Source organism: Euphorbia lathyris, chromosome 1 (genome assembly GCF_963576675.1).
Source record: "Euphorbia lathyris chromosome 1, ddEupLath1.1, whole genome shotgun sequence".
Taxonomy (NCBI): domain Eukaryota; kingdom Viridiplantae; phylum Streptophyta; class Magnoliopsida; order Malpighiales; family Euphorbiaceae; genus Euphorbia; species Euphorbia lathyris.
This window is the reverse complement of record NC_088910.1, coordinates 89,068,179-89,140,267: the sequence shown is the minus strand read 5'-3', so window position 1 is coordinate 89,140,267 and position 72,089 is coordinate 89,068,179. Positions and strand designations below refer to the sequence as shown.

General features: G+C 34.6%; 5 protein-coding genes across 5 annotated transcripts in view; 3 read left to right on the top strand and 2 right to left on the bottom strand.

Annotated features, from left to right (window-relative positions):
• The first annotated feature begins 18,144 nt into the window (after positions 1-18,144).
• LOC136205809 (dolichyl-diphosphooligosaccharide--protein glycosyltransferase subunit DAD1) lies at positions 18,145-22,799 on the top strand. Its single transcript, XM_065996605.1, has 5 exons — positions 18,145-18,328; positions 18,408-18,455; positions 22,009-22,096; positions 22,204-22,247; positions 22,457-22,799. Exons 1-5 carry the CDS (start codon positions 18,245-18,247, stop codon positions 22,538-22,540), a joined length of 348 nt encoding a protein of 115 aa, XP_065852677.1. The 5' UTR covers positions 18,145-18,244; the 3' UTR covers positions 22,541-22,799.
• A 10,987-nt stretch (positions 22,800-33,786) lies between these two features.
• LOC136205800 (aldehyde dehydrogenase family 3 member F1) lies at positions 33,787-37,920 on the top strand. Its single transcript, XM_065996595.1, has 7 exons — positions 33,787-34,092; positions 36,177-36,273; positions 36,372-36,578; positions 36,657-36,886; positions 36,952-37,124; positions 37,196-37,436; positions 37,525-37,920. Exons 1-7 carry the CDS (start codon positions 33,835-33,837, stop codon positions 37,762-37,764), a joined length of 1,446 nt encoding a protein of 481 aa, XP_065852667.1. The 5' UTR covers positions 33,787-33,834; the 3' UTR covers positions 37,765-37,920.
• Positions 37,921-45,209: 7,289 nt separating this feature from the next.
• On the top strand, positions 45,210-47,304 carry LOC136211146 (glutaredoxin-C3). Its single transcript, XM_066002697.1, has 4 exons — positions 45,210-45,477; positions 46,601-46,674; positions 46,773-46,871; positions 46,985-47,304. Exons 1-4 carry the CDS (start codon positions 45,305-45,307, stop codon positions 47,038-47,040), a joined length of 402 nt encoding a protein of 133 aa, XP_065858769.1. The 5' UTR covers positions 45,210-45,304; the 3' UTR covers positions 47,041-47,304.
• A 948-nt stretch (positions 47,305-48,252) lies between these two features.
• Positions 48,253-52,164, bottom strand: LOC136211139 (probable methyltransferase PMT27). Its single transcript, XM_066002691.1, has 8 exons — positions 50,506-52,164; positions 50,274-50,423; positions 49,912-50,182; positions 49,706-49,816; positions 49,446-49,620; positions 49,072-49,344; positions 48,786-48,980; positions 48,253-48,699 (listed from the first exon to the last, which is right to left on the bottom strand). The coding sequence occupies exons 1-8, from the start codon at positions 52,045-52,047 to the stop codon at positions 48,480-48,482; spliced, it is 2,937 nt and encodes a 978-aa protein (XP_065858763.1). The 5' UTR covers positions 52,048-52,164; the 3' UTR covers positions 48,253-48,479.
• A 19,522-nt stretch (positions 52,165-71,686) lies between these two features.
• LOC136205792 (protein SHI RELATED SEQUENCE 1) overlaps positions 71,687-72,089 on the bottom strand; it is a 2,466-nt gene continuing 2,063 nt past the window's right edge. Inside the window, exon 2 of the mRNA XM_065996583.1 lies at positions 71,687-72,089. This exon is cut by the window's right edge and continues 385 nt beyond it. Within this exon, the coding sequence (XP_065852655.1) occupies positions 72,083-72,089 (7 nt within the window). The 3' untranslated portion in view covers positions 71,687-72,082.

Below are 72,089 nucleotides of genomic sequence, written 5' to 3'. Positions count from 1 at the left end.
TGAGCCCAACCTAAGAGTTCTAGTGCTCCTCTAGAAGCCAGCAATTAAGAAAACTGGCATGTTGATGGGTTTGAAGGTCAGCATATGCCATATGAAGCATTGCTCGAAATTTGTTGCTGAGCTGGTGCAATTAATCTTGGGGTAGATGTAATTGGTCAGCAGGTAGTGTGCCATCTTTTGGTGCTGGCCCATGGATGAACTTGAGATTTCTCCAGAATGGCCAGGGGGTTTGCAGAACGTGGCTACATACCCAGTTCCTTCATGATCACCAGTTCTCCTCATCTTTGTTCCCTCATTCTTCAATTTCAGCAAATTTGCAAGGTAGGTAGGGTTGATGAAGATTGTTTTCTCCTTTACCACGGTTACTAGGTAGTCTTGGTTATCGTTAGCAACCCGTAAGTTGTGGTAGAATTCTCTTACTAGGTCAGGGTAAGTGGGATCTCTAATGGAGAACAGCTCGGTCCAGCCATTCTTCGATATCCATTCACAGAATGGTTGCTCGGATGTTACGAAGGCCTGAGAGAACCATCGTGAGAAGTCTATTTTGCACTTTCTAACGTCTGCGAAGACTTTGGTGTAGGTTCTCACCTTGGTCGGCTTTCCCTTAGAAGAGGTGGCTTGGCCAGCTTTGCCTTTGCTCGGCGTAGTGACCTTTGTAGTTTCAGGCGAAGTAGTTTGCCTGGAAGGTTCATCGGAACTGGTCTTAGGTTGACCGGCACCGGAGATGTTAACGGAAACCTTAGTCATAGTTTTAGAGAAAGATTGGGGAGTTTGAGAATTTTAGAGAGAGAATGCTTTGCCAGAGAATTCGGTAAGTGTAAAGAGATAACAATGGGGATTTGCCCATTATTTATAGCGGTGAAAAGTGGATCTTATCGAATCCATGTGTCAGTTTTTCCTTGGGATTGTGAACCGACAATGATCCTGGCTTTTATGACACATTCGGCGCATACGTCATCCTAGGTGGATATTCGCGTGCTCTAGCATTAAATGCAACGGATCTTATACTCAGCGTTTAAAATACTAAGCGTTTTATATTCTGAGTGGTCAGTTTTATACATACGGATGATTTCTCAGTTTGAGATAACTACTCGGTGCCAATGTTTGCTCAGTATGTGATATTCATTCATTTAGCATTAAACACTCAATATACATTTATTCACTCAGCAAACAATAGATCATTCAGCATGTTAATTCACTCAGCATGAGTCTATATTAAGAGCTGGAATTTACTGAAGAGGATTAAACATACCAATGGCTTCTCTCAGTATGCTGAACTGTTCACGAGCCAGTGGCTTTGTGAAGATATCCGCAAGCTGCTCATCCGTTGGGACGTAGGTCAGCTTTATCTCACCCTTGAGTATATGGTCTCTAATGAAGTGATGTCTTATGCTGACATGCTTCATCCTGCTGTGTTGAATTGGGTTCTTTGATAGATCAATTGCACTTTTGTTGTCGCATTTGACCTCAATTGTCTTTGTTTGAACACCATAGTCTTCAAGCTGTTACTTAATCCATAGGAATTGAGCAACACAGTGTCCAGCAGCAATGTACTCAGCTTCAGTGGTAGACAAGGCTACTGATGCCTGCTTCTTGCTGAACCATGATACAAGACAGCTTCCTAAGAAATGACATCCTCCAGAGGTGCTTTTCCATTCTATCTTGTCTCGTCCATAGTCAGCGTCAGTGTATCCAACGAGTGTAAAGCCATGAGTGTTGGGATACCATAAACCTGCGTTCACTGAGCTTTGCAAATATCTAAGGATTCTTTTTACAGCTATGTAATGAGATTCCTTAGGGTTAGATTGATATCTAGCACAATAGCATACTGAGAACTAAATGTCCGATCTACTTGCTTTTAAGTAAAGTAGAGAGCCTATCATACCTCGATACAATTTGCTGTCTACCGACTTACCATTCTCGTCAGCGCAGAGGACAGTGTCAGTGCCCATAGGAGTGGATATTGGCTTGCAATTTTCAAGATCATATTTCTTCAATATCTCCTTGGCATATTTAGCTTGACTGATGAAGATGCCATTTTTCCCTTGTTTGATTTGAAGTCCAAGGAAGAAGTTGAGTTCTCCCATCATCGACATTTCAAACTCAGTCTGCATTTGCTTGCTAAATTCCTTGCACATTGACTCATTAGTAGCACCGAAAATAATATCATCAACATATATTTGAGCCAGCAGGGTATCTTTACCCTTTCTCTTAATGAATAAGGTTGTATCAGCTTTGCCCCTGACATAATTTCTAGTCAGCAGGAAACTGGTCAGCCTCTCATACCAAGCACGTGGTGCTTGCTTGAGGCCGTACAGAGCCTTTTTGAGTTTATAAACGTGGTTTGGGAATTTAGGATCCTCAAACCCTGGAGGTTGATTAACATAAACTTCCTCGTTTATAACTCCATTAAGGAATGCACTCTTAACATCCATTTGAAACAGTTTAAAGTTCATATAGCTTGCATAAGCGCATAAAATTCTAATAGCCTCTAGCCTTGCCACTGGGGCAAAGGTCTCACCGTAGTCAATACCTTCTTGCTGACTGTAGCCTTGAGCTACAAGCCTTGCTTTGTTCCTGACTACGTTTCCTTGCTCATCCAGCTTATTGCGGAAGACCCATCTTGTTCCAATGGTCTTCTGACTCCTTGGATGTGGCACTAACTCCCATACATCATTTCTTCTGAATTGGTCAAGTTCCTCTTGCATTGCACTCATCCAGAATTCATCTTCCTCAGCATCAGCGAAGTTCTTAGGTTCCTGAACTGAGACGAAGGCTACGTTGCTGAGGTATCTCCTGAGTTGGTTTCTTGTCATCAGGGTATTCTCAGCGGCATCAAGAATAGCACTCTCTGAGTGTCCTCTTGGTATCCTTATCTCCTTTGGTAGATTTATGTCTTGTGATGTCTGTGTTTCAACAATCTCTGCAGGTGAAGACTGGTCAGTGAAAACAATATTTGGTTCATTTTTACCTTTGGTCAGCCCTTGAGGGAATGACTCAGCGGCTGTATCTTGATCAGCGGGTACTGAGTGTGAATCATCCTCGATCAGCGGCAGATATCTTCCTGCAGGGTTAGTTTCGTCGAACTCAACATGTACTGACTCTTCTAAAACTTGAGTTCGTTTATTGAAAACTCGGTATGCTTTGCTGTTTGTTGAGTAGCCTAAAAAGATAGCTTCATCAGCTTTTAAGTCAAACTTAGCTAGGCTATCTTTGGTGTTTAAAATAAAACATTTACAGCCAAAGGCACGAAAGTATCCAATGTTAGGCTTTCGTCCTTTCCAAAGTTCGTAGGGGGTTTTCTTTAGTATAGGTCTAACAAGAGCCCTATTAAGAATATAGCACGCTGTGTTAACAGCTTCTCCCCAAAAGTACTTTGGAAGCCTATGCTCACTCAGCATTGTCCTGGCTATTTCAACCAAGGTTCTGTTCTTCCTTTCAACAACCCCATTTTGTTGAGGCGTCCTAGGAGCAGAGAAATTATGGTCAATGCCGCTGGCTTCACAGAATTCAACAAACTGTTGGTTTTTGAATTCTCCACCATTATCACTTCGGATGTGAGCCAATTTTAGGTCTTTATCATTTTCAAGTTTTCTAATCAAATTTGAAAATGTCTCAAAGGTCTCATCCTTGCTACTCAGCAAGATGACCCAAGTGTACCGAGAAAAGTCATCTACAATGACCAAGGAAAATCTTCTTCCACCCAGACTCAGTGGCTGGACTGGACCGAAGAGATCCAAGTGTAGTAACTCTAACGGACGCTTAGTTGAGACAACATTTTTACTATGAAAAGATTGTTTGGTTTGTTTTCCAGCTTGGCAAGCGTGGCATAGTTGATCTTTTTCAAATTTAAGTTCTGGCAGTCCCTCAACCAATTGCTTTCTTGCTAATTTGGCCAGGAGGTCCATGCTTACATAACCAAGTCTCCTGTGCCATAGCCAGGAATTTTCTTCCTTTGAAACTAAGCATACAGTTTTTGAAAACTTTTTCTCCAAGCTCAGCATGAAGACATTCTCAATGCGAGGGGCAGTTAAAATTAACTCATTAGTTTTACCCTCGAATATTTTACATCCAGTGTCATCAAATATAACTTTTCTCCCATTGTCACATAGCTGAGCTACGCTGAGTAAGTTATATTTGAGTCCGCTGACTAGGGAGACTGACTCAATGATAGGATTACCTCCAATGGTTTCTGACCCTACTATCTTACCCTTTTTGTTGTCTCCAAAACTCACACTTCCTCCTCGTTTACGCTCGAATGTGATGAACTGAGTTTCATCACCAGTCATATGCCTTGAGCATGCGCTGTCAATATACCACATCTTTGACTTCTCGGCACATCTCAGGCTTACCTGCAATGTAACTAGTTACTTTTAGGTACCCAATTCTTTTTGGGTCCTTGCTTGTTAGGTTCAACAGGTAAAGCATCATATTTTATTTTCTGGCGGCATACTTGGACAGTATGGCCATTCTTTCCACAAAAGTCATAGCTGACCTTCCGTTTAGGATTTCTCACTGACTGGTCAGCACCCCAGTGCTGAGCGTGCCAACACACCTTTGTGGTGTGTCCTTTCTTCCCACAGAAGTCACGCTGGACATTCCGCTGGGGATTCCATCTCTGCTGACCAGTACTCTGGTACTGAGCATTCAGAGGAATATTTCTTTTGTTTGGAACCTTTAGTTGGTTCTGAATGGATGTGACGTCCTTTCTCAGTTTCTTGGAATCTGATTGGACCTCAGAGACAAACTTTTGCATAATTCCAATGTTACTATGAAAATCTGAGTTGTCCTGAAGAAGATATCGAAGGTCACTCAGTTTGACCTCCTCAACCTCGTCACATCGCATGTTGAGTGCTCTAATTTTCTTATTACACTTTTTGACAAGTGTGTAGAGGTCACTCAGGGCATTAACCATTTCATTTCTGAGCTGGGGAAGTGATATTACCTCATTTGATTGCTCCTCATCGTCAGATGCAATGGAGGGGTCAGCATGCTCAGAGACGCACGGCTCAGCAAGTTCGTCAGCCATAAAACAGATCTTTGCTGACTCAGTGGCATAAGCTTCTGATGATGAAGACTCATTACTGTCGCTCCATGTTGCCACCATTGCCTTTTTGCCGTTCTTCCTTCCTTTCCTCAACGTGGGGCAGCTTGACTTGATATGGCCAGTTTGATGACATTCAAAGCATGTAATGGGCTTTGAGTTGTCCTTCTTGTATTTGCTGTCGCTGGACTCAGCTTTATACTTATCAAACTTTCTGTAGGGCTTCTTAGAATATTTGTCATTCTTTTTGAACAACCTTTTCATCTTCCTGGTGAACATAGCCATCTCCTCATCATCTGTTGAGCTCCCATCAGTGGAGTCATCTTTCATGACAAGAGACTTTTGCTTCTTGTCTTCAGACTTTTCCTTCACCTCGAAATTCTTCATCGAGATCTCATGGGTCAGCAGTGAGCCGATGAGTTCATCATATTTATAGGTGGTTAAGTCTTGAGATTCCTCAACAGCAGTCTTCTTTGCTTGCCAGTTTTTAGGAAGACTCCTAAGAATCTTCTTGACTTGTTCTTCCTCGGTGAAGATCTTCCCAAGTCTATTGAGCTCGTTGATGATGTTTGTAAACCTTGCATTCATGTCAGATATTCCTTCATCATCGTTCATTTCGAACAGCTCATATAGTCTCATCTGCTGGTTCACCTTGGACTCCTTCACTTTGTTGCTTCCTTCGTAGGTGACTTCCAGCTTCTTCCAGATCTCTTGCGCCGACTCACAACCTGATATCTTATTATATTCTGCGGCATCAAGCACACAGTGAAGCATATTTATAGCCGAAGCGTGATTTTGTAGCTTCTTGAGATCATCCTCTGTCCATTTGGCCTCAGCTTTGACAACTGTTTGGCCAGCCACAACTTCAACAGGAACAAACGGGCCTTGAACTATTGAAAGCCATGCACTCATGTTTGTTGCTTGAATAAAGTTTTTCATCCTATTCTTCCAAAAGGTATAGTTAGACCCGAAGAATAGGGGAGGCCGAGTAATGGACAGCCCCTCAGGTAAGATCTGAGTTGTTTGGTTTTCTGGGAGAAACCGAGTGCTGTTTTCAGCCATAGTGGGGATCAGCTCAAGGTAGTTAAACCTTTAACAGTGAGCTTTTAGAGCTCTGATACCACTTGTTGGTCCCTTATAACGTAACAAGTTAGTTCCAAGGGGAGGGATAGGAACTATTTAAAATTTAAGTACGTTAAGGCTGACTTCTTTTTGTTTAAAAAAAAGGATTACACGGCGCGCTGAGTGAATAAGACACTAGCTTAGTCAACTGATGACTAAGTCAGCTTCTTTCGTTGAGTCAGGAGATAGCACTTTGAGTCTATTCCTGAACTCAGATACTCAATGCACACAACTCAGCGTTACCTCTTTACTTGGTCAGTTTTGTTTAAGCAAGCAATATATATATTAAGGAGTTTAAGGTTAGAAAGATATTACTCAGCAGATTTATCCAGGTTTGGCCTCCGAGCCTACGTCCTGTCCCCGGAACACGTTCCGAGATTTCGAATTCTCTACTGAGCTCTTTAACGGTAGAGCATCAAACCTTTTACAACTTAGAAGCTGAGTATAACAAGAGTACCTTCCTCTATACCTCTACTCACTCCTAAACTCTCGCTGAGTACTATAACCGAGTACTCAGCCTCTCCTTTCTAATCTCTAAAAATGATAACGATTTGTCCTAAACAATAATTTCTAAGACACTTTAGATGATTGAATAATCACTTTAGACTTTTACACAAAAGATATAGAATTTGGTGTAAGAATTTGCTTTGCTTTTTCTTGCAGAACTTTGCGTAGAATTTTGGTCAGCGTAATGGCTTGATAAAAGTTCTGTGTAGAATGAAGCAACTGAAGGGCTCTATTTATAGAGACGTCTGAGACATCGGTCATTTCGAATTTCGAAATAACCGTTGGAGGGAAACGGCTTCCTGTCGTTGTCACTCAGTTTTGCTCAGAGCTCTCGGCCAATCAGATTTGAGTATCTTCTGTCCTCGGTCAGTGTTGAGCAGCTTTTAGTCAGCTCGGCAGAATGCCTCTCCATTTATGGTAAGGTCAACTAGACAGTGTTCTGTGTCTTCTGAACTTTACCCAACGTGGAAGTACTTTGTCTGGAAGTTGTTCTTGCTCAGCTGCTGTCTTGTACTCTTTATCGATTCAACTCAGCAGCTTCACTTCGAAGTTGTTCAACGAAGGTCTTCTAGATCCTTCTTCCGCTGAGCTGCGTTTTGTACATAACGATAGCGTTTTGCACACGCGGGCCGAGTTGTTTTGATTTGTTTGACTTGGGCTTTGACTTCCGTATTGGGCTTCGGCCTTTTACTCTTTATGTCTTATAAATAATTTTAACTCAACATTGAACAAACACATTAGTATAATAAATCAAAGCATTTAAACTTAGTGTGTTTAGAATATATTTAATTTTACTTAAATAATTTTATCAAATCAAAATCATGTGGAAAGGTGTTTCAACAATTTACTCGTCAATAATGACTGGTTCACAGGTCCAGCTCGCCGAGCTAGACTTGTGGGGTTGCTAAAGCCAGCCCTGGGTGCCAGCTTGCTGAGTTGAACCCTAGGGGGGTTGGCCAGCCCAATAATGGACCAGCTCCTGTCAGGGTCCCAAAGCGCAATTTTTGTTCTCTTTTTGCTCGGATAGTTGTGAGCATGGACTTTTTCCGGCCCTAGTGATGAGTCTATGTTACACTCTAGTGAATATTTTGCATAGGTGGGCTTCACACGATGCATTGTGTGAGATACGAGCTAAGACCTGAACCCTGTTTTCTGTGTCATTTAGCTTGTTTTACTTTTATCGAATTCTCTTTGATTTATAATTTCTGAAATTTTAAAACACTCGTTGCTAGACATGGTCTTCGATCGGCTACCCAGTCCCGGATCAGGTACTATGGTTTTCGATCGGTGACCTTTGATGGTTTTTGGGCAGTTTTCGGGCAGTTTTTGCCTCTTTCCCACTACTAAAAGAAGAGTAAACGGCCAGACTAGGGATATAGCAGTTTTATCACAAAGAAAAGAAATCATTTAAGAGAAAAAGAAGGAAATCAAGTGAAATTGAGAAGAAACTCATTGAAAGTGAGTGAAAAAGTGAGGTTTTTACACCATTTCTTACCAAATAAGCCATTTTTAGAGGTTCCAACACCCAAATCCAACACTATTTCAAAGTTATTAGTCAAGGAAACACGTTTTCTACAACTGTTCTTCACTGGCTATCAATTCTGAAGTCACCATACTTCCATAATTGATCTTTTGGGTCAAATTCTCTTCAAAACTAGTGAATTTCGGTTCGAGTTAGTGGAATACCACATTTTGATCATTTCAAATTACTTGCTGCACAAGTGCAAGTTCCTTCTCAAGTCACAATCACGCGTACGTTGACCTACTTTGCACCAAAAATTGGAAAAGCGTTTTAGAGGTAACTTTTAAAGGGTTTTAAAAGCCCATCCCTACTGCTTCCTACTTGTTTTTTTTTACCTTTTTCTCCTTCTTTCCCTGGTTTTCTGTTTCTGACACGTAAAATAGAGGGTCTGCCCGAAAGGTAGTCCTCGATCGAAGACTTAGTCTTCGATCGAATTCAGACAAAACCGAGCTTGGATGGAACTGAACAAGATTTGGCGAACAAATACAAAGGTAAAAGGCTTTATTATTGAGAAAGTAAAAGGAGGCTATTCAGTAGCCATCGCAGGTTTCATTACTTTTCTTCGATTCCGTCGGCCCCATATTCAGAGTGTGCCATGGGAGAATATTTCCGCGATAATGGGATGCAGGCATTAATCATCTATGATGATCTTAGTAAACATGTCGTAGCATATCGACAAATGTCATTGTTATTACGCCGACCACCAGGCCATGAGGCTTTCCAAGGTGATGCGCCAATAATAGAATAAGGATAAGCCTTACTTACAATAAGGACAGGCCTTACTTACTCAGAAGTACAGTAATAGAGTAGTGCTTCAAGGGAAGGACATACGGGAAGAGAACTATTCTAAAAGAAAGAAATCGTCTGATTAAGAAAGCTTAAGAACGGAGGTACTTCTAGTGGAAACAATCGGTTCCTCTAACTTTAATATATCTTGTTTTAATAACGTCGTCTGCTGCTCCAAGACGGAAAATTCTAGTCCTTCCTTTCATACCCTGCACAACAAAACGATGGTATGAAATGTGGAGAATCCCAATCCCACTTGGAAGCACCCGCTTCGCAGCCTAAGAAGGGGAAAGCAGACAGAACTTCCTCGGATTGTTATTGCCTTGGTCCGGAAGGTGCCTCTACGAGTAGGTAGAATACTATGATTATCCATTTTTGGTAATATTGGGGAGGACAACCAGAATCAAGAGAGAACCTTTCAATAGACTCCGAAAGAAAGAGTATCGGCTTGGTGGGCTCATAAAAATATGATCGGCAGATCTGCCTCATAAAGAGTAGTAATGTTCCTGGGTCTCGCCAACCAACTCTTGTCCAGTAGACATTCTGAGTGGAGCAACGGATATAAGAAGAATAAGAATCTAAGTTCGCTCCCACCAGGAAGACTTCCTCTAGGAAGAGTTCACCTGGGAAGAGTCTCTCCAGTACCGGTTGAGTTAATACTTTCCAACACAAGTGAAAGTACTAGTTCCAGTTAATAGGTAGCCGATACACCCCGATCCTGTTACACCTTCTCCAGCTTAGGAACGAAGTAACTCGACTGTAACAAGAGGAACCCTAGGCGCAGACTCGTGTTTTTCTGTTCGGGTAGTCTAGGTTTCAGTTTCGGTAACTTTATTATTTATGTCTTTCATAAATAAGGATAAAAGCAATCCCATATATAAGGGTATTTTAGTCATTTCTATTAAAATCTATTAGATGAATGGATTAGGCTTCGGAATAATTGCATGTTGATGCGTTAGATCTTAGGAATAAATGAGTCCTACTTGATCGAGTCCAACGTCATAGTAAATCCGAAAGACGGGTTCCAATGTCCCACAGCTAACGCTTATTGTCTTGCAGGTTTAATAGATTTACTTTCATAGGGCTAGATTTGATGTATTAGGGTAGAATGGTGCCTTTTGTGAAATGATGTAATAATTTTACATTTCAGTATTTATTTATCGCTTTTGAACGCTAAAATAATATATAATTAATTAGGAATAGACATATAATGATATTTTAATAAAGACAAGTCTATGTGTTTATTAATCAGACCATCGAACCACTTAAGTCACGAACCTAACTCTAAAGAGATGGCATGTTGTGGGCCCATATGTCATCTAAATATTTGACAAGCATTATAAATCGGGTGGCGACTCTAATATAAATACTTTAACCCAAAACATGATAAAAGGTTAAGGTATAAATAAAAGAATGCATGCACCGGAACGGATACACTAAGCATTGCCCTTAAAAATGGTAAGTGACGGTGACATGTAAAAATGGAACTTTACTTGCTGAAATCCATTCCTCCCTCCCGGGGGGTGGGAGTAGGGTAGTCGGGTGACATTTTTGTGATTTCATATATTTGTGATCTATTATTGTTAAGTTATAATATGATGCATATGTGTAATGGAGATAACATAATTATTAATTGTTACTTGAGGAGACAAATTCAATAATAATGTCTAAAATTGGCACAACTTACCAACATTATAAGTAAAATTATACCACATTGGACGTTAAAAGTACATTTGCTTTAATATGTTAAATTTAGCAATATTTTTATTTATTTTTAATTATCCTTTCTATTCTTACGATATGATCAGTGTGGAAAACTCTTATTTGACATGGGGTGAGGAGTTGTGTCAACAGTTTCTCGAGAGGCTCAAAAATGAATCTGGTGCAAATGAGATACATGGTTGGGTTCTCTAATTCACTCTTACTACCATTGGTTAATGTTGTGCTTGATAATGTTGTGCTAAAGATAACCCCTGAGCATAATGAGGTTCTGTTAAGTGAGTTCATTGCGGATGAGATAAACACGATTGTCTTCTCTATGGATCCTAGTGAAAACCCGAGATCAGAGGGCTTTAATCCTTGTTTCTATCAGCGATACTAAGACATTGTGGGTCCTCAAACCGCTTTTGCTTGCCTAGGATGGCTGAACTGAGGGTCTCTATCAGATAACATCCATGACACAACTATTGTCCTTATCCTGAAGAAGTCTAAGTTGGAATTGGTCTCTAACATGTGCACGATTGCATTATGTAAAATTATCTACAAAATCGTCTCTAAAGTGCTTGCCAACCGACTGAAAAAGGTTCTTAATCCTATCATTCCCCTTCTCGGAGTGCATTTATACATGGTAGGTTAATCTCTAATAACTTCATACTCGTGTATAAGGTAAACCACTATATCCATAAAAAAAAGAAGTTTGGTATAATTGCTCTTAAGTTGTATATGTCTAAAGCTTATGATCTAGTCGAGTGGGGCTTTCTTCGCCAGATGATGCAAAATCTTGGTTTTGCTATAGGTTGGGTGAATTTAATTATGCAATGTGTTTGCAAGGTACGTTATAATATTATTAGTGGCTGTCACTCAGTTAGTTCTGTCATACACCAACAGGTTCTGCGTTAGGGTGATCCAATCTCATCCCACCTTTTCATTATTTATGCTGAAGGGCTCTCTCTCTCTCTCTCTCCCTCTCTCTCTCTCTATCTATCTATCTATCTATCTATCTATCTATCTATCTATCTATCTGACATGGATGGAAGATAGGGGAATCATCCACGTTTGTAAGGTTGCCCCTTCTGCCCCCTCCATCTCTCACATATCCTTTGTTGATGATAGTTACTACTTCAGAGCCACCATGGCTGAAGCAATAGATATCAAACAATGTCTTTCTGAGTATGAGAAGGCCTCTGGTCAGCAGATAAACTTCTTAAAATCGTATATCTCATTTAGTCTTAATTATAGGGTGAACAGTTGGAAGGCTCGCTTTCTTTCACAGGCGGGCAAAGAGGACATGCTTAAATCCATAACACAAGCTCTCTCGTCATATGCTATGAGTCTATTTTTGCTTCCTAAAATGTTGTGTTCTGACTTGGAGAAAAAAATGAATGCCTATTGGTGGGGTTCTAGTGATAAGGATGAGGGTGGTATCCACTAGAAATCCTAGGATAAGCTTTGTGACCGAAGAAATTTAGAGGTCTAGGCTTTTGGAAGATATATAAGTTCAATTTAGCCCTTCTAATGAAACAGGGGTGACGTTTGATGACAAACCCTCATTCCTTTGTTGCATGTGTCCTGAAGGCCTGCTATTTCCCTGACTGCATGTTCCTAGAAGCCCCTGCCCAGGACAACTCCAGTTTTATCCGGCAAAGTATAAGGATTGCCTAGCGTCTCCTCGCATCCAGTTCTCGCTGCTTAGTAGGAACCAGAACTAATTTTCATATCTGGCATGATCTGTGCTTCCCTGATGCTGCAAATCCTTATATTGAGAGCCCTGCGATCCATGGTTTGAGTATTGATACTGTCGATGAGCTACTAGCGGATGATGGCAGATTGTGGGTCGTTAACTTCGTCAAATGCCTCTTTTCACCATGAGACCAAGAACTTATTTTCCAAATCCTGCTGGGTCGATGTCGAATCGCAGACATATGGTATTGGAGTAACGATTGTCATGGGATATATACGGTTAAAAGCAGGTATCAGTTCATGATGAGCCTCTCGCAGAGTACGATCCCCCAGCAACACTTTCCTAATTAAAACTCGACTTGGAACCTCCATGTGCAATCAAAGGTTAGGAATTTGTTATGGCGGGTCCTTGCAGGTTGCTTACCAACGAACAAAGCATTATGCTCTCGTCATGTCCCTATATCCGATATCTGCTCGATGTGGTCAGAGGTTACTGAGAATAATTTCCACGTATTACTCGACTGTCGCTCAGCTCGGAACGTCTAGGTCCTCTTTCGTTGGGAGATATTAACAACAGATTTACATGCTTCAAGGATTTTTGGAATTTTGTACTAGCATCCTCGTGTCCAGTGGTGGAGCTTGCGACAATGGTGTGATGGGTTGTATGGCTGGATAGGAATGCTCAGCTATGTAATCAAAGGCGAACTGCTGCCCCTATCCTGCTACAAAATGCGACTTCTTTTCTTGCAAATTGGAAGACCGCACAACATCATATCAGCCCTGCTGCTGATTTTGGGACTTCAAACTGTGTTTCCTAGACTCCTCCTCCCAATGGCTTTTTGAAACTCAACATTGATGAAGTGTCGTTCACGGATCCTCACATGACTTGTTTCGGTTTCATCCCGCGTGATGAGACATGAATGTTTCTTGCGGCCATGAATGGGGTTTTCTAATACTCTATGGTTGCTTCTATGGTGGGAGCCATCTCTCTTCGAGAAGCTTTAAGTTGGATAAAAGCGAATGAATGGAACAACGTCTTGGTGGAATTTGACTCACAAATAGTTGTTCTATCCGTATCTACCGACACATAGATTTCTTCTCTATTTCAAGTTGTGGTGCGTGATTGCGCCTCCATTTTTAAAGAACTCCCATAGTGTTTATTGAGGTTTATTGAGATCAGTAAAATTTTGGCTCACACTCTTACAAGAGCAGTAGCTAATGAATTAGATGGAGGAGAATGGTTCCATACCCTCCTACATTTTTATGTAACTCTTGATAGACTTTATTCTAATAATATTCCAATTTCATTAAAAAAGATTCCTTTCTATTCTAATTGGCCTAAACCATACGCAGCCCCTTGAACGTGTCAATTTTGGTCATTTTGCCCCCTGAACTTACGGGATGACCTATTTACCCCCTCAACTATTTAAAAGTGGTATTAGCAACCCCCTATTTTCATTATAATGGAACCAAAATGAAATTCCAACATTAGTACAAGTATTCATGGAAGTATTGGAACCAACCTGCATATATATAACCTCATTTGTAACTTGTTTTAGTAGTGCATAACCATATATGTAATTTTTACAAGATAACTTGTGTACTGTCTATACTAACCTCATTTGCAGCTTATTTTAGTAGTGCACAATCCTATTTATTATGACATTGGTGCTTACAATGAGAAATGTCATAATTGTTTCCGTTATAATGAAAACAGGGGGTTGCTAATACCACTTTTAAATAGTTGAAGGGGCAAATGGGTCGTCCCGCAAGTTTAGGGGGTAAAATGACTAAAAGTAACAAGTTCATGGGGCTGCATATGGTTTATTCCATTCTAATTACATTCCAATCGCAATTTCCATTCTGAGTTTGATTTCGAATTTAAAATAAACACATGTTGATATCTTAAAAGAAGTCATTTATTAAGGGTGTTGTTAAACCCAGCTCCAATTTCCCACCCCTAGCCCCGTGGAAGGACGAAATTACCCTTTCATAGGTTTTGGGGTGGAAAAAGCTATTTTTTTTACTCTCTCGATGCACGGGCGTATGGACATCACGCCTCACCTCATGGTGGGACGTGTGAAGATCACGCCTCCCCGTGTGGTCAGGCGTGATAGCCCCACGCCACACCGTGTGGTCGGACGTGGAACTATCACGTCCGACCACACGGTGAGGCGTAGGGCTATCACGCCCGACCACACGGGGAGGCATGATGTTCACACTCCCGTGTATCGAGAGAGCAAAAAAATAGCTTATGAATCCCGTAAATAGGCCGTTAAACCCGTAAATAGTCCGTTAAGCCCGTAACTACATAAATGTACTTAACAAAAAAAATTTAAAAACATAAAAATTAAAATAAACATTAATAAACGTAATAGAGTAAATTTAATATCTACAACAAAAAGTGTTTAAATGTATGAATGTCTACAACAAAAAAATCAGCTCGCCCGACGCCACGTATCCATAAACTCATCCATCTCCCTCTTAATGCGTGGAACATCCTCGTCAGATCGGTGGGTAGCCGATAGTTGGGTGACACGCCACAACCAGCTAACCCACTGTAAAAAAAAAAGTAATAAATAAATATTAAAAATTAAACACATATAAACTAATACTAAATAATAACATTAAATAATAATAAACTTACAAATTCGCTGTTGGCGTGAGCATGCTGTACCGGTCCAGCCTGTGGTGCATGAAGGAGATGGGGATGCGAATATTGCCTATACCAATCAATATAAGCAGGATCACAGGCAGTGGGATCGTATCCAACTGGTCGGCATCTCCTCCGATCAATGCCCCGAGCCGATGGAAATTTCCGCCAGGTGTCCTCAACTGTGACTAAGGACTGCGTGAGCCTGTACGATAACGACTTCCATGGTCGCACTGCTTTATCAGGTCTAATACGCTCAACTGGGATAGGCTGAGTATATCCGACCTGTCGCAGCGCTCGGTCGGGCATATACGGCTCGACGATGTCTCTACACCGTATCCAACCGGCGTAGGACACTCGAAGCCGATCATCATCGGCGACAGGACCATAAGGCAACCACGTCACCTGGAAAAAAGTAATACTCAATAAAAAAAATAATATACTATAAATAATAATTAAATAAATTCTAAAATTTTATAAAATACCTCTACCGTCGTCATATGATCCAGCTGCCCCCGAAAGGTATCTAGTCGGGCGGTCGTCTTGCCTGGTACCCCGACCTCCCATCTCAGTGCACGGGCATGGTCAGCTGGGATCAAGTGAGCTCCTCTATGCGGCCGGAAAACTGAAAAATACTCATATATCCATGCCTGCAGTAGGGTCAAACATCCGCATATACCTGAGCAGTCTCCTCTGCTCGCTATCCCCCAGCTGCCGGTACAACATGGCTAGTGTGGCAGACCCCCATGATAGTCCAGCTGCCCCGCTGACACCGCTGTAAACCTCATGAAGATGGGCCGGCCTAATCCTATCTCCACTCTTGTCAACAAACAGAGTGGATCCAAGCATAAGCCACATCCACGCTGTGGCCCGAGTAGCGTCATCCCTACCCTCAGCGAGTAGCCCCTGTACAGCCCCAACAAATACACCTCCACCTGCCCATAAATGACTAGTCGGCAACAGAAGCTCAGCCTGACTCACCCCAAACATCATCATGCACATCAAGGTGAGACAAACCAGTCCTCTCGATCATCTCCCTCAGCTGTAAAATGACACATATACAATTTATACAATTACTGAATGTTTTGTATGTATATAGTTAAAAATATAAATTACAATAAATGTTGACACACTATATTATTCTTACCTCGGGTGACGCACTAGAAAACCACTGACACAAATCTCGGCATGCTGATGATCTGTTGTAGCATGTCAGAAACGACCGAATCTCTCCTCCCAACATCCGTGAGGCAACATGTCCTAAGAAACTAGGAATCACGGAACCATCAACGGGACCACCATTAACCGGTGCAGTAACTACCCAGCTCTCGTCCTCACTAGCTTTGGGACGTTTGCTTGTCCCTGAAAATTATAAAATTATACTAACTTATACTAAAAAATACTAAAAAACTATACTAAATTATACTAAAATTATACAAAAAAAAAAATACTAGATTATACTAAAATTATACTAGATTATACTAAAATTATACTAGATTATACTAAATTATACTCAAAAATATTAAAAAATTATACTAAAAAATACTAAATTATACTAGATTATACTAAAATTATACTAGATTATACTAAAATTATACTAAATTATATTAAAAAATATTAAAAAATTATACTAAAAAATACTAAATTATACTAAAATTATACTAGATTATACTAAAATTATACTAAATTATACTCAAAAATATTAAAAAATTATACTAAAAAATACTAAATTATCCTAAAATTATACTAAATAATATTAAAAAATACTAAACAATACTAAAATACATGTACTCGCAAAACGACCTCCTACGCGCTGGGTCGGCTGTCTCCCCGGGGTCGGCTACTCATCGCTCTCCTCAACCTCGCGATCATGTGCAACAGCGGACTGTCGCACTGACCGGGCTGCCACATCTAGGTAGTCCTGAAAAGAATCGCTATCGGGCTCTCTGTCATCAAAATCAGTCGCCCCCTCTGAGCCATGAATATCGGCCTGATCCGCAATCGGCCCCCTCCTCACCTGCTCCGTCGCAGCCCCTCTCCGCCTACGACCAGAAATATCTATACCACGCAATCTCGTATGTCGTGGTGTATCATCCTAGTCGTCCATATCTAGACGACGAGCAGATGACGGGATAGATTTGCCACCCCTAGTAGGCCGTTCCGTCTACAAAAAAAAATTACACTAAATTAATAAAATTGTAAATAATGTAAATTATACTAAATTTATAAAATTATGCTAAAATACTACTAAACTAATAAAATTATAATATAGTTATTCTCAATTTATACTAAATTATACTAAAATTACACTAAATTACTAAAATGTTTACTATAATTAAACTAAAATTACACTAAATTACTAAAATTTTAAAAAATATTAATTTTTATACTAAAATTTATACTAAATGTTTACTAAAATTAAACTAAAATTACTAAAATTTTAAAAAATATTAATTTTTATACTAAAATTTATACTAAATGTTTACTAAAATTAAACTAAATTACTAAAATTTTAAAAAATATTAATTTTTATTAAAAAAAACGGGGGCGTAAGGGAATCACGCCCGAACCATTGGTCGGGCGTATGCACATCACGCCCTATCAGTGGTTAGGGCGTATGAGCATCACACCCTACCATTGGTTCGGGCATGTGGCTATCACGCCCGAACCACTAGTCGGGCGTGATACTCATACGCCCGAACCGCAGATCGGGCGTGATGTTCATACGCCCGACCGCGATTCCGGTCGAAATTTTTAAAAACCACAACAGATTCAGTTCGATGCAAAAATCAACGAAATAAAGCGGTAAATCGTACCATTTTAGCTTTTCCTTTACGGTTTCTATCACCATCCATGATTCGGCTCACTAATTTGTCCGGATTTGAACAAAAATCGTTTCGGCTTCTTGAGAGGTTTTGGGTTTTTTGAAATTTAGTGCAAATGGTATTTCGGTCTATTCATGGGGCTAGAAGTGTAATATTGGGGCAGGGTTTAGTAAATCACTTTATTAACAACAATACAAGATCATGCATTGGAAAAGCAAATGACAGAATTACCCTCAAATTGACGAGGACTTAACGAAACGTTTCAGTATAACAAATACATTTTCCATCATACAAGATTAGGGATTTTCCAATATTTAATCCCAAATCTGCTTCTCCTCCTCTTGTGGTAGAAGTAGTGTAGTGAGCTCCGTTTTCTGTAAATTGAAATGGCAAGATCAACGAGCAAGGACGCCCAAGCCCTTCTCCATTCCCTTCGCTCTTCTTATGCCGCCACTCCCACTACCCTCAAGGTCTGTCTCCCTCTCTCTACTATCTTAACCCTGCTCATTTTAAGTTTGTTAATTTCACTTTTTCCTCTTTTTGGCACAGATCATCGATTTATATGTGGGTTTTGCATTTTTCACTGCTCTGATCCAGGTATTTAATTTCCATTTGATCTCCCAGTTGACTTTTATATTGCTGTTTTAGATCTGAATTTTTCCAATTTTTATGGTTGAGCATCTCTTTTCTCCTTTTACTTTTGCGCTTATGAATGATCTAGAGATTTTGAATTCTTATCTCTTGTTGATATGCATTTTCCTTTGTGTACTCTAACTTAATTTTGCAAGATCTCATTTTTTCCTGAGTTATTTTCCCATGCGTTTCTTGTCTGTTCATGAAATTCAATTTTTTTTGTTTTTGTTTTGCCACATATAAATGATATGTTTCATGTTTCCAATCTTATAATTGATTATCTCTAATTGATGCATGCTCATGTTCCAGATGATCTGCATAAAAGGTTTTTTCATATATATTGTTGAATGTTAAATGGCACAAATATGTACTCATTTGGCAAAGCTATATTCGCTGTGGCTTTTTGTTGAATAACTTTGTTTGCTTAGCATAATCAGAGTACTGCAGTGCATAGAATTTGGTGCATTAGAGTCTTCTATGCACTAACACTTTGTTTGGAAGGGAGATTTGAGAGTGAAAGTAAGGGTTACTATTATTCCTCTGTTTAGGAAGATGGTTTTGTATGGGTAAGGGACTAAGGGTATATAAGGTTTAATCAAAAGGTTAATTTTTTTCTAAATCTTAACACTCCAAATTTGAGTGTGGAGTATTAAGGAGGGTTGTACAATTTCTCATAAAAAAATAATTATTAATATCTTCTTCTTTTTTCTAAATGAAATTAATATCTAATTGAAGGCTTAAAGCAACGTATAGTAATACTAATAAAAAAACTCAAATCATAATAATAAAACTAAGTATTGGAACATAAAAATATGAAGTGTTGGAAATGTAATACAACTGTATAAAAAACAAACTACGTATTTTTATTAAGATGAAACAAAATTGAAGAGTTCAATGTTAATATAAACATAAGATATAAAGACTACTAATAAAGTAATCAAGTTTTAACTGAAATGCAATCAAATTTGAAACTAGTCAACTGATCAACCTACTACATTTGAAGATAATCAATTGCATTACAATTATCAGTTGTGGAAAGTTTAGAACTGTGAAGGTGACATTGATTTGAGAATTGAAGTTTCAACATATAAGGTTATCCTCAATCTTCTTCACCATCTGAAGTAAAATTTACAATTAGTATCATCTTCTTTCCCATTATTCCCTGTGGGTTTTCTTGTGACAGGACTCAACATTCTCTTAAAAAGACACTGATTGAGGAAGATGGTTTCCAAAGTAAATTACCCACTTCATAATCATCATGAATAGAACCCTCAATTGATATGTTGAACAAGTGAACTTCTAGTTAACCAAAGAAGACCAGATAGTATAGCTTTCGAGCTCTTGCAATAGTCAATCAGTTGCTATTTGATAACAAAAACTAGCAAAGGTTTCAATCTATTGCTTTTTTAATTAAGATTTCAATTACAAACACTACAGAAATAAATAAATCCAGAAGGCCAGAGAACCAAAGGATCCTAATCCAACACATATTTTGGCAATTGCTGCATTCTTAATTTGAATAATAAAAAATATAGGGCATAGAGGAAAAGCATAAAAGGGTAATCTTACATCTAGAATAAAATAGATGATTACATATTATTAGTTAATATTATAGATGTTATTTGTGGTTTTATAATGACTTATGAGTGTTATTTGTGGTTTTATAATGACTTTATGAATGTGATTTATGATTTATATATTTATGTATCTTTTAAATTTTTCATTATAAATGATATATATATATATTATTAATTATATATAAATTTTGCCGTATCCCCGCCGTACCCGTATCTCATATTTTTTAGAAATTCCGTTTGCCGTACCGTACGAGTACCCGTATCGGTGCTTCATAGCATATAATTAAGAGAAAGGGTAAATCAAGTTAAGCTATCAATCTGTGAAGTTCATTGAATGCTGATCCTACATATCTCTTTGATGGCTAATTTTCATATCAAAATTCTCAAGAAAAGAAATCAATTTATAAATATTTGTTCAAATGAGATGATAATCAAAGAAAAATAGTGAAATGTGGTGTGGATTAAAGACATGATTTCAGTTCTCTAAGTGTGATCTAGACCAAAATGTGCAAGTTCGCTAGTTGGAATTTTAGGTGATGCTCAAGCTTAGGGCCATCATCCCCATTTCCCACTCTCCCCAGAACAAGGCTATTATTTATTAGAAAGGAAATCATAAAATTGTTAGCTATAATTCCTGTAGAAAATGAAGAACAATCTATGTGCCAACTATCTATCTAGAAAGATATTATTGGAGAACAATTGAATCAATTTAATAGCGGTAACTTGCTCTTTCCAATTTGAGACAACACTATTCAACTGAAAAAAGAATCAGAAAATTAATTCAATTCCTCTAGATTTTTTTTACATAACATCATAATCTCATGGTTTCCATTAAGTTTGTGCATGTATTTCGTTCCTTGAAAAAGAAAATTACACAGAAAAACTCTTTAAACAGGGGTCAAAATTGGTAATTACCTCTCTGAAGTAGAAGAATTAGATAAATCAGCTACCAGTAGTATTTTCTCTTTGGCCTTTGTCGCCAATCTTAGCATATACCTCAACTTCGATTTCCCTAAATAGCCAATTAACCAGATCAGAAATCAATGAAGTCAAATTCCATAAAAAAAAATGAGGATATAGAGAAAGAGATTGAGAGAGTTGTCTGCTTGCAATTCATACACAATGAATTCAAATACTAGTTCAAGTCCGTTCTAAGAAATACTGCAAATCATAGGAGAAAAAACAAAGAACCATTTCAGTTCTTATCATAGATTAGGGCTAGTGGAGCTGAAGTGGTAATCGTGGTAGTCGCAGGATGAACAAGGCAACAGAGATAGAGGGCTGAAAGCAAATGACAGCTTGACAAGCAGAGAGAGACAGAGAGGAGAGATGAATTCTCAGGGTAAAGCAGGGAGTGGAAGAAGAGAGAGAGAAAGGAGAGAGTTGTTGTTAGGATCAAACAAAGGAAATTTTGGAAAGCATGAAATTCTGTCTCCCTCCTGGAATTCATTTCCGATTCCATGATTTTTTGTGGATTTTGATACGCCTGTGTCTAATTTCATGGAATTGAAAAATAAGAATTTCAAATAAATTACAAATTTAAACCAAACACAACTTTTTTTGGATTTCCAAATGAATTCCATAAATTATGTGGAATTCATTTCTGCCAAACAGAGTGTAAAGAAAACTAATAAATGACTGAGTAAACGCGGTGATTTCTGCGAACGAACAAATACATCTCTCACAAGACCTGATGGCTAAACAATAGAATTTCTCTCCCTCTCTCTCCCTTTAAGCATCAATGCATCAGTTCATCTACGACTTCATTGCAGAATTTGTCTACTGCACTATAAGAAAATAGTTTTAGTTGTGCATAATTCTGTTCTCTCACTGTTTGTCACCATAATGTTGTAGATCATATGCATGCCTTTTTTTTTTTTTTGAGGTAGTCTATTTGCTTCTATGTCTGTAACCGGTTCTGATTTGTGGATGATAAACAGATAGCTTACATGGCTATTGTTGGATCATTTCCATTCAATTCTTTTCTTTCCGGACTACTTTCTTGCATAGGCACCGCAGTCCTAGCAGGTAAGAAAATAGCACATACAATATAGTTTAAGGGAGAAACTCCCTATTTTATTTTACAACAATGAATGAACCTATGAATGATGGATGCTTTTTTTTCCTTGCCACAGTTTGTCTCCGTATCCAGGTGAACAAAGAAAACAAGGAATTCAAGGTAAGATTGTTCAACAAATTGATGCATCCATTTCTTGTTGAGAAAGTGAAGGAATATAAATAAAACTCTATGCCCAACTGTAACGTAATAATATTTCCATGAATGAAAAAAAGATAGAATAATGATAATGAAGACGCCAATAGTAGCCCGAACATTTATTTAGGTGTTTTTATGTTTTAACAAGGATTGATTGTTTCATGGAATTACAGGATTTAGCTCCAGAGCGTGCTTTTGCTGATTTTGTTCTCTGCAATTTGGTGCTCCATTTGGTGATTATGAATTTCCTTGGTTGAGATCTACTGGATATGAATTTTATTTATCCTAAACTTTTGAGTGAAGGTAGAAAGTAGTTGATTAGCAAATCATGAACCCAGCAAAGCATATATGAATGTTGAACTGGAATTGGAATTGGAATTTTTGGTATTTAGGTATTTACATTATTGAGAAATATGGCATTGGTCTTGCGGGAAATAAGTTGCTTGGGAAAAATGTTACTGTAATGCTTGATTACTAGATTCGGTTCATAAGCAGAAAGGACTCAATTCACTCTAAGCCTAATATTCATGGTCTAAAATTTTAATTATATTGTGAATTTTTAAAAGTTTCAAATGATTTTCTGAGGATGTTTGTTTTAGCTTTTCGGAGGAGCGTTTAGCGTTTCACTCCAAACCGCAAGAAATATAGCGATAGGTTAGGTTTATATAACTGCAGGCGTTTTGGGGCGTTTCACGAAAAGCTCATATTTGGAGTTTTTCATAAACAGTTGTTTGTAGTTATATATTATTGACAAAATTATCCTTCTTATTTTCACAAAATATGTTTATTCATTAATATTATTTATATTTCTACAACATAATTACCGTAAGATATGATATGATGCGCCCTGGATCGGTATCCATCCCAGAAAAGATATCACTCCAGACCCTCAATTTAAGGTCACCCCAGCTTATCTAAAGCCTCTTGCAATCTACAAAAGGGAGCTTGAATTTCTTGCAAAATTAAAAAGACGGTGTCATCCTTCTCCACCTGTTAATTCTCCAGAACTACCACCTCTTGTACAACCATGCATGATGAACACCAGTTTTACCCCAGAAGAGGTGGCACTTGAGTTGCTTGAGGTGGCACTTGAAGATGCAGATGTTGAATCCTTGGTATCAGAGCCATAAGGTAGAGGTATGATTGACTTGAGTTGCTTGAGGTGGCACTTGAAGATGCAGATGTTGAATCCTTGGTATCAGAGCCATAAGGTAGAGGTATGATTGATTAAATTAAGGAGTACAGAGGAAAGATCATTCAATCATGGAATTACCTTCAACTTCTAATTCTAATCCCATCCAACTTTCTTCTTCTCTTTCTATCCCATCATCCTTTCGACAAACCAAAACCTCAAAAATTGAAAATCTTGTGGAATACTCTTATGTTCCAGAAGATGCTCAAATCCACTCAACCAACTTACCCTTGATCAATCCCTACAACATTTATAGGCGTGATTCTTCTATCACACGCAGTATCCGGTCTTTGATCTCCACCAGACGACCGTATGCTAAAGAATATGTCCAAACTTCCAAAATGGACCAATGTTCTCTGAAGGCTACCAGTGCAGAACAATATGTAACTTTGGAGATTCCTACTTCTTTCATATCCAAATGGAGGCAAGAAGGATACTCCCATTTCCACCTTGGGGCAGTACGTATTATTTTGACTCTTCATGGAAGGAAGGTTCTTCCAGTCACAGCACGAGTAAGCCTGTTGGATACTAGATTTCTTAAGTTTGAACATGCTGTCATCGGCACAGTTTTAAAAACACTCAATGCCGGTAGTATTGTTCTAACATTTTTTCCAAACTTCAACCTTTCATTACACGACCCAAACCTTCCTTCCACCTTTAAGATTCAAGTACAACTAATTGGTGCTGAACAAATCTCAACAGCTGTTGCAGCAACAATTCACCACCAACTCATTTATCGGCTCCAGAATCATGCACTTGACATGCCAACCCAGAGTACTTCATCTGAAGCCTTGTTTTTAATTGCGGAGGAAGATGATAATCCAACAATTGTACAAATCCCTCGCCAGATCTCTAGGGAAGAGCTTACTCAGTTGATGCCTCTTGAATGGCTCACTGCATATGAGAAATTGCACCAGATTTCTCAGCCCGTCCAAACCACTTCTTCATCCTTTCAAAACAGGGAAGATGGACTGGTAAAAACAGTTTTTCATCCCCCAAGGCACTCCTTTCACCAAGCCATGATGATCTCTCCGGCCTCTTTTCCGAGAGAAAAGAAAATTCCCATCCATAGTTTTGGGCCTGATGGTCGACACACCTATGTTTCACACATAGATGGTCATTTCATCTGGGATGTTCCCGGTAGTGGGATGTGTGATCCATCGTGCACATGTGTAGGAGATCTTGATTCTGATGATGATTCTTGCGATAATTACTCGCACAAGAAAACAACAAAGCCATCCAAAAAAGGAGCATGTCGCTTGTCCTCAACCAGAGCTCCGACAAAGCCTGATGATGATGATGCGCCCTGGATCGGTATCCATCCCAGAAAAGATATCACTCCAGACCCTCAATTTAAGGTCACCCCAGCTTATCTAAAGCCTCTTGCAATCTACAAAAGGGAGCTTGAATTTCTTGCAAAATTAAAAAGACGGTGTCATCCTTCTCCACCTGTTAATTCTCCAGAACTACCACCTCTTGTACAACCATGCATGATGAACACCAGTTTTACCCCAGAAGATTTCCCACCTTTGACAAAACAAACCAACACCCAGTCTAAAACAGTATCCTTTCCTTACATACCTTCCCATACTGTTACCCACACTGGCCATCTTGAAGAACCTAAACCCTTTGAGTCTGTGCTAAACTGGCAGACTGACAATGCCATAGCCCAGAATAATTATCTTCAAAAGATTGATCACAAGCTTGAGCATATGGTTTCCTCCCAGAAACACATGTCCCAAAAGGTTGATTCTTTGACAGAGTTTGCACTCAAAACGCAGAAAGATCTGACATAGCAGATCCAAAAGGTTGACAACAATCTTCGAACTTTGATCTCTCAGCGAAGATTTGGTCAAGAATTCAACCAGAAAGAAGCTGAGATTAGGAGGTTAAAAGATCAGTTAGCTCAAGTAGAAGCAGACTTGGCAAAGGTTCAATCTCAACCTTCAACTTCTCCTCCAGAATTTGTGGATCCCTTTTCCAGATCCCCTCATCATTTTTCACCTTTTCCACCTCCAGCACAAACATATACTCCTTTTCAGATGATCCATGAACAACTTCAAGCTCCACCCACAAAAGTTTTATCTTCTTCCGGCTCATTTGAAGAAGATTCTCCGAAGCCAAAACATCACAGGCCCTCAAAAGACAAACAACCTATGTTTTCCAATATGGCTTCCATGATTAACCATCTCATCACTGTCCCGGAGTATTCTACAGACTCCTCAGAAGGAACATCTGAAGATCTTCCTTCAGAACCTGATGCTGATGTTACTGATATTACTCAGATACTCATGGCTGATGAACAACATTCTTCTGCACCAACCCCTGGTGTGACAGAACCCACAGTTGAAGAACCGGCTGATGAAGATTTTATGTTCTATGAAGAACCTAAAACTACCAAGCCAACATCTGGTCCTTGGTTCACATTTGATCATCTCCCTCCTCATCGATGGAGAGACCATCTCCATGAAATGGCAGCATGGATAGATTTGCAAATGACTAAACAAGATGTCACCATGAAGGAGGTGCTAACTGAATTTGTCTCCCGGTTTACAGGCACGCTTCGAGAATGGTACCAAAGTCTTGGACCATACAAGATGGCCGCCTTTCTCAATCTTCCAACTGCTAGTCATGCTCTGGGAGAGATCCATCAACAGTTCATCGGCGATCCTAAAAAATATCACAACCAGATGAAACAAGAATTCTTTGATATGAAATGCTGCTCTTTGAAGAAAAAAGATCTAGACTTTCATTATCAAAGAATGGTGAAGAGGTACTACATGCTAAATGGGTATAATGATCCGAATCTTCGGTACACTTACATTGCCTCTCTACCAACCGAACTCCAACCAGAGTTACAACGTCTCATCACAGCTACAGGCAGAAATTTCGCCGACATCAGCATTGGGGAAATTCACCAATTCACTCTTCTTGCTCTAGAGAAATTGTGTGAGCAACAACGCCTCTTCAGCAATATCATGTCCCAAAGAAATCTTGCTCAGAAATTTTGCAACAAATCTTACCTACATATCAAGTGCAAGGATAGCAAATGTGACTGTCGTCCCTCAAAGAAGAAACACCACAGGAAGCTCTCTAGATTCTCTAAATTCCCTAATTCATATCAAGGGTCCAAACGGCAGAAACGATTCAAGTTTTTCAAGAAAAAGACCAACAGGAATAAGCGGACTGATCGGTGTTACATTTGTGGTCAAAAGGGGCATTACGCTCGTAAATGTCCAAATCAGCCACAAAAGGCTCAAAAATTGGTCCAACAACTTTCCTACAGTCTTGAAGATGCAGATGTTGAATCCTTGAAGAGCAAGATGAAGCAACACCAGAAACCATCTTCGCCCTTGAAGATTATACAGATTCTTCTTCTTCAGAAGATTCTGATGATGATTTTCCAGTTTCTGATGATTTGCTTCCCATCTATTCCCTACAATCATGCTCATCAGAGAGTCTTACTCCCACTTATCCCCTGGTAAATATTCATCTATTGCCGTCCAAATATGACAGACCCATTTCTGTTATTGGTCTTATGGATACTGGGGCTCAAAAGACGATGGTTAATCCATCAATTTTGCCTAATACCTCATGGGAAACCCACTATGAGTATTTCAAGGCTGCAGATGGCAAGGTATTTTCCACTACACTCAGATCCAAAAAACCCATTGGGATTCAGTTTTTCCCTAACTGTATCATTTGGGTCAAAGTCCTTGGATCGGCACTTCCAGACAAAGACATCTTAGTTGGTTTTGATGTCTACCAGAAAGCTAAAGGGTTACAAATTCTTCCTGAAGGGATTCGTTTCAAACGACAATTAAAATTGTACACGTGCGTCCCTAAGATGTACTCCCTAGCTGAAGTCTCACCAGATTTTCAACAAATTACAAAACTTCTCTTGAAGTCATGTGCTGATTCCCACTCGCAATTCTCGCATCCCTCACCACTTTGGAAAAATAAAGATTTCTTCATCAAATTGCCTTTCAAGCTTAATGAAGATGTCAATCCTACAAAGGCAACGCATCCGGGCATGACACCTGCTGACCTTCTCCTGGCAAAAGAAGAATGTGCTCAATTGTTGCAACAAGGCTTGATAGAGCCAACCACATCTCCTTGGGCTTGTCAAGCATTTTATGTCGAGAAGCGGTCAGAAATAGTTCATGCAAAGAAAAGGCTTGTGATTGACTACAAGCCCCTCAATGGATTTCTAAGAGATGACAAATTCCCCCTTCCAAGGATTAATTCCTTATTTGTCCATCTCAATGAAGCCCATATCTTTTCAAAATTTGATCTCAAAGCAGGTTTTTGGCAGCTTGGGATTCATCCAGAAGATCGTTACAAGACAGCATTTTGCATTCCTACAGCACAATATCAATGGAGAGTTATGCCTTTTGGGCTGAAAACAGCCCCATCTCTGTTCCAAAAGGCCATGATTAAGATTTTTGAGCCCATCCTTCATAGTGCTCTTATCTACATTGATGATATCTTACTCTTCTCAAAAGACGTCCAGGCCCATAATAGTCTTTTGGCCCAATTCCAGCACATTGTAGACCAGCATGGCATAATGCTTTCTGAAAAGAAGAGCATTATTGGACAGGACTCAGTGGAGTTTTTAGGCATGCGATTCCATGATGGCCAATATCAGCCTGGACCCCACATTTCTCAAGAATTATTGAAATTCCCTGATGAGAATCTTTCTGTAAAGCAAATTCAGCAATTCTTGGGAATCATCAATTACATCCGGGAATTCATCCCTCATGTCTCTGAGCACACTAGCCAATTATCAAAAATGCTGAAAAAGAATGCAACATCGTGGAGTCATGTCCAAACTAAAGCTGTTCAGCAACTTAAAGTTGTGGCTCAAAATCCTCCAGCATTAAAGATACCTGGCACTGGAAAGCGTGTTTTACAAACAGATGCTAGTGATGAACATTGGGGTGCATTGCTTATTGAAGAAGTTGATGGAACTTCTCATTACTGTGGACATGCTAGTGGACAATTCAAAGCTGCAGAGCAACATTATCACACCACGATCAAAGAGATTCTTGCGGTAAAAAATGGTATAAAGAAATTTGAATTCCATCTCATCGGCCATCATTTCACTGTCAGAATGGATAATTCATCTTTTCCGAAAATCCTTGAATTCAAAAATAAGTCTCTCCCTAGCCAACAATTATTGAGACTTAAGGACTGGTTTGCAAAATATGACTTCCATGTGGAGCATATAAAAGGACATCAGAACCTCCTCCCAGACTTGCTTTCCAGACCACAACCTTCACTTATTACCTCTATAGCCTCCCTACCTTTCATCTTCATGGCATCCTCTACTCCTAAGAATCCTGTAGCCCTTCGCCCCTTTCCTCCTAGAACTAATTTCAAAAATATTTTTGAAATTCAGTGCTATGCCAAAACCCACCTGTTTGTTCACTTCAAAGACTTCCTCACTGCAAGGAACCTCCCTAAACCTGATGAATTTTACCAAGATTGCCCTTTCCTTATCCTTTTCCGTCTGAAACCCACACAAGATCTCCTCTCTTCCGAATTATGGTGCATTTGGTGCTTAACGGTTCTCTATTCCATTGCCATTGAAATACCAGTCTTGGAAATGTTTCATCACCTCCATGAAGAACAGCAATGTGATTCTCTGTTATGGACTTTAATGGACTAGTATGCCCCCCTTTCGTGGTGGCGAAAGGAACTCCAGAAAATAATTGAAAGACTCAAGCTCTGGGATAGTGCAACGTCCCATTTATCAACCAGTGCAGTCTTTATCATCCACAGGCCATACTTCCAAGACATGCAAGGGAAATTTTGGACTCAAAATGAAGCTTATGAGTGGAATACTTTTTTAACTCCAATACAGGAAACCAAAGGCAATGAAAAAATGGCACTCAAAAATTATCTTTGTTGCCTTAATGGTTATGATCTCAATACTAACCAAATTCTTAGTACAACACTGTACCCTGCCAAGCCAGTCAACATTCACTTAGTGTTATGGCTTCACAACAACAACCAGAACCAGGACAAGCATCTTCTTCCAGATCAAGACCACCTCAAGTGCCACCTCAAGCAACTCAAGTGCCACCTCAAGTGCCACCTCAAGCAACTCAAGTGCCACCTCAAATGCCACCTCAAGCAACTCAAGTGCCAACTCAAGAACCTCAAGTTCCACCTTATTACTTCCAAGATTCCCAAGACCCTTATCCGGACCCACGAGTAAGGAAAGGACCATGGTACGAATCTCTGTATGGCGACATTGATTCAGATGATGAAGACTGGAAGAACTTCAATCTCTCTCCTAGTCATTACATATGAAAATATCCAGAAGACATAAGTGCCACTTGTCCAGAAAGTTGTGGTTTAAGTATCAAGTTTGTATTTTCCTTGTAATAATAATCTAGTGTGATGTGGTGTGTAATAAGAAAGATAAGATTCTTATCTTTCTTAAAGATAATGGTGTGGTGTGTAAGAAAGGTAAGATTCTTATCTTATCTTTCAAAAAGATAATGGTGTGATGAGTGGTGTGTAAGATAAGATAAGATGTTATTCTTATCTTTTTATTTTGTCTTGTTCCTAAGGTTTTTCCTATATAAGGAAGCCTTAGCTCATTTGTAAGATCATCCTTTGCTTCCATTGTAAAATACTCTTTGTGTAATAAAAGTTATGGCTTTCTAAATCCTTCTCTCTTTCCAAAGTACTTTCTTAATTTAGTATAATCATATCATATCTTAGACAATGATCCTAGTTTCTGGTCTCCTTGCAATAAAAGAACCATGTCGTGGCCATTAAGAGTGTAAGAGGCTGGGAGCTCTTGCAATTCACATGTGAAGTGTAATCTACACTTCACATGTGCACTATTTTTTTAAGAAAATAAAAAAATATATATTTTCTTTTGTACGAGTTGGACAAAAAATTTAAATATTTCATCGAATTTATAAATATTAATTTTCAATTTTATTATTAAATCACAAAAAAAATATGAAATCTCTTTTTTAGAACTATTGGTATGTGCAATTGGTGTAGAATAAGAAATAAAATATCTATATTTTCTTATAATATCTGAAATTGATCCAACTTGTCAATGTTTGGGGTAAAATTGCTCTTAGCTGCCAATATTATGTGTAAATTTGCACTATTTTAGACGTTAAGAGTAAAATTATTCCTAGTTGTATGTTATGAGCATTTTTTCACATTTTTCCTTTTATAATTTCATTGTTGATTAATTTAAAACATGTCAATTTTAGACATTTTAAATCCAAACAGCAATAGTTCAATATAATTTTACCAAACACTAGTAATTAAACAGCTAATAACAAACAGCTAACAGTAACAGCTTACTGCAAACAGCTAACAGCTGAACCAAACAGGTCCTCTATTTTTTTCCTTTGTATTTAATAACTTTCTATTTCTTAATAGAATTTATTGGATGCAGAAATTGGAAGATACATTTTGTCACGAGTTAAAGTGTCACGTATCGAAAAGAAATTATTAAGTAGAAATTTTTGAAAGTTTACGAGACAATTGAAGTTTTGAGAATATTGAATGCAATTTACAATAATAGAAAGTTATTAAATTCAATTGAAAGTAATTAGCAAAAAAAAAAAAAAAATGACATCATTTGAAACTTTTCAAGAACAGTTGAAGTTTTGATTCAAGTATAGAATACAATAAATGTATCAAGCCAAAACTAAATTAATAAAATAAATAAAGGACTAAAAAGTGGTTAAAGGTATGTCATCGATTAAAAAAAAAAAAAAAAAGCTGGTTGAGAGAGTTGATTTATAGTGAAGATGCCATGGGTTCCGCATAGGGTGGATGGAGATTTTTTTTTTTTTTTTTTTTTGTTATTTATTATAATATAACTGTAAAATTTAAAAAGTAATAAATAAAGTGCTAAATTGTGCAAAAAAAAAATTTTAAAAGCTAATAAAGAGCTAAAAAGTAAAAAATAAAAAATAAAACCAAATTTATATATAAAAAAACAGTTTTGATTATTTGGTGTTTCAATGCATATTATTTAATTGTTGTCTTGATTGTAGACATTATGATTACTTTATTTTTTGATAAATAACTATTATTTTGTTTTTTTTTTCTAACATTACATTATTACATTGTTTTTTTTCATAATTAGATTAATTTTTCATCTCATCATCCAGTGATAAAAAAACAAAGTAATGATTAGTTTGTCAAAGTAATCATAACTTGCACTTCCGTTCGTACCTCTACATTTTAATCATTCCTTCTAAAACTATGTAAATTCTACAATATTCTCTGAATTAATATATTGAATAAATTTATATTACTTATGCATAGTTTTACATCCATTATTTAATTGGTTGGTGTATTGGTCCGAAAGTAAATAGTATAGTAAAAATATGAAATCGGTTTTTATATTTTTTTTTTATAGAAAAACATATATCATTATACATCTAGAAAATATAGAGAAATAAAACCTTATAAAAGTCTAGGTTAAAGCCGGTACAAGATTCACAAATGAAAGAAAAAAGACCACAAAGGTCAATATAAAAAGCATAAAAGGAACACCTGGAACAAAAAAATAAATGTAAATCATATATTTCCCACAAATCCAAATCCATAGAAAAATATAGATTTGAGTTATTCCTATTGCAACTATGTGAATAGTGATCTATGTACAAAATAAAACGCTATCGTTCGTGGTAAACTCCAAATGTATAAATTAAAGAACTATAAATATCATATACAAATCAAATGAAAAAAAATTGATGAGATATTATAAACAATGCCTAACTAACTCCAAAAAGTATTTTGAAGGGTTAGTTAGGCTTTGCTTATGTGGTATCAGAGTCATGGTTCAATATTGGAGCTTCCACTAATATTAGCGTCATGCACCAAATGATTTGGACGTGAGGGGCGTGTTAAACATCCAACATTGTTAAATAAGAAAGCTATATGGCTCCTTAAATATGTGAAGCAATTCTCACTCTTTGATATACCTTTTGAGATGAGTTAGGCCTTTGCATATATATAAATTTTCAACCAAAAAAATTATCAAATAAAACATGAAGTGGGAGGAACTTTTCCTCAAACAAAGAAAAGAGTTTTTTTTAGAGAAAAAATGTGTTTTTACATTTAAAACTTGAGAATTATTTTAAAATGTTAGATACATAAAGGATCATGTATGTGCATTTGGAAGACGTAGAATAATCGTTTTTGATACTTTTTTTTTAGAAGTATCAACTCATTGCACCAATTATTTCTTGATTTTGAGGTAAATTACATTAATAGTCATTGAAATTTGAAATTTATTTAAAAATAGTTATTAAATTTCATTTTGTTTCAATAAAAATCCTGAATTTTTTTTGTATATATTGATAAATTCATTCCGACCAAAATTCAAATGGAAAAGTCATCAAAATAGTTAGATTGCGAAAAAATGCCTATACATATAATTGTTATGAATTGTGTATCACTTGTCATCCATGTTTATATTTTTTTTAGTGTCACAAAACTGTTTCAAGCATTTGGATGTAAGTAAATAAAAAAGAATATAGTATATATTTTAATCGGCATGTAATGTAAGTGAAGTAAATCATTTTCAAAAGTGAGTTCCATATTAATATTTAGGTGAGTGAAGGAGTTGTTTGAAAATGATATCATAGTATTGTAAAGCTAAGAAATAAATAATTGGTGAGAGAGAGGTAATAAATGTTTAGTTGAAAAATAAAGGCCTAATACACAAATAATCCCATGAATTTGTTTAAATGTTGCAATTGTCCCCCTCAACTTTCAATTGTAACAACTTTTCCCTTAACTTGTCCAATTGCAAAACATAACCCCAAATTGGGAATTTTTTTACCCCGTATTTGAAGCAACCGTAAAAAAGTTTTCCCGGATTCGTATCACGTCAAAGATCTGATTATCATACTCCACGAGCGTTGCAGATTTTGTATTTCACGCGTTTCTTCAATTGCAGTCCATGTCAGCAATTTGGGGTTGTGTTTTACAATTGGACAAGTTTAAGAGGTAAGTTGTTACAATTGGACAAATTTGAAAGGTAAATTGTTACAATTGAAAGTTGGAGGAGGCAGTTGCAACATTTGGACAAGTTCAGGAGGTTATTTATGTATTACGCCAAAAATAAAATGTACAAAAGTGGGTGAGTTTTAAAAAACAGCAATGGGAGTAGAGTAGGCATGTTCTAAGGAAGTTAGTTGAGGGACTTTAATGCAAACTGATAAAATTTTCAATTCCATAATGTGATTGCATTTATTGATCTTCACCCACTTTCCTCACATCACATTCATTATTAATGCAACTACAAACACCAGAATAACAACTTAAAACAAACAAAAGAAAGAACAAGAAAGAAAGAAGATGGAGAAGGTAGAATTGAAATTAGATGAGATCAGACAAACATTTGAGAGTGGAAAAACAAGAAGTAGTGATTGGAGGAAAGCCCAACTTAGAGGTTTAATAAATCTTATTAATGAGAATGAAGAAGCAATGTTTGAAGCACTTCATCAAGATCTTGGAAAGCATCCAGTTGAATCTTTCAGGGACGAAGTTGGAGTCTTACTTAAATCAGCCTCCAATTCTCTCAACTCTCTCGATAAATGGATGCGCCCTCAAAAGGTACTATTCTATGTTTAAATTTATGGGTAAGCTAGAAAAAAAAAATCCTAACATTTAATAAAATAGTGCAATTTTAGTTTTAATGTTGATAATAAAAAATAAATTTATCTTTACAATAATAAGTTTGTTAAATTTGGAAAATAATTTATCAAATTCTCTTATCCATTATCATTCATACTTTATTGTCTGTAATTAATGCAAATAAGAAACAAAATATCTATGTCCTGTAATATGATCCAATCTGTCAATGTTAGAAGTAAAATTATTATTAACTCCTAACATTATGGATAAAATTACTCTTAAATGTTAGAAGTATTTTTACATTTTATCCCTTAAATTTAATACTGAAGTAATTATATGTATAAAATAAGAATGTAGCCTCTAAAAAATAAAATGGAAAATAGACAATAATAGTGCATACTGTAGGAATTAGGGATGGCAACAGGTAGGTACACACGGGTAATGTCAATCTCAAACTCTTACCTTTTTATTTTTTAGTTACTCGTACCTATCCCATTACCTTAACTCGTATACTTTTTGCATCTCATATCTCTCCCATTTAATTTGAGGGTACCCGCAGGTACCCTTACTCGTTAAGAATCACTAAATAAAGCAAAAAATATTACAAATTTAACAAAGTATAAATTTAATAAATCATCTATCTAAAAATTAAACAAATTGATATTTATTAATATATAAAAAATTTATGACGAGTAACGGATATCGAATACCTGGGGGTATTCTCATACCTGTCTCATTATCCTAACGGGTAATGGTTTTCATCTCATACATGTCCCATATCCTTTTATACAAGATACAGATAGTCTCATTAAGGTCGGATAGTATCGGGTACCCGCGGGTACAGTATCCGTTGCCATCCTTAATAGGAAGGCAGTCTTTGAAAAAAAAAAGACAATAATATGTTGTCAAATTTTAATTCCATTTCCATTTTAGCAAGTATTTCTTATTATTTTCTATCTATAATTATAGAAATACATTTTTTATAGGTATAACACTTATTTGACCCTTTAAACTAAAACTTTATAGTAAATAGGAACTTTAAACTATCAAAATCATCGTTGGATTCTTAAACTAAACAAAAATCATTGATTGAGTCTGCATCCTATCCTAAAATCAGAAACTATGACTATTTGATATATACTATACTAACTGTTCAACCGAATGATTTTAAATGAGAACTCAATGGATGATTTTTACTTAAGGACTCAATTGAAGATTTTTGCTTAGTTTAGAGATTTGATTGATGATTTTAACAGTTTAAGATCCTAATTGATTTTAAAACTTTAATTTGAGGAGCCAAATGCATATTATGCTTTTTTTTTATAATTAATATTTTAATAATAATTGTACTCTATTTGAAATAAATTTTGAATTTGAGATTCCTTATAAATGGGAGATCCTATGCGAAAGTGACTCCATCCATCTCGAGCCCCATATGGTCAGCAATAGAATAACAGACGGTTTCTGACTTTTATTTCAAACTTTTCCCTTAACAATAAGAGTAAAGTAAAAGGAAAAAAAGAAATTCAATGGTTTGTCAATTTTGTAAACACAATCTGCGTAGTTTAAAAACTTACTAAATATAGGTCTAGGCAATTTGCAATTAAATAGTTTGTGAGTCATTTTTGTTGGTAAATGTGATAACATTTTCTGACCGGATCCTTAAATTTGTAAATTGCACAAATCATGGATCATTGGATATTTTAAAATGTTTGTAAAAAGGTTAAACCCGATGTTTTACTTTCCCCTAACAATAATATAACTTCATTCTTTCCAAATTGTCGAAAATATCTTATCTTTATTTGGTTTTTTTAAGAATTAATAAATTTTATATTTAATAAATTTAAATTCATCAAAAAGATACTTGAAGCTAGACCTACAGCCTCTAAAATAATGGAGTAATAAATGATATAATTTGTTGTACTAACTCTAATGAATTATATACTCTTAGTAAGGTTATAAGTAAATCCCTTATTATTGTTAAAAAAAAAAAATATAAAGTTAGTGATAATCACCAAATGATCCAATTACTAACAGTAATTAAAATTATGAAATTTGGGTAGGCTCAAATACCACTGCTGCTCTTCCCTGCAAGTGGACAAGTGATGCCTGAACCTTTTGGTGCTGTTCTCATTTTTGGTTCTTGGAATTTCCCTTTCTGTATGTCTTCTTTTTCAACCTTCTTTTTTACCCTTTTTAATATGGAAATCATTACTAAAGAAATGAAATATTCTTTTGTTTGTTTGTATGATTCATAGCACTGTTAATAGAGCCATTAATAGGAGCAATATCAGCAGGAAACACATCAATCTTAAAACCATCAGAAATGTCACCAAAATGCTCTTCTTTTCTTGCTAATACCATCCCCAAATACTTAGATTCCAAAGCCATTCATGTCATTCAAGGTGGAATTGATGTTTCTCAACAACTTCTCCTCCTCAAATGGGACAAGATTTTCTTTACTGGTATCTATCTATCTATCTTTTCCTCATTTCAATTACACTTTCAATTCATGTTTCTTACAATTAGATCTCATAAATTAGGAAGCCAGAACGTTGGACGGATAGTAATGTCGGCTGCTGCCAAACATTTAACTCCGGTTACTCTCGAATTGGGCGGAAAAAGCCCTGCTGTCATTGACATCAACTCCATTTCCTCTGATATGAAAGTAGTAGCCAAAAGAATTATTGGAGGCAAATGGGGTCCTTGCAATGGCCAAGCTTGTATTAGTATAGATTATGTTCTTGTTGAAGACAAGTCTTCGTCTTTACTGGTAACGCTCAAACCCATAGATTAATAAATTATTTATCCTATATTAACGTACCCTTTTTGTTTCAGATTGATTCATTGAAGAGGATTATCAGAAAATTTTACGGCGAAAATCCGAAAGAATCAAATTGCATTAGTAAAATTGTGAACAGGAATAACTTTGATAGGTTATGTAATCTGATAAAAGATCCTTCAGTTGCAGCTTCCATTGTTCATGGAGGTTCAATAGACGAAGAACAAATGTATGTTTCTTCATGTTTATAAAACTTTTTGACTTCAAAGTATTTTGATGTTTAATCATATAGTGTTGCAGGTTCATTGAGCCAACAATCTTGTTAAATCCTCCACTTGATTCTCAACTTATGACAGAAGAAATATTTGGTCCTTTGCTTCCAATTATTACAGTGAATAACATCCAAGAAAGCATAGAATTCATAAACAAGAGGCCAAAACCACTGGTGCTATATGTGTTCACAAAGGATGAAGCATTTAAGAAACAGATAGTAACACAGACATCTTCAGGAAGTGTGGTTTTCAATGACACCATGGTTCAGGTGATCATATATTATATTATATTATATGACCTTAAATAATTGTTAACTTTGTATGGTTTTTCTAATTGATGTTTAAATGAAAATGCAGTTTATATGTGATGAATTGCCATTTGGAGGAGTTGGGAATAGTGGATATGGAAAGTACCATGGGAAGTATTCATTTGATACATTCAGCCATTCAAAAGCAGTGATGCAGAGAGGTTTTTACCCGGAGATGGAGCCTCGTTACCCTCCATGGAACAGTTTCAAGCTTGCTTTTATAAAATTAGCATACAGTTTCAAGTATTTTCAATTGGTTTTGCTTCTTCTTGGTCTAAAGAAGCATTGATTTGATTTTTGCTTATCTTTTACCTTTTTTACTTTACCAACAACATTATTTATACGATAAACAAATTATAATAATGAAATACTGCTTTTCTCAGAGCCGGGCTGTAATAAGTAATTAATGACTTTGTTGGTATTACAAATTTTCTTACTGTTTGGCTTTTCAAACTTTCATATTCCCAGATGGTGAGATGAAGAGAAGACTGAATTGTATATAAAAGTAATATGCTTAGCAGCTTTTTATATTGCTTTCTAACAGCTCATAACTACTAACTATAGAGCTAACAAACAGACTGAATAACAACTTCTTAACTGTGTAACTAATTGTTAACAGCCTTGCAATATAACACACTAAACTTAACATTCTCCCTTAAACTTTGTGTTCTTGTGTTGATAACACCGAGTTTGCATAAGAACTTATTGATGTGTGCTGCTCGGTATCTTTGTAAAAAGATCAGCAAGTTGGTGTTTAGAGAAACATGTGGTGTAATAATGAGTCATTGCTCCACATAATCTCTTATGAAGTGAATATCAATGTCAAAATGTTTTATTTTCTCGTAAACAATTAGATTAGCTGCAATTGCTATTACTGAGGTGTTGTCACAGTATAATTGAAAGTTGGTTTACAAATAATGATCCTGAAAGCTGCTACCATGAAAGTAATCCACTTTAATTCACAAGCTGAAGTTGTCATACTTCTATATTCAACTTCTACTAAATATTTGCTAACTGTTGATCCAATTTAATTATGTTTGGTTCAAATTCAAAATCGAAATCTAAAATACTTATAATAATAAAATAATGTTAAACAAAATTGTATAGATTACTAGAGTCTGAGATAGCGGAAAGATTTGCTCTCTTTTTCTCCCGGTTGAGGTAGTGTCCATTTCTAACTTGTTGATCTGTGTTAGTCCGACGGAGGATATTCTTTTTTGGCATCATATGAAGGATGGACTCTACTCGTCTAAATAGAGTTATAGGGCCCTCAAAAATCTTAAATATTTTTCGTCATCAGTGAATGGTTGATTGAGGCTTTAGGATTTGTTTATCCCATCTAAGATTAAGTTGTTCCTCTTGAAGTTGTGTACTGATTGCGTTTCCACTCATATGCGTCGTAATTCTAAGCATATTGGAGTCCCCCATTGGCTGCTTATTTTGTACCGTGGATGTTGAACACCACTAACACTTAGTCTCGAATTGTCAATTTGCTACAGTTGTGGAGATTTCTCCATTGGAACTAATATAGAGTGTTTGCGTGACTGGTTTCTCCAAATCTGTGTGTCTAGCAATCTTGATCTAGCGAGCAATGTGGCACTCTCTGGCTTATCTTGCAACAGAGAAATAACATTCTCTACTTAGGCTCATGCTTTTTTCTAGTTGATGCGGTGGTATCTGCTCGTAGGTTCTTGGAGGATTGGAAATCTGCTTAAGTAGGTAATTTTCGAGGTTCAGTTAATATTCTCAGTACTCGAGTTGCCCCTTCTATCAATCATTGGATTGTTGTGGTGGGTTCGTTTAAATTCAATAATGATACCGGTTTATTTGTAGAGATTGGTAGTGTCAGGACTGTCGCAATGACCCGTGATATAAACAATTATTTTGTTGCTTGTCAGAGCTCCCTTCATTAAGGATTGATGGATGTGAAGTGTGCTAAGACTCTAGCGCTCGGAAAATGTATTGCTTGGATCTTAAGGCTTAATTTATGCATATGATCTTCGAAGTCGGTGCAAAGCTTGTAGTTGATAGTGTTAATTCTAAACAAATTCGATCCTGAAACTTTAGAGTTCTATGAACGAAGTAGTAAATGTGATCCATAATAAATAATTACAAGTAAAGAAAAAATTACTTGAAAATAATTTTTTTTATTATAATTAATAAAATATCTAATAGAAACATCCTGTTACTCATAAAAAAACAAATTCTCTATCAACATTTCTTAATACAAAATATTTATACATCACATTGACAATTTTACTCCAAAAACTTATATTTGACCTGTTTGATAAATAGATGTTACCTGATTATAATTAATTGTTAAATGATTACCTTTTTTATTAACTGATTTGACTAGTTGATTTGTCTAGTTGATTTGATTAGCTGATTATGTAAACTTGTTTAGTAAAATTTATGTGACGGTTAAGAATTGTTTGTATAAAATAACAATATAACATGCTAAGATCTTTATTCGAGGTTAATGAATAGTAATTATAGTAAAAATGTTATTCAAAAGAGATATAACAATAAACTAATTGAAAAAAATTTGAAGATTAGTTTTTTCAAAATTAAATTTATGAATCTAATAAATAGATTAGTTTTTTCAAAATTAAATTTATGAATCTAATAAATTCTTTCAAATATTCTTTGCCAAACAGCTCAAACCTCTCGTTTTAGATTTTAAAGATTTTTTAAATCTTAAGGCAGTCCATTCAAATTTTAAAAAACTCTCTGAAGGTTATTGAATTAAATTGTTAAAAAAAGACTTAAAAAATATCTAAAAAAAACTTATTCAATTATAACTTTTAGTCTCATTAAAAAAAAAATCATAATATATTAAAAGAAAGTAATTAAACAAAGACTTTAAAAGAATTTTATTGACTTATAATAAAATTTTGTGAAAATGTATAAACATCATCTCCCAAAGCGAATCCAAAACTAGTGGAAGGGTCAAAACTTTGAAGCTTCCTTCCGAGTTCTGTCGCGTACAAACACAAGTTTCCATCCAAATTAACTTAAAAACCATTCAGTGTTTTTATATATATATATGAATGGAAACGGCAGTCCGTTTTGGGCATCCAATCCTAATACGCATTTCTCGTCTTCCATCAAACCCCCCAATCCAAATCTGCTGGTTGCCGGCCATTAGAGATCTCAGCCTCAAGCGATTTCAAGTTTCAAGTTTCTTCTTCAATTCTCAATCGTACATGTCCACCCACAATAGTCCGCCGCCACAATCAACGGCGGATAACATGAATAATAAACAATCTCGGGAACAAGAAAAGGAGAAGAAACTGCCGCCTCCGCCGCCACCACCGGAGAAACCGGAGCCTGGAGATTGTTGCGGGAGCGGATGCGTAAGATGCGTTTGGGATGTGTATTACGAAGAACTTGAGGCTTATAACAACCTCTATAAATCGGATTCCGATTTATCCGATTCTAAGCTCTAGTGATTTGCTTTTTTACGGATGCTATTCCTAATCCCCAAAAAAATTGGGGGTTTTTTTTTTTTTCTTTTTCCTGTATTATGAAATAAATTTAGCAGATTCATTATAAAAGATTACAAATTATGTAATATTTTTTTTTTTTGGATAAAATGTAATGATTTATTAACTTTCATCCAATATCAACAGAACTATTTGTTGTCCTTTTTTTTTTTTTTTTTTATAAGAAGGGAAGAAAAAAAACAAACAAACAAAAACCTAACCCGGGATCAGTCTAGGAAGACTGACCCCAATCCTATCCTCAAGAAGAGAAGGTAACAGAAAAGAAGGAGGAACGGAAAGGGTAGAAACACCTAACATCCCCCATGCCCAGCAGCTGCCAAGCGATCCGCCACGCGATTTTGCTCCCTATAAATATGGGAGAAGGTAAGAGAATCGAAGGCAGGACGAAGCCTCAAGATGGCTTTAATGAGATTCTGACTCTTAAGACAAACAGACTGTCTATCCGAAATCCTGTTGATAGCCTCCAAATTGTTAGACTCCACCGAAAGTCTTTTAACACCCATGCGAATGGCGAGTTTAATGCCAGACAAGATCCCCCAGAGCTCTGCAGTAAAGGAGGAGCCCGTACCTAAGTTATGGGTAAACTCAGCCAGCCAGGCGCCACCAGCATCCCGAAGAACTCCACCAGCAGCAATTCTGCCATTACTAAGGCAGGAGCCATCCGTATTCAACTTGACAACCCCTTCCCTGGGCTTCCTCCAACCAACTAACTGGACCTCTTTAACCGGGGAGGGGTGAACCAGGGGCTCTCCTTCAAAACTCTTTGTAATAACAGAGAGTTTTTTCGAGAAGTAAAACCGGAGATCAGGAATAAAGACAGTCTTCTCAGCAAATAACTCTTCATTCCTCCATTTCCACATTTGGTGACAAATAATAGCGAAGAGAATAGCCCCGTGCTCCATACTGGCCAACAAATTCCCATTAACGCCTTCAGAGAACCAGTCAATATCAGAGAATCCCATAAAGGAAGGAAGGATGTGGTGAGGAAGGACCCCTTCCCAAACCTTTCTACTATTCGGGCAATCCCTCAAAGCATGGCACAAGGTTTCCACATGGCCGCTGCATCTGCTACAGGCACCAGATACAGCCAAGTGCCTTCTGTGTCTATCTGCATTCGTGAGGAGCCTGTCTTTGACTCCCAGCCATAGGAAACTCCTAATATGTTGTCTTCTTTTCTCATATTGAGTTTTGTAATAATTTAAAATGAAAGAATATTATAATTTCAAATTAGTTTTGTGTATGAAAGAATATTGGAAAAAATACAAAAAAAAAAAAAAAAATTTGTGATTTATCCAATTTGCAAATAAAATGGTTTAAAAGTTTACAAATAAAAGTTTGTGGTATGTTTTATTTACAAAACAAAGTATTACAATTAGACAGTTAAGTTTTGATTAAAATTATAGATATTTTTATATTAAAAAAAGTTATTCTTGCATATTAGCAAAACATAACTCCAAAAAACAACTTCCTAAATCGAACAATAAATAATATGGTGAAATTTTACGTTTTTTTACTAATATGGCAATTTATGAACTAAATTGATATGTAAGTTCATTTTACCCGGTTACAATTTTATTTTGGGATCTGTTTTTGTCAATATATAAATGTACTTGAAAAAAAAATTAAAAAATACTTTTATTGTCATCAATTACTTAAAAGTTTAATTTTAAATACTTTATTTTGTAAAAAAAACATACCACATATCTCTATTTGCAAACTTTTAAACCACAGACTTCTATTTGCAAATAAGGCAAACCACAAGCATTTTTTTCGTACTTTGCCCAAGAATATTGTCACCGTTCAATTTTACCAATTTTAATATTGTGGCAACTGAATTTCAATTTTTAATGGTATGGTTATTAAAATTTACAGTTTTCGGTATTATTGGTAACTCAACTTTAACGAACTCCTCAAAATGATATTAACAACTTCAAAATGAAAATATTTAAGAATTAAAGTTGTTCAGAACGATATTTACTATGAAACGATATTTTTTATTTTCCAAAATCACATGTTTTAGAGCTTTCCCTCTTTAAAAATGCATTCTCTCCCTCCTAACGAAACAACACCTAAACGATATCAAAACAAAAAGAAAAATCAAGAATTAAAGTTCCTTAGAATATCATTAACTTTTCGAATTTTTATATTGAGACTGTCAACGGTCGTTTTGAGGCGTTGAGTGGTCATCGGTCGAAATATTGTGGATATTAAATTACTTTTAGTTTGCATATATGGTTGATGAAAAACAAATATAAGGTTTTAATGGGCAAAAATACTAATTAATTGTATTATAATAAATAAAAAAATAGAACTTGGTTTCAAAAAAAAAAGAAAATAGAACTAAATAAAAAGATAATCTATAAAGTTAATATGAAAAGAATATAATATGGTTAATTTAATTGTGACATTTAGTTTAAATTGGATATATTTTGTAAACGTTAAACTTAATTCGTATTATTTTGTAAACGTTAAGTCTATATTGGTGCTATTTTGTACGTGAGGCCTAAATTGATGCTATATTGTAAACGTTAAACCTATATTGATGCTATTTTGAACGTTGAGCCTAAATTGGTACTTCCCCAAAAACCTTAGGCCTATTTTTGGTACCTTATCCCATAAATAAATGTTCGATAAAGTAATAATCTCGTTTATATAATAAATTCTTTCGGTCCCGACTTGGGCCAATGGACTAAAATAATAATCTCGCTAAATGCATTAAGTAATAAAAATATTTAAATCGTTAAGGGCCCAATGAAAATATAAATTAATAATTATCAAATTAAATACAATATATATATATACCAAAACATTTCGATCAATCAACTAGAAGTCATTTCTTCTGAAAAAATGCATCTATAGTTGATTGTTTTTCCTTTTCACCTAAACCAAAATGAAACACAATTTCTGGTATATTTTACTCATGTTGTAGCAAGTAGTTGTTTAAGGTGGCCATTGCTTGAATGACCTCTTTTGACGATACATTTGCAACAACGCAACTATTATCTGGCTCTGGATCATTTACATCATCACTGTTCATTATTGACTGGATAATTTCTTCGTCTATATGCATTTTACAATGAAAATTTATCTATAAAATAATACATATTGATTTATCAATAAATGAATAATTTCTCTTAATGAACATTTTTTCCGGTCACAAAGATATGCATTTCTCGAGATTGTCTCTTAAGTTTAGGGGGGTAAAATAAAAAAAAATGGACAAGTTCAGAAGGTTGCGTATGTATTGAGCCTATATATTTTAATAATGGTAGAATAAAGTTATCAACGTTAAGCTATGCATCTTTGAATCGGTATTATTACAAAATAATTCATATGTATTGTTACTTAAAATTCTTGTATGTAAAATAGAAACTAAAAACAATTTTTTTTATACGAGGATGAGTTTGAACTCACAACCTCCCATTTCTAAAACTAGAGGTGTACCACTGAGCTATGTTTGTTTGGTAATTAATTTTTAAAAAAAATTCTATAAAAACTTATAAAAAAATATAAAATTCCTCTATTTGAGAGTAAGTGTAATTAGCTAATCTTGTTTGTTTTGAGCTGTAATTGAAGAGTATGGTAATTGAAGAGTATGTGAAGTGAATTTTGACTAATTTTTCTTACATCTCAAATTGGAGAGGAATCATGGTTAAAATCTTTTTCTTTTAAATTTACTCTTTTTCTTGTATTTTATTTATACAAATAAAGGATATGACAGTAATTTTATATATAATTATAGTGCCTTCTATGGTTACTTTATTTTTGACAAAGTACCATTACTTGGTATGTTTTCACCATTGGATGATGGAGTATAAAATTAATCCAATAGTAAAAACATACAAAGTAAAACTTACTTTGTAAAAAACAAAAAACAAAATAAGCATAACTTTTACCTTACATCTAAATACAATAAGTTATTTTATACGGTGTCTTCTATGGTTACTTTGTTTTTGACAAAGTATCATTACTTGGTGTGTTTTCACCATTGAATGATGAAGCATAAAATTAATCCAATGGTGAAAACATATAAAGTAATGCTTACTTTATAAAAAACAAAGTAAGCATAACATTTACCTATTTTATACCATTCACTTATTTCATTCTACATTACCTTATTTTAATTACACGCCCGTGAAAAAAAAAAAAAGAGTAAGAAATATTCGTACTTTGGGCCTTGGGCGATTTTTCTGAAATATGGTTTATTGTAATTACATGGTTGCACTTGCAGTCCAGGAAAGGAAACTCCAGGCCCCACCTCAATTTGTCCTCTACACCCGTTCACTACACTTCTAAGCAATAATTTGTAAGCGGAGATTAAAAATGAAGAAATTTGATTCGAGAATGGGGGTGAATCGCACAGGAGTTGCTTTCTTATTCCTGTTATCGTTGATGGTGATACTTGATGTAGCCAAGGCATCAAAATCAGCTTCCGCTTTTGTTCAGGACGTCATCAACTCTCAAAGAATTGCCATCTTCTCTAAATCCTACTGTCCGTATGCACCTACTCCCTCCCTCCCTCCCTTATTCACATTTTTATTCCTTTTTTTGTTGGATTGAGATTAGAATTAGGGTTTTTGATACCGGTACTAGTTAATTGAGAATATTGTCTTTTCTCTGGGATTGTTCTATGCGCAATTATATTCAGGATGAACCCATTTCTCAGTGGATTTCACAGGAAATACGATTTTAAGGCAACTTTATTGTTCATTTCTCAAATGTGTTTTTTTTTTTTTTTTTTTTTTTTTGCTTATTCACGACTCTTTTACTTCCTCTTATTTGAGGGCCTTCATTTTCTCTAGGCTTAAACCATACGCAACGTACTCAAATGTCACTTTTGGTCATTTTGCTCTCTCAACTTACGAAACGACTGTTTGCCCCCTTCTATTATTTAAAAGTGGTATTAGCGATCCCTATTTTCGTTATCTCAACTTACGAAACGACTGTTTGCCCCCTTCTATTATTTAAAAGTGGTATTAGCGATCCCTATTTTCATTATAACGAAAATAATCATGACATGTTCTCGTTGTAAGCACCAAGTCATAATAAAAAGTGTCGTGCACTACTAAAATAAGCTGCAAAGGAGGTTAATACAGACACTACACAAATTCTCTTGTAAAAATTGCATATAACTTTAACTCATTCTAAATCATCTAGATATATGTACTTACATGAACACTTTACTAATGTTGGAACTTCAATTTATTTCCGTTTATAATGAAAATAGGAGGTTGTTAATACCACTTTTAAATAGTTAAGGGGATAAATAGGCCGCCTCGTAAGTTCAAGAGGCAACATGACCAAAATTGACAAGTTCAGGGGGCTGCATATGGTTTAGTGCTTATTATTATTATTATCTGAAACACCTTGGATGAGAAAATATCTTTGCATTAGCTTCCCATCCCATCTGTTGCAGCTGATTAATCAAATAGTTTATCTAGATTAATGATATATGTAGGTGACTCTGCAATAGCATTTTCCTATCCAAAAGATTTTTGGCTAATGGTCATAGTATTGAAGTACTCGCTAATGTGAACTAGAACTGGATAGATAATGAAAATTCTAAGTGCACGAGGCTGATAGAATGCTGGATTGCTGTTTGTTTTCTGTTGTCACTAGGTATTGCTTGCGTGCAAAGCGCATATTCAGTGAGCTAAATGAGCAACCGTATGTAGTGGAACTGGATCTTCGAGGTATGTATTAGCTAGTGTTTTTATTATTTTAATTTTGTCCATTAATTGATATATGTTTTTTATATTTATAATGGCATTGTTACTCTGAATTTGTTCAGATGATGGAAGTCAAATTCAGTATGTTCTTCTGGAACTAGTTGGTAGACGTACTGTTCCACAAGTATTCCTCAATGGCAAGCATATCGGTGGATGTGACGGTGAGATGCTGTTAGCTTTGTAATCATTTTCTTGTAGAAAGTTTCTTTTCTAAGGTGAAGTGCTATTTCCTTAGTTATACTTGTGTTCTTTGATTAATACAATTGCTTCTCAGATCTTAAAGCTGCTGTCCAGAGCGGTCAATTGCAGAAACTTCTGGCAACAGATTAATGGGGTTGTAGAAAGTCAACAAACAACGGTTTCTGAAGTGAAGCTACAGTTGGTATCGGGAACATTGTGAGGGCTTTTAGTAAAATCTGTGCGGGTACAACATTTAAGTAGCTCTAGTGCACCGTCTCTTTTTGAAGCATACAAGCTTGAAAATCTTTTGGTTCAGCTGTTTAAATTGAAGAGTAGTTTGTTCATATATGCACTTCTTGTTACTTTGAAGCTTGAAACCTTTTGTGCTATTAAAATTGATCACAGTTTGTTTCATATGAAGGCTTGGCCACTAAGATAATAGATCTATGTGTAGATAATTTATGGCCTTGTTAGTTTTATTTGCAGAATGATTTCTTAGGAGATGGCATAAAACTAGGCTTTTCCGAGCAGAATATAATCATAGTTGTTAGAATCGTACGAGTCACGAGTCGATTCGTACAATTCGATTCGATTCATGAAGAATTCGAGTCGTATCTATGGTACGACTCGGAAGCTTCATGAATCGGCCGAGTCACTACCGATTCGGCCCATTCATCGAGTCACCGAGTCACCGAGTCACCCGAGTTGGTCAATTCAAGCCACCATTTTAAAAAAAATCAATTTTTAACAACTAAAAAATGTACAGCAGAAGAAGATGACTATTCACTTTACAAAAACAAAACAAAAAAACGTACACAAGTTATGAAACACAAATAGTTTCAATTAGATGACTCTTCACTCTACAAATTCCAAAATCTTCCCTCTTCTTTTCTATTTCTTTATTATTATCTTCTTTTACTCTTTATTCTTTCTATTTTCCATGTTCTGTCTGTCTCTACTTTCTTTTATAACTTAGATATAATTTCTATTTAGATATTAAAATTGCATTTTTGGACTAATATTTAAAGTTAAATATGATTAATATTTTATTTTTTATAGCATTTTGAATTTGATCCAAATCTTACGATTCCATTCGATTCACGAGTCCCGATTCGTGAAATGAGATTTCGAGTCACGAGTCGAATCTCGATTTAACAACTATGATAATATAATTAATATCCTAAAATTGGGACATTGTTAAGTTTCTCAGTAAGTTATTATTATTGTCATTTGACAGATTGAATATCCTACAGCTGAAAGAATTTGTGGCTCTTGATAGCATTATAAAATGGATTCGATTTGGAAACCGAAGACTTGAATGTTATTTCATTGCCTTGGAACTTATTTATTCCTTGTCCGCAAAATAAAGCCCAAAATACAATGAAATCCCTGAATAGCATCCCCATCTGCTACGTTTCTAGCAGGAAAATTCTCTAACTGGTTACTTGATTGACTTTACGTTTTGCTTAACAAATACATGTGTTGTTGCATTTGAGCAGGAGATGCTACATCTTCTTCATTGTGCTCATGAAACCACAGAGGCTGCTCGTGAAATTTCTTCTACTCACCCTATAAAGAGATTCTCTGTTCTACCAGGGGGAAGCTGAATAATTTTCTGGCCTCCAATCACCTTTCTGTGCGCTGAGCAGACCTTCTTGATCTTTGGAGAAAGTTAAATGAACCTCCCATCTCATAGACTTCAACAGTTTTTCAACTTCCCCGATCACATTAGACTCGTCCCGAACTATCAGTTTACCTCCTGGTCTTACTATCCTATCAACCTCTGCCATAACCGGAGTAAGTCTGCACCTGCAAAAGAGACAAATACTTGAATTCATAATCGAGCTCAAGATTAGAAACGGTCTGGTATACACTCAGGAATTGGATCACATTACCGTGTCTTCAGCTTTGAGAAGAGATGATCAGCATGAAGGAGATCATAAGTTCGAGGGTAAGTGCTGAACGATTCGCACCAGTCATGGTATATACCGAAAAGACCCCTCTCATATATTATAGGAAGTGTATCCGGGGAATCTACGTTGACCACGTTCATGACCCACATCTTAAGGTCCCTTAAAGCTGCTGCAAACCTGGATAAAGGGTAGTTTCTATTATCAGCAATATGTTCTATTAACCAACTAATAACAGAGCAAATGATTAAGGAAGCTGTAGTATGTTTACCCTCCGTAAACAGCTCTCATGTCCATAACATTTCGTACACCGGCCCAACTGATACCTAATCCTTTCATGTATGAGTTTTTCACCACATTGTGCCAGTGTGCAAAATCTATGGTAAAATCTTGAGGAGCTGGCTTGCCATAGATACCCATCTGAGAGCGGTTTAGCCAGTATGGCGGTGTCTCTACTCTACTCGGCCAATTAACTGGCCACTGTGTCCCTCTCTCGGTCTTTTCAGTTGGCACCCGATGCATGCATGGGTGAAGAGGCACATACCTGAAAGAAGTAGAATAGCAGAATAGTTATAGAATAGTTATATTACAGTGTGCTTAAGTTAGAATGAAAGACCCTTTGTGATTAGGATTAAGAAAACATACCAGGCTGCATTTGGATCATCATTGCTTTCACACATTGGAGGAAAGTTTTTCTTTCTGTGATCATAGCAACGATTGTTTCTAGGTTTTCGGTAGATGGCAGCGCCAACAGAATTTAGTTTGTCCTTCTTGATTGTCACAAGCTCCCAACACATAGCTACAGTCAATGCAGACATTTCTGGAATCGAAATAAACAGTTACAGTTATGTGAAACGTCAGAACGTAATCATGTTTATTTAAGTTAGATCATATATGAATTCTACCCTTCCATATCTCTACATCTTCTGAAATCTTTTGGTACACTGGCGTTGCTGACCAAACAAAATATCCTCCAGGTCGCAGCATGCGATTCAGTTCCAACAGCAGCATACCACCTGAACAGTTTAATCAAACCAAAGAAGCAATTAGTCTTTAAACAATATCAATTTGGTCTGAATTAAATGGAAGAAGAAGAGTAGTTATGACCGACCATCATCGTGCCAAGGTACTCTGCAGCGAGCACAATGGATGAGATCGAAGACCCTGCTCGGGAATTGAAGACGATGAGAACCCATAACAGCCGATATTGCTGGTATTCCTCTTTCAAGGGCAAACTGAACTTGTGCTTCATGTTCATCTTTTGGTGCAAATGACATTGTTAAGACATCCTTTTCAAAAAGATAACCACCGAAGCTAGCAACGCCACATCCCACATCTAATATCACTCTAGTATTCTTCCCCCATTTTATGTTGGGTACTGCCTGCTTGCACCCATTAAACAATTTGAATTTCTCCTTTGTATTCGTATTAACAAAAGGATGAATTAAGAAGCTAATTAAGCTGGTTTATTACCGATTGAATAAAGTTAATGTAGTGCATAGCTCCATGTATGAACTGAGTGCCACCACCTGGGAAGGTCAAGAACTCGCCTGTAACCTTTACCCAATTCTGGTGTCCCTTCACCGCGGCTAATAACGTATGAGGTACATTGTGATACCAAATCTGTCATCCATCCATATAATTAAAGTGATCAGTCTGGAACGGGATTCAACCAAGTTAAACAAAAAGAAGAAGAATTAGGTACCTTATCGCGGCTGGAAGGCCAAAGGATAGGTTTTTTGTAGCCAGGAGGAAGGGAAACCAAACAAGTTGGACCCTCATGAGGACAATGCCTTTCTCTATGCTCAAAATGTTTAGTGCTTTTAAGCTTTTTAATAGCCAACTCGTTGTCCAAACAAGGTATATAGTCAGAGGCTGCTGTGACATTACATAGTTCCCAATCATATCCATACTTGTCTACTTTACCTTCTTGTCTTCTCTCTTTTTGATTCTCTGACTCTTTTGCTTGTGTTGACCATGTCTTTTTCGACTCTTTCGATTCTTTTGGTATCCCTGCATTTGTTCCCATTCCCGGAAGCGCTGTTTCTCCATTCGCCTTCATTTCTATTTTTGTTTCATTCTTTATTTCTTGTTCAATTACACTAGCTGTGATCTCTCCTCCTTGTTGCTTCTGTTGGTTTTCTACTTCTGTTTCATTTTCGGGTTTCTTATCTTCAATTTCATCTTTCTTAGGGGATGTCTGATCATCGAATTGATGTTGTTCTTGCTGCTGCTGCTGTTGATCTTCTTGCTGCGGCTGCTGCTGCTGTGGTTGTTCCGGTTTAGGATGCTCATTTTGCGTTTCCCGTTCCTGCTGCTGTTGTTGTTTCATTCTTTCCTGCTGATCTTCTTCCGACACCTCATTTCGAGGATCTGGAGTCGTCAGCTGAATTCCAGCATCTTCTTTCCGTTGTTGTTCTTGTTCCTTCACAATTTCTACCTTTTCAGGTTCTTGTTTCAATTCCGGTTGTTGTTTTAATTCTGGTTCTTGTTTTAACTCGGGTTCTTGTTTCAGTTCAGGTTCTTGTTGCTGCTGCTGCTGTTTGTCTTCTTGTTTTTCTTGTTTTTCCTCCGGCCGTGGCTGTTCTTGATCAGGATTAGCCTCTTGACTCACCTCTTGATTCGCTGAATCAAGAGAAGTTACAGCAGTATCTACATTCTCTTTCTGTTGAGTATTTTGATTACGTGATTGCTCACCAGTATCAGGATTCTCCTCGGCAACCTTTTGAATAACGTTAGTCGTTTCATCGGATATCTGAGTCTTGGCTTCAGTCTGCACCTTTTCGGGTTCATCAGTAGATTCTTTAACGTTCAAAGGCTGAGAATCAACCTTTTCTTCTCCACCAGTACTAGTTTTGACAGAAGCATCAATATTCTGATCATTAAGATGGGATTTAGGATCATCAGATTTAATAGCATCAAGTGGAAGATCACCAGGATTGTCTTCAAAAGCAGTCTGAGCATTCTTGTTCTGCTCAGTATTAGGTTCATTATCATTGGAAGGAAGATCAACATTGTTGTTGTTGTTGTTATTGTTGTTATCTGTGGTTGCGGTGGAGGCGGAGGAGGAGGTGGTGGTTTTTCCGGTGCGAGTGGTGGTCTGAGGAGGGACAATGGAATTAGAAGTGAGCATCCAAACACCAATAACACATACTGCTACAAAAGCAATAGTAGTAATAGTTGATGTGTAGGAAGAAGAAGAGGAAGAAGAAGCATTTTTCTTGTTACGTGATCTGCCCAGAGGCATTTTTGTTTGTTTTTTTATTTAATTTTTAGAATGGAATCAAAAAGAAATAATAAACAAGTGAATGAAAGATTGATGGGAACAAATAAAGAAAAACAAATGGAGAGGTTATAGGTGTTGTTGTGGAGGAAGTTGATTTCAGATAATTTAATTTTTAAGACAGATAATTAAAATTTTCAATGTAGAATTGCTCAATGATCCTAATGAGTAGGGGCAGGGAATTTGTTACTTTTATTCAACATTTTTTTTTTAAAATATATTTTTTTTTAAAACAAAATAAGACAATTAAGGTTATGCAGTGTAATAAAAGTTATTCAAGTTAATATAACCTTAACATGCCAACCGCTAAATGGATATACGAGCCCTCTTGATCAATTATTTTCTTAATCCTATTAAATATAAAATTGTTAGTTTATCAGTATTCCTCTCTCAAGCAAAACAACGATTACTTGATTACTGGCTTTAGCTCAACTAAATTATCTTAAGCTAAATTATTTAAGATGACAATCTATATGTTAATTAATGTATTAAAATCGTGACATGTTAGAAGTTGTGTTTGCGTTAAATGGAATTTGAATCATAGATAGTTTAAAAATAGTTTAATGTGATACAAAATAAATAATGAGTTTAATGTGTCAATTTAAAAGATTAAGAAACTAATGTGTTAAAAATAATTCATCAAAAAACTTAATGTATCTATTTAAAAATTCAAAACTTAATCAGTAAAAATTAAAACAAACATAAAGAGCTCATAACTTAGTTATCACCTCTGCCCTAATATTAAATTTACTAAATACAATTAAAAATAAAACAAACATAAATTAAATAAATAACATAATGCTAAAATTTTGACATATTATCTCATCGATACTTTTAACATCATGGTTGTTAAAACCGGATCAGTCAAAAAAGCGGAAAAGACAAAAGGTCAAGGGTTTGAGGTTTAACCGAGGTTCAGTCGGGATTCAACCGATATTCAAAAAATCATGTGAAAATTATATTTTTATTCATATTTAATCTTATTATATAGTATACTGTTAACTATATTCATAAAAGTTATACCAATATAAGAACATTTATTTACTATCAAAAAATATATCAAATTAATAAATTTAATATGACAAATAAATATAAAAATAAAAAAATATACTTTTAAAATCAATAGTGATTATTCTTATTATTCTCTTCATTTTCTTATATAAGTCATTTTAGAGTATTTCACACAAATTAAGAAATATATTAGTAACCAAATCGATTGTAGCCAAATTTCCACCATTGGATGTCGTCGTTGTTCCAAATTCATTTGGCAACCATTATTTTAAAAATTTAGCAAAAAAGAAAGGAATTCTTCATTTCAATCCACTAGTAGAAAAAAACGTTACTACTAACGCGATATTTGTACTGCCGTATTTGTAACGTGTTATGGTCCGCCACATTACAAAATTTGTATTTATAAAGATCATTGCGAAAGCGCATAATATAAAATTTGATCATGTCAAGTTGAATAGACTATTTGTAATGGCCCAAAGTTTAGCGTATTACGAATAATTGTTTTTGTTTCAGGCTTAGTTAGTGCACATTACTAATGGCTTGGTTAGCACACGGTTGATCCCATATTTGTAACGCTGTATGCTTAAGCCTGTTACAAACAGGCAGATTTATCACACAATAAATGAATATTTTTAAGTATTTAAAAAAAATGAATATTTTAAGTAGTTAAAACTCAACCTTAAGGAAGAAAGTGTCACATGCGTAACCCTCACATGATCCAACTTAGCACGGAGCCCTTTTCCCTAGCTCGCTTATGGGCCCTTATTCCCGCTTAGGAACCCTTTAGCCGATACACCTGATCCCGTTACACCCTTCTCCAGCTTATTAACCCTTGGTAATGACTTTACAACTTAGTACTGTACTAGGAAGCCATGGCTTTCTTCTGTCTTTACATCCGCTGAATCCGTTAACACATTGTTATGCGTTTAGCCATTTATTTATTGGGATTCCACCATTTTCTCTCATTTCTTCAAGGTGTAACCTTCTAATAACTACAAGTAGACCTTCTAACTTCACATATATGTATATAGGGGTGAGATCCAGTGTGACAAGAGGTTAGGGGTGTGACAAGTAGCTTATTGTGTGATATAACAAAACTACGAAGTTTTGATGATAATTGAAAGAGGCAATGTGACAAATTTGTAAATAAAAGGAAAGAGATGATAGCGAAAATTGTTTTATTTCTTTTCTTTAAAATACATTTTTCCGACATTTCTAACCTCGTTTTTCGAAAAAATTTATACTATTAGACTCGTCTAAATTAGACGGTTATTTTAAGATCCCTGAAGCTCAAGTAAAAAAAATTCTGGTGAACGGAATCCGGGTGGACGTTTTCTGGTGAAAAATAAGTGCCCAGAAAATTCTCAAACAATTACAAAAAATGTAAAATATTATTCTGAGAAACTTTAATTCTTGGGATGAAGCGAGATTTCTTACGGTTTAGTCCCAATAAAACTTGTTCCTTAATTTTATCCATTTGACATGCTTCAACAATTTGTTGGGTCAAAACCGTAAGGAATCTCATTTTGAGCCAAGAATTAAATTTTCTTAAAATGATGTTTTACATGTTTTAGAATTTTTCGATAATTTTTTGGCCACATTTTTTGTCCTACTTACATTGTTCCGACAGTGTACCATTTGTTCCAACATAATACTTATATTGTTCCAACAGAATAAATCAGCGTACCAATTTTTCCAACAAAATAGTTCTATTACTCTAGCATAATACTTATATTGTTCCAACATAATAAACCAGTTTACCGATTGTTCCAAATCAATTTTATTATCTATGTCTTCAATTTCATTTTTGTTTCTTAGTATTTAATATAGTATCTTCAAATTTATATTAGTTATATTATTTAGAAAATAATTCTAATTCTTATATTCTTCCAACAGAATACTTATATTGTTCCAACAGAATTGTTATATTGTTCCAACAAAATATTGCAACACATAGTGCTGAAAGGTAAGACCAAAAAGTATACATAAAATTATCAAAAAATTCTAAAATATGTAAAACATCATTTTAAGAAACTTTAATTCTTGGCTCAAAATGATATTTCTTACGGTTTTGACCCAATAAATTGTTGAAGCATGTAAAATAGATAAAATTAAGGAAATTGTTTTATTGGAACTAAACCGTAAGAAATAATGCTTCGACCCAAGAATTAAGGCTTCTCAAAATAATTTTTTACATTTTTTGAAATTTTTTGAGAATTTTCTGGGTACTTTCTGTTTTCTCGCCGGAAAACGCCCACCTAATCGCTGGATTCCGCTGATTTGGGACAAAACCGTAAGAAATCTTACTTTGAGTCAAGAATTAAAGTTTCTCAAAATGATGTTTTACATTTTCTGGAATTTGTTTAAAATTTTCTGGGCATTTTGTTCTCACAGAAAAACAAATCGCCGAATTCTATTCACCGGAATTTTTTTTACCTGAGCTTCAGGGATCTTAAAATGACCATCTAATTAAGACGAGTCCAATGGTATAAAAGTTTTTGAAAAACGAGGTTGGAAAAGTCGGAAAAATGCATTTTAAAGAAAAGAAATAAAACAATTTTCTCTTTCCTTTTATTTACAAATTTGCCACCTTCTCCTGGTTAATTATAAAATTGGTCTTTGTTACACAACAAGGCTTGTCACATCATAAGAAATGTGTCACACCTGATCTCTTATATATATATATATATATATATATATATATATATATATATATATATATATATATATATATATATATATATTGTTTTCTCTCAACATATATGTTCATTGTTTTTCCATAATATGTTTGTCCTTATGGAGAAGATTTGAATCATTTTGGCGAAAAAGAAAAAGAAGCATTTTGAGAATCAATACCCATTTGTTCGTATAATTGCGTTTGTAATGGGATTTTTAGTTTCATAAGAGTCTTAAAATCTATGTTTTGGTGTGTGCCAATTTATAGAAAATTATAAAGTTCTAACAGGCGCAACTTGCAACGAGGATATTTTAAACGTGAATGCATATAGTCTGGCCATATTTGTTTTTTTCTTATGAGATAATTTTTTGGTTACTGATTTTTGTGTCTTTTTCTATCATCTTAGATCTTTCACTTAACCTCTTTGCTTAATAATAACAGTTAACATTTTACAAGTTATTTTATCTTTTTTAAGAGGAAAAATTACAAAATTGGGTCAAATTGGAGATTCATTTACATATTTAACTCATTTACCCAACCTACTACATATCTAGACTATTGTTGTATGACTTTTCCAAAATACCTTAATATATATATAACACTTAGAAAAAAATTAGCCTTTCTTCTTTCTCTCTTATGTCTGACTTTGCATATTTCACATATTGTGAAATCTGCAAAGATAATATTTGGTTCAGTAGATGATTTTAATTCGTAGATTTCTTAATATGCGAAGTCTACGAAGATAAAAGATGTGTTTTTGAGCATTTTTATCTTCGCATATTGCGAAATCTGCGAAGTGGTATATAACAAAAAAGGCATAACAATAAGAGACTCTAACATTAAAATCATAACATTATCAAAATTTACAACAAGATTGCAACAATAACAACATTAAAATCATTTCAAAGTTAATGTGGCCAATCTTAATGGAAATTTCTCCCTGTATCAGAAGAGAATCCAAGAAAATATTCTCCTATGTATCCCAGTACACCGCCTTCTTGAAAGGAATGTTATATATTCAACCACCTTAAGAAAAATTTAATCGTGTTAGGAATAAAAGGGACAATTTGGCTTCGCGAAAAGAGGATTTCGTGAAGTCTACAAAGAGAAATGTGCAACAAAGATGACGCTTTTTCTTCGCGAAAATGGATTTCGCAAAGTCTGCGAGGAGAAATGTGACGATTTTACTTCGCGAAAACAGATTACGCGAAGTCTGTGAAGGTAAAAATCATGAACATTTCTCTTCGCAGACTTCGCGTAATATGTTTTCGCGAAGTAAAATCATCCGCTTCAGACCCTTTTTCCTCACAGACCTTCACGAAAGCCCATTTCGCGATGTGATTTTCTGGAAAAAGGTGAAGATTAAACAGTAGATATTTATATTTTTTTCACCTTTTACCATTAAAATCGTCAATAACCATATGATAAGCGCAAGAAAACAATGAAAATAACATTGAATAACGATTTCTTCGATCCGAACAAGAAGAAAGAAACCAAAAGACGAGAAGAACATGAAGATGAAAAACCATGGCTTAATTTTCTAGCAATAGGAAGATGAATAGAGGAAGAGAAGAAAGACATGGTTATATGAAGAAAATGGTGCAGATTTCGTAATATAAAGGAAGAGATGAAGATCAAAGGTCTGGGAATCTCCTGTGGAAGAGAAACCGTGGGGCAAGGAAGAGAAAGGGGAAGGGGGAAGATGAAAGGTTGGGGTATTTTGAAAAAGTCATATAAAAATAGTCTAGATATGTAGTAGGTTGGGTAAATGGGTTAAATATGTAAATGGATCTCCCATTTAACCCAATTTTGTAATTTTCCCTTTTTAAGATGATGATTTTTCTTGTTAACTAATAGATTCCCGAGTTGTTGATTCTAAACTTTCGATTAATTACTTTACTTTGGTCCGACTAAAGTAATTAATCCAAAGAAGCATTATGTTTTATTAAATCTAAACCTTTGTTAACTATTTTACCTTGGTCCAACTAAAGTGATTACTTAAGATTCAAGATTCAAGAAAAACCTCTTGAGTTATTAGTTCTAAACTTTCAATTAGTTAGTGTACCTTGGTCCATCTAAAGTAATTAATCTAAAGAAGCATTAACTTTTTTTAATTCCAAATCTTTGATTTATTATTTTACTTTGGTCCGCCTAAAGTAATAAATCTAAGATAGTATTAAGATTTATGAAAAAACTTGGAAAACCAATAAGTCACACTAAATTAATGGTCATTAAGTCCAACTTATGAGTTTCGATTAATCAATTTAATCACGGTTAATATAAACGATTAATTATATTCGAGTTGGGATTTGGCCCATCTCCAAGGTTAAATGTGATTGCCACATAATTAAAGTTAAGATCCGCTTTTAGTTTTAGTTAAGGAGGTTTTAGCTCATGATTAGATTAAAACTCCTTAGAGAGATAGATAATGGAGTTCATAGTAATAAAATAGATTAAAGTTTAGAAGAAACTGTGATGATCATTGCCGAACGGAACTTCCTCGATGACTTGAAACTTACTTTTATTGGATGAATTTTTGCACAAACAACAACTTGAGAACAAGAAATACAACTTATTCTTGAAGAGAAGAATTAGGAAACTAACATTAAAAGGGGGGGAATTAAGCGTAAGCGTAAGCTTGGTGTCTCTTCATGGCTCCCAATGTCTTCTTTTATAGTGAGAAACATATAATCCCAACAACTAAGTCTTCTTATGTCCCACAACCCTCTAATCTTCCAAATTAATCTTTAAAGAGGGTGGCATCAAACTTTGACAACTTAGAAGTTGAAAATGTGTGAAAGTGGGAAAGGAATCTTAGGCTTCAACAAATACGTCAACTTGTGGCAATATTTTGAGCCTATTATAGTTTGAATTTTTGAAATGATTATTAATATTATTAATTTGTTCGTCTATCTCTTAGGTTTTCATAACAATATTGATGGTATCTGAGTTGATGAAGAGAAAGCGAGAGTTGTCCAGGAGTGGCTGACTCTGAGGAATGTGGGTGACATTAAAAGCTTCCATAGATTGGCTACCTTCTATAGATGGTTCATACGAAACTTTAATGCTATTATGGCACTATTAACTGAATGTTTGAAGAATGGGAATGGCTTCAAATAGGGATGAACAAGAGGGTAGTTTTGCATTGATAAAATAAGAGGTCAACACGACTCTGATGTTAGCTTTTCCGAACTTTGATAAGTTGTTTGAGGTGGAGTGTGATACGAGTGCAGTATGAGTTTGAGGTGTGTTGATGAAAGAAAAGAGGCCCATAGCATATTTCAGCAAGAAATTGTCAAGTTGTTCTTCCGTTGCATGGTGTTCCTAAAAATTGGATAGAGATACAAAGTTTAATAGCCACTTTTGGCGTACTCTATGGGCTCTTCTCGGTACTACTTTGAAGTTTAGCACCACCACACATCCACAAACCGATGGACACATGGAAATCGTCAACCGGACCTTGGGGAATCTCTTGAGAAGCATGTGTAGGGACAAGCCGAGGATGTAGGACTATATGTTGGCACAAGCTGAGTTCGCTTACAATGCAGCCGTGAGTTCAACCACGGGGAAATGCCTTTTGAAGTTGTGTACACTAAGACCCCGAACCACATACTTGATATTGGGGATACCCCGAAGGGAGAGAAGAAGAGCATAGCAGTCCAAAACCTTGCCAATGACTATCACCAAATGAACTAAGAGGTGAAGCAAAGCATCGAAGAACGGAATAACAAGCTAAAGGCTAGGTGGATAAGCATCAGAGAGATCTACAATTTGAAGTCGGGAATGAGGTAATGGTGCACCTAAGCAAGGAGAGACTTGCTAACGCCCCGAGTAGTAAGCTCAGGCCGAGGAAGTATGACCCCTATAAGGTAACTAAGAAAATAAATGCAAACGCTTGTCACATAGCCCTCCCCAATTGGCTAGGTAAGATTTCAACTTCTTTCAACATGCGGGACTTGAGTCCATGGAAACTAGATGGTCCTCTTGAAACTACCAAGATCGATTCGGGGTCCAACTTCTTTGAAGAAGGAGAGAATGATACCGACATCTCCAATACGAGGCCACGACCAGGATAGAAGAAAGACTCGTGAAGCTTTTTCCTCACACAGCGTGTCACTAGGACACACTTCTTGTGGCCAAGGGAAAAAGCCCCATGTTTGAGGAGGCTCATTTGCACAACGTGTTAGTATCATCACACACCATGTGAAGGAGATTGGCGAGGCGTGTGCTACAGGCATGGGCGAGGCTGGCTGTGGGAGAGTCAAGACCACACTACATGCCAATCCAGGCACACGTCGTGTGGGTAGCTTACTCGACATGGTGGATGGGGGGGACAAGAGCTGCTAGATTTCTGTCATTTTCTATATTACTGTTTATGACGTTACTTAATTACTGTTTTTTCATGTAATTCTATTTTCCTAATTCTCATTTGTCCACTAGTCCCCTCCTTACCCCTATCCCTTCTTTATGTTTGTTAACCCTAATTAGAATATTTGGGTCTCTTGCATTATCATTTGGGAGATGTATTTTTTTTAAGGATTTGAGAGATGTATTTAAACCTCCTTATTTGTAAAAATCACCAACTTTTATGAAATCAAATTATTCAAACATCTACCGGAGCAAGGTATCTACCTATTTGGTATTAACTCCTTCAAACTAGGCTTTAAAAAGAAACTTTTTCGTTGATTTACGATTAAAATCAACACGTATCATGTAGCCTATTTTTTAAATTCTAATTTTCAAATTTTTATTTGTGAAAATTTATCTTTTGCAGTGTATATTACTATCATGCAAAAGAAAATGTTGGAAATATTTTTTTTGTGGTTAGGAAATATTAATATAATTATTTGATACAGAAAAGATTGCATCAATCATTAAAAAAAACACACATCAACCCAAATAAGCACAAAAATAAACAAAAAAAAATAGTGAAATATAAAAATAAATATCAACAAATTATTTTGTCCATCATCCAATAAGAAAAATAAATGGAAACCTCCTCTCCACTAAAAAAAAGGTCACATCGGAATGGACGGTCTACATCACATTTGCAATTCTACTAGTCTCGACAGATATTCCAATGTCGAATTAGCGACATGTAGGGCAGTCATGCACAACTCACCAATTTTAGGCTATAGTATACCGGAAATTAATTGTTATACATAATACTAATTATTATTATTATTAATTTTTGGATATATTCATACTGATCTGGTTTGAGATAAAGATATTTTCATGTTAAATTTTATGGAGTCGTGAAGCTCTTAAAATTCATGAACTAGACTTGTAGAAATTGAAATTCTTCGTTGTTAGACCATCTCCAACCATCTACTCTATTTTTCCTACTTCAATTCTGTTTTTTTCCTACTTCATCTTTAATTATAGAGTTACTACAATAATACTTCTCCAACTATCTACTTCATTAAAAAAATATTTCTGTTAACAAATAATATTTTATTATTATTATATTAATTTTACATATCATTTATTATATTAAATGATATTTTTATTCTTAAACAATCAGTAAACCTTGCTCTCTAAAAATAGAGTAAGATATTTTGATACTTGATATAGTATCAAAAGTCTTACTCTAAAAATAGGGTAAGGTTTTAAAGTACCATTGGAGTGGTCTTTTACTTTAAAAATAGATAGGTATGGTTGGGGATGGTCTTAAGAGAATGAACTCTAACAAAACTCTCAAATAAAAATTTATATTTGATTCGTAAAAGATTTATTTATTATAAAAAAATAGATGAATTTATATCATCTTCTAGCCTAAAATATAAAATTATATAAAAGTTTAATATATAACTAACTAAAAAGAAAGATTTAAAGGGTAAAACGAAATAAAGGTAAAAGGATGATAAAGTTGTAAATAAACTGATGGTAGAAGTTGTAAATAAGAGGTGACAAGTTCACACAATGTATGGTCTTTATTTTGGAAATAAAACTGGTAACTTTTTAAATTACACACGAGACGTGGATCTAAAATAAAGGAGCTGAAACTTTCTTTTGGATTCACACAAGTATATTGTCTTTTTTTCACTCGGAATGTCAGACCCTTTAACCCAACTTCTCTCCGCTCTCCATTTTGACATACTTGGTCAAAATTAATTATAATAATTAGTTATAAATAATCCAATATAGTATATTGAAAAGCATTTGAAGAGGATATAAGGTTTGAGTGGTTGGAGAAAGTGAAGACAAATATTATTGAGCTTGCAAATAGCCAACATTGACCCGACCTGAAGGCCTAAATTCTAAAAATATATATATGCTGGAAAGATCTTAATTTGGATCACATTTAAATATTTCGATTAAAAATAATAATACATTGTTTCAGACAAAAAACCCTAGCATTTTCAAATGTTTTCCACTACCAAATCTATGCGCTGATTTCTGGGTCAAATAAACATTTAAAAGAAGATATATATAAAAAAAAAATGGTGCAGAGTCATGCAATTTATTCCTTTTAGAATATTATCATGTGACCAAGACATTGTTTTTATTATAGGATTATCCTCAATTCATAGTTTATTGCTATTAGTCAATTTTCTTAAATATTACTCCGTTCTATAGGCCCTGTTTGGTAAAGAGCGTTTTGGGATAAAAAGACGGTTTTGACCAGCTTTAGCGGTTTGACCACTGAAACCGCTAATTGGAGTGTTTGGTGGAGAGAGGTTTGGAAGAGAGTTTTGGGATGAAAACGCTAATTTAGAAAAAGCTCATTTTATGAGTTTTTTCAATTAGCGTTTTGCAATATTAAAATTAATGGACTTCTTTAACCCTAATTATTTTATGTATATTTTTATGTATTAAAAAAGAAATGCCCTTATTCATCTTTTTGCACAAACCGCTATTATCAATCAGCTAATTTTTACCAAACAGGTCCACACAAACAACTAGTCAAATCAGCTAATGTAATCAGTTAGTCTAATCAGCTAACAGCTAATGTAATCAGCTAACAGCTAATTCCCAAACAGGACCATAATATTTCTTTTTCTAGAGAAATGCTTTTGTTCCATAATGTTTGACGTTTTGATCCAATCAATGTACATTCATTGATGTTTTACCAAATATACTCATATTTAAGTTCTATTTTTATTTTAAAAATAGATAAAAAAATTAATTAATGGATGCAATTAATACAAGGGTAACCAAGTCTTTTGATTAACATTAATTACATTTCTTAATTCTTGTGTTTTAACTTTAAAAGATAAATACAGTATTATGGAATGGATGGAATATTGTTAATAGAAGAAGAACATGTTTTTGCTATTGAGGACCAGTCTTATTTTTATCCTCCTACATTAATTAACTTCATTCTTATGAATTTGTATTTATGATTTTCTACTTCTTTGGTGATTGATTGCGTTTGGACATTGTTACGATTTTGGATTTATTGGATCATTTTTTGTTTGTCATTTTTCTGTTTTGAATCAAGTAAGGTTGTAGAAATATGAGAATACCTCTTTGTCTTCTTCTATTTTGTTTGTCATTTTTTCTTTTTTGAATCAAGTAAGGTTGTAGCAAATATGAGAATACCTCTTTGTCTTCTTCTATTTTGTTTGTTATTTTTCTTTTTTGAATCAAGTAAGGTTGTAGCAAATATGAGAATACCTCTTTGTCTTCTTCTATTTTTTCCTTTCTTCTATTAAAACTAATAAACCTTTGATGGTTAATCTGTTGAAAGTATGCGTTAATGATGATGAAAGAGCGAGAAGATGGAGGTGGTAATGAAGGATGAGAGAATGAAAGTGATATAGACAAAACATGTTTTTATTTGATTATTTCCAATTTCCATTTCAAGTTTTTAATTGACATATTAAGTATTTATATTTAGCTTTTTAAACAAGTTTATGGACTAACAAGGTACCCTTTAAAATTCAAGGTCGATTAATTTTTTCTGGACAAGTTCAGTCGATTAATATATTAAGTCAATTATTATTATTATTATTATTTATGGAGGTTATTAGTCATAGCAGTATTTGTAGTTCATGAAGTTGTTTTTATAAAATTATTGGTTTTATTAATGGATTATATATAATAATGGAAGTAGAGAGAATTGATAAGTGTTTAGAAGTCTTTTCGCTTAGTTTGCACCCTAGGAAAAAAATATATGAATTTAAATTATCTATATTAATAATAATTAGAAAAATGAAATATCATAACTACTATGTTAATGTCATAAATTTATTAATTACACAACCTATATAAATTCTATCAAACAGTTTCATCAATTCAAAACCTTGAATTATAAATAGTATCACATGTTTCATATGCAAATTGAAATATTCATCCTCTGAATCTTTCAGAACTATTGTTTCATTATTAATTACTAATTCGCATTTGTGTTATTCTGTCGTTTCTTCATCGCTTGATGAAGATTTTGATAAATTTATGGAATTTCTATTAAGAGATGCAATAGACTTATTACAAAGTGTTTTAAATATTTTAAAATTGCAAGATTATATAGAAAAAGTATTATATAAAAACCAAAAGGAAGGACACTTGCAAACATGTCAACAAGGATAATAAATTATGACTTCAACAACTTTCAAACATTATTATCAAGCAATTATAAAGGTATCTTTGTTCATTTATTTACAATTTGTAAATTTAAATTATTTTAAAACAAAATATTAATATCACTATACGTTTTTTTTATAGAAATTGAGACGAGACAGAACTTGGACGGGGTGAGCACCCATGGTCCAGGAACTGACAAGCCCGCAATATATTAATAAAAGAAAAAAATGAGTGTTTGAATAAGAGAAGAGTGAGGAGAACAAACAAAAAGAAGGGGGAGAAGAAAAGATAGGAAAAATCAAGATAATATCAATGATATAAAATTTAAACAATATTAAAATCCATCTTGCACAACGCGTGGACACAATACTAGTGAAAATAATACTGAACATAAAAATTATATCATTTAATACTTTCTGTATTTATAATTTATAATTTATAATCTATAATTTTTCAATATTTAATTTTCAATTCTATTAAACATCACCCAAGTCGGAAAAAAGGATAATGCATGGATTTATGGTCGAGACAAAAGATTTCTAACATATTTAAATAAAGTTTTCTGTATTTTTTTTCATGGAGCGAGTCTACAAGTTTCTTAATAAAATTAAGGGTTAAAAGGAAAACTGCTAAGAATTTTTAAGGAGTAATAAAACAATATATATATATGTTATTTTTATAAGAAAGGGAATATATTCGTTTTTCATGACTTTGGGAAATTAAAGTGATTATATATTTTTCGTCATTTAAGAGCATCTCCAACACTAACTAGCTATTTGACTCTCTAAAATAATATAAAATATTAGTTTAACCAAATTTAGCTAGTCAAATTTATGTTTTGCTCCAACCATACTAGCTATTTGACTCTCTATTTGATTATTTTATCATTAAAAGTGATTAAATTTAAAGAAAAAAAAGTAGAAAAAAGATACAAAGAGGAAAGAGAAAGAATGAATAAAAAATAGAAATAGCTAGCCAAAGAGACTAGCTAAATTTAGCTAGTGAAAATGGCTAGCTATTTAATTTAGAGAGCCATGTCACCTTGTTGGAGTGATCACTCTCTAAATGGCTAGCTAAATTTGACAATTTAGAGAGTCATATCACCCTATTGGAGATGCTCTAAGAAGTTATAATTATGACAAATTCAATGAATCCAAGTTCTTATATATGCTGATATTATTTAAAGACATATACAGTGCCTCAATTGTTATTGTTAGCCATCTCACATATTATTACCTTTATACAAAAATATATATATATATATATTATAAAAATGTTGAGAAAAGGAATATTTTTACAGTTTTAATCCAATTCATCACATGGAGCTAGTGACAAAAAGAATATAAAACGATTCATTATATAATAAAAATCTCATTTGCTGTGATTGGAATTTAAGCCCATCTGCACCATCTTCCTCTATCTTTGAATGTTACATTTTTTTTTTTAAGGTGGTGAAAAATACAAAAATTTGTTAACTCCACCGTTTGATTTTTAAAAAGCTCTGGTATGATAATCCTCGACTGTTTGATTTAATAAGCTCTGATATCATATCATAAAATCAATTGAATTAAAAACTCAAATTTATAATAATTAAGGTTTTAATCATATATTTTATATTAATGTGTAAATTTTAGAAGATGCAATTCAAAATTGAGCAAAATAAAATAGAATTTCAACAAATGAATTATCAGTTGTCATGTCACACCAAAAAAAAACACAAGCACAGAGGCAAATAGCCCAAGAAGCCATGTAAAGCATGATGAAGCCAAAGAAAGAATATACATACATAATATCATTGAAGAGACAATTCAGACCATAACTGTTACTAACCAATAAAGTTAAAGGCTGACTAAAAAAGGTATATATTTACCTTTAATAACCATACAATTTTATTCTAATATTATTAAACAAAATCAATTTTATCACAGTCTAATACAAAATAATTGAGCGGATTGATTTTACCCCGTAACAAACCTAGCCTTTTAATGATACTATTTTAACTGTCAAAATGAAACATGACCTAATAAACAATCAGTCTGCTCAAATGTTGTGCTGTCTGTAACCAGCCTAATATATATATATACCAAGTAGTACTTGATAACAACATGTTTATGTTTCTTGTCTTTTTTACTTAGAGAATGTGAGACAATATGGATTTATGCGGCCCTCAATTGGTTAAAGTGTAAGGGGTTGGATATAGTTGTGGCCATTGAGCATTTCAACAAAATTATTTTCGATCGGTCTATACTTATATTAGATGATTGTAAAAAGTTTTTATTCCTCTTTTAATGAAATTAGGGTCAGTTTTTTCAGTCGTTCTGTGAATAAGATTGTTCATCTCTTAACCTGAGCAACCTATTCTATGTGAGGATCTACTGAAACTTTGTATTTAGATTTTTTTAATATAGTTCTTTGATTTTAAAAAAACATAGTTCATGTTTCATATCTAACCATATTTAATTTTAATACTTTTAAATCAGTTAAGGGATTATGTGGTATAATCTATTTATTAAATGGGACGAATCAGTTTTGACACGAACCTGTTTATCACTATCAACCCATTTTGACAACCCTAAGTATGGAATTAATAGTCAAAATTACCAATGAAGTGTCCGAGATGATGATGATGATGATGATAATAATAATAATAATTGATCTTTCACTATTAGTTCAGACTTTTAATTCAATTAGTTAATTAATATTGTATGAGAGCGCTTAGATCAAGTAGTTGATGGTTCGAATTGTGACAACCTTTTTTTTTTTGAATCAACCTTATTTGTTAAATTTCAACACCTAATAAAATGAAACTCTATTATACACATTTCAAGCACATGGAGCATTCCCATGAGTGAAAAATATTAGAAATAATAATAAAAGCTATTATTAGATTTTAACGATTAATTTAAACTTTTGATTCAATTGATTTCTTAGACATAAAGTTGAGAGTCATAATCGATTTAATCCAAATTGAACTCAGCCCCGATGCTAGCAAATTTGAACAAATTAGGACAAAGTGAATTGCATTTGCAGCCAACTCAACTAGGGGTTTAGATCTAGTTTGGTTTATGTTGTCTTGTAGTAAATGTGAATGCTGTATGTCTACTCTTCCTACTCACAAGCAGAATAGGGTTTGTTTCCTAACTGTTAGTTTTAAGATGAGATGAATCTTTTTTTAATTGAGTATTAGATGTTTATAGACAAAGAAATTGGATATGGCTCATAGTTGGGGTTGGGGTTGGTACCACAGCTTTTAATTAGCATATGCATTGATATAATAATGTAGATTCCTACAAAAATGGCCTCACTCTATTGCTATATATATCACAGGCTCATATTTGCTTAAATCCCTAGAAATATTATTATTATTATGCTACAATAATAACAAACCCTAGCTTAGCTTAGCTTAGCTACCTACTATTGTATAATCTTGGGTTAGATGATGCTTAATCATTTCTCCCCCTTAATTTCTGACTGACACTCTTATAATATACTCGCTTATTTCATTTTTATTTTATTTATCTTTTAATGGATGCCTCCAAATAAGAAACAGCCAAGAGCCTACATATATATCAGTAACCCAATAACAGGTTGTGTATTGTAATTCTGTAACTAGAATTAGGGCAAGCTTGACATTATTATATAGTGTAAACAGTCTTTAAAGTCACCATTTCTTTTCAATTTTCGGAATTGCTTTTTTACCTTTTAAGTCTAAACATGAGACGAAAGGGGTCTGGTAAAAATTCAAAACAGCTGTTTTAAAAAAAAAAATCAACTAATATTTACTACCTATCAATAACAGCAAAAATACAAACAGCAACAGCACCACTAAATAGCAAAGAAGAACACGTGAAATAAATGAACTCAAATCTACCTTGAGTGTCGTGGTTATTTCACTCAAATCTCCCTTAAGTGTCGTGCGGAAAATAACGTGGAAAAAAAAATGATAGCAAGTGTTCATAAATATATAATAAAAGTTAAAATGTATAATTATTTTTAAAATAACTTAAAAATTAGGCCTATAATTAAGACTATGTTGAAAGTTATAATTATATTTATCGAGAATTCTGTTAGGAAAAGAATATAAAAATAAACTATATGATTCAAAAGTTTAATTTATGCAATTTACAAATTCAATCATTCCCTCAAAAAAAAATTATCATGGCAATTTTATAAAGAGGGCGATTTAGAGCAATTAAAAAGATCTAACTTTACAAATTAAACCAAACATAAAATCTAATTTTGTAAATTAATTAAATCACAACAATTGCATGACTGAAAATTTAACTCAGATTATTTAGCCGCAAACTTCACAAACCTCAATCCCACGTTTGCACAATTTTAATCTATAACTCCCAAAATTCATATCAATTTTCACATAAGACGTTCCAAAAAACTACAAATTGTAGTTTTTTTCTAAAAGTATCTTTCTCAACTTTTAAAAAACATAATGGATAGAAGTAACGGTGACCAAAGCACGTGTAAAAGAAATTGAAGCAACCTCCATATATCGGGAAAGACCAAATTTAACTTCCACATAAAAAACAACAACACAATCTTAAATCTAACGTTTATCAATTGGTACAATCGCAAGTCTAAGTGATAAAATTTGAGTTTTCTCACATCGAACCAATAGTGTTTTCTGACTACCCAATAAGACTTAAACTCCACATCTTCCGCTAGTGAAAAACAAATTTATTTATTTTTATGAACTAGACTTGAAATTATACAAACAAGTAAACATTAGGCTTAGAATTTTTTTCTACCTAGAAACTAAATTCACAATTCCCAATAACCATATGTTAATTGTATACCTTATCTCTTAATTTTAATTGTATGATCTAAGTGGCCATACTTTCTTTCCTATTTCTTAACCAAAATTGTGTTCATTTCTTCCATGAATTGAGGTCAGTGTTCCATTCAAAAGAAAAAGTGTTTTTTTGTTGCTCAAGGAAAAACATGAAAATCCGGGAAAAGTGGAAGTTCCTGAACAAAGGGCATATCTCATAATAATCAACACCATATCTCACCCATACTTGTATTCAAGCATTGGGAAGGAAACACTGTATTTCTACCCACCAAATATATATATATATATATACTGCTTACACTTACTATTTTCAGATTTCACTTCCTACTTTATTATGAATCATACAAGAATTGATGCACCAAAATAGTATATAATAAAAACCACTTTAACAAAATAATGTTCATCTTTTAAACAACCAAAAACCTTCTATAGAAAAATAAATGACTTGCAATACTTCACTCCACTCACTTATAGTTCTAAATCTCAGACCTTTAACAACATTCAAACAAGGATTATACACTAAGGAACAAACTGATAAAATCAAAATGCAATGATTATGCATATATTCTCCTACATTTGTGGACCCTTATTTTCTTCAAATATATCTAGTTTCTCTAGCAACATTTGTATATATATTCACATGCATGCTTCACTTTCACCATCATATATTAGGACATTAATCCCTTATTCCCATCTTAATTTTCCCTCTCATCAATCATATAGCATATCCATGGGGTCATATGTTCACTAGATTCTACATTAATACTTTGGAATGGATAACTAATTATCATATCATCAGGAAAAGGAGCATGCATTTCTATGTGTAGTGCAATCAATAATATATATTTTTATGAGCAAGCTTACAAACACCAAATAATTGTGTCTTTATAATACAAAACAATCCCCAAATAATAAGGGAAAAAGCATTAAAAAAAATAACAAAATTTGTTGTTTTATAATTTAGTTTGGTTTGTAAGTAAGCTCAATCTAATTTTAGCTAGTCCACAATTCCCTCTAGTTTTCACTTCTAAAAATAAAAAGAAACTTTGCCTTATTTTCTGTAATTTGACAACTCAAACATATTGAGTGTGGTTAGAATATAGGCAAAAAGGTCAATATACAAACCATACTTTCAAAATTTTGTCAGTTCAGACCAGACTTTTTTTGCAGCTCAATTTACTACTTGTACTCCTAGATTCAAGTCAATTAAGGACCTGATATTGACTTTGTTAACTGTAAGATATTTTCTATTACATGTCATCCATCACCACATCAAAACCATCTCATGAGCTGTCATAAACTTAAGGAAACAAAAATTGTCATAAAACTAAAACATTAGGTTTTTTCTTTTTCATTCTTGGACAAGACAATTAAATTGATCCATTTTCCTTAAAAACTTATTAAGAATAGAATCTTCCCCCATGTTATTGATAAACAGATTAAACACTGCAAGACACCTCAACTTTACAAATCAAGAATTACTTTTCCTGACTCAAAAAAGACAAAATGAAACAAAAAACTAGCATGTAATCCCTAATTATTACTAGTTAATATCTAGAGGATATAATACTTCACTTCACTTTATTAATTAGGAAAAACAAAAACTGTTTTTCATAATTCCCTAAAAACCATTCCACTTTGTTAAGATCAACTCCTATTAGTATTAGTCATATCAGACAAGCATTTAAACTAACTGATCAGAATAGACTTCATTTAAGTCCATAATAGCTATACCGTACCTTAGCCAGTGAACTCCTTTGCTTAAAAAAGTTTTCCATACATTAAGTTAACATAAATTATTATCCATAGCTTTATTCCTTTTTTTCTTTGGAATTAAACAAAAGTAATAAATACTAAAATAATCTATTTCTTTCTTCATTTTAATCTTGTGAAATGAAAAGTAATTAAAAGCTATAGATTGACAAAGAAAACAACATTTATTGGCAAAAATACAGAATGGATCTCATTCTCATTCTCATTAGGTGTCAGCAACTGAAAACAAACTGTTTGATTGATGTCCACAAATACAATAACATAATTTTCAAGAAAACAAACTGTTAAGCAACAGTAATAGAAAGAAGATAACAACACGTCTTGGTTCTTTCTTGATATTAAAAAATAAAAAATCTTTCAGTCTTATTTTATCTGAATATACAAATAAAACCTAAGCAAATTAAGATCTCTACAGAACATGTAGATATAGATATAGAAAGAGAAAGAGAGAAAGAAAGTGCAGGTGCATTTAACAAGAGTAGTTGGTAAGTAATATTTCCAATTTTATCATCAAAGTCACATCCATTATTTATGCATGTCTATTCTAATTAAAGACCTCGAGGGAGCAAATATTGGGGGAAAAAATAACAAAACCTTTAAAAATAATATCACATGTGCTCAAGAAAATTTGAATGTCTATGAATATATGAATGTCAAGCAGAAGAAACAAGTTCAAACAGACAAACTTTCTGGTAACCAGGAAAAAATAAAAAGGCAAACTTCCAGTTCCACCTCTATATAATATAGTAATTAATAGTGCAAATGCAAATGCAAAATTCAAACCCAGAAACCAGAAAATATTTAATAGTAATAATATTAAAAAGAAGCAACAGCAATTAATAAACACCACACACACATGCTACTACTATATACTACACTATACGCTACATGCTCGTACCATTATAGATTTCAAGGAGGATATAATTCTAGAATTTCATGAAAATGAAATAACTTCAAAACTAGCCGTTGAAATTTTTCGATCCAAGAACAACATGTTCCAAACCAATTCCCTCTCCCTCTCCGTTCTTTCTTTTTCATTTCTTTAATTTTCTTTCTTTTCCTTAACAAGTACGTCTACTTCAATGAACGTGTTAATTAAATGTACTGCATTATCAGCTTGACAATAATAAACATTGAGAAAATAAATAAAGAAAGAAAAGAAAAGAAAATTGTGGTGGTTTTTTATTTTCTTCTCTTTCTGATCATGAT

Coding starts and splice junctions, on each gene's coding strand:
- LOC136205809 (XM_065996605.1), top strand. CDS start 18,245: ATGGCAAGATCAACGAGCAAGGACGCCCAAGCCCTTCTCCATTCCCTT. Junction 18,329..18,407: donor CCACTCCCACTACCCTCAAG/GTCTGTCTCCCT, acceptor TTTTTGGCACAG/ATCATCGATTTATATGTGGG. Junction 22,097..22,203: donor AGGCACCGCAGTCCTAGCAG/GTAAGAAAATAG, acceptor TCCTTGCCACAG/TTTGTCTCCGTATCCAGGTG.
- LOC136205800 (XM_065996595.1), top strand. CDS start 33,835: ATGGAGAAGGTAGAATTGAAATTAGATGAGATCAGACAAACATTTGAG. Junction 34,093..36,176: donor AATGGATGCGCCCTCAAAAG/GTACTATTCTAT, acceptor AAATTTGGGTAG/GCTCAAATACCACTGCTGCT. Junction 37,125..37,195: donor TCAATAGACGAAGAACAAAT/GTATGTTTCTTC, acceptor ATAGTGTTGCAG/GTTCATTGAGCCAACAATCT.
- LOC136211146 (XM_066002697.1), top strand. CDS start 45,305: ATGAAGAAATTTGATTCGAGAATGGGGGTGAATCGCACAGGAGTTGCT. Junction 45,478..46,600: donor TTCTCTAAATCCTACTGTCC/GTATGCACCTAC, acceptor TGTTGTCACTAG/GTATTGCTTGCGTGCAAAGC. Junction 46,675..46,772: donor AGTGGAACTGGATCTTCGAG/GTATGTATTAGC, acceptor GAATTTGTTCAG/ATGATGGAAGTCAAATTCAG.
- LOC136211139 (XM_066002691.1), bottom strand. CDS start 52,047: ATGCCTCTGGGCAGATCACGTAACAAGAAAAATGCTTCTTCTTCCTCT. Junction 49,621..49,705: donor AGATGTAGAGATATGGAAGG/GTAGAATTCATA, acceptor TTTCGATTCCAG/AAATGTCTGCATTGACTGTA. Junction 49,345..49,445: donor GATGATCCAAATGCAGCCTG/GTATGTTTTCTT, acceptor TACTTCTTTCAG/GTATGTGCCTCTTCACCCAT.